This window comes from Amblyraja radiata, chromosome 8, assembly GCF_010909765.2.
Source record: "Amblyraja radiata isolate CabotCenter1 chromosome 8, sAmbRad1.1.pri, whole genome shotgun sequence".
Lineage (NCBI taxonomy): Eukaryota > Metazoa > Chordata > Chondrichthyes > Rajiformes > Rajidae > Amblyraja > Amblyraja radiata.
In genome coordinates this window covers 73,301-145,389 of record NC_045963.1, presented here as the reverse complement: position 1 = coordinate 145,389, position 72,089 = coordinate 73,301, and the positions used below count along the sequence as shown (strand labels likewise).

Genomic DNA, 72,089 nt, shown 5'->3' with positions numbered 1-72,089 from the left:
CTTCTGTCCCTTAATTCTCAAATCATGTCCTCTTGTTTGAAACTTCCCTACTCTCAATGGGAAAAGCTTGTCCACGTCAAGTCTGTCTATCCCTCTCATCATTTTAAAGACCTCTATCAAGTCCCCCCTTAACCTTCTGCGCTCCAGAGAATAAAGACCTAACTTATTCAACCTTTCTCTGTAACTTAGTTGCTGAAACCCAGGCAACATTCTAGTAAATCTCCTCTGTACTCTCTCTATTTTGTTGACATCCTTCCTATAATTGGGCGACCGAAATTGTACACCATACTCCAGAATTGGTCTCACCAATGCCTTGTACAATTTTAACATTACATCCCAACTTCTATACTCAATGCTCTGATTTATAAAGGCTAGCATACCAAAAGCTTTCTTTACCACCCTATCTACATGAGATTCCACCTTCAGGGAACTATGCACAGTTATTCCTAGATCCCTCTGTTCAACTGCATTCCTCAATTCGCTACCATTTACCATGTAGGTCCTATTTTGATTTGTCCTGCCAAGATGTAGCACCTCACACTTATCAGCATTAAACTCCATCTGCCATCTTTCAGCCCATTCTTCCAAATGGCCTAAATCTCTCTGTAGACTTTGGAAATCTACTTCATTATCCACAACACCACCTATCTTAGTATCATCTGCATACTTACTAATCCAATTTACCACACCTTCATCCAGATCAATGATGTACATGACAAACAACAGTGGACCCAACACAGATCCCTGAGGCACCCCACTAGTCACCTGCCTCCAACCTGACAAACAGCCATCCACCATTATTCTCTGGCATCTCCCATTCAGCCACTGTTGAATCCATCTTGCTACTCCTCTCTCTCTTTTTCAGAACCAAGTGTCCAATTTCCCTTGAAAACCATGGCTCTTTCCAATTTTTACTATTTCCTTTCAACCGAACAGGGACATAAAGATTCTTTTTTTTTTTTATTTTTTTTATTTTTATTAGAAGTACGGTAAATTACAATAACACACAACACATATATCTTAATACATTTTTTGTACCGCTTCATTTTTTTTTTTTTTTTAAAGCTTTAAGAAAAAGATAGAAGTAAGGAAAGTAAAGAAGGTGCGCAAGAGTTGTGAAGTGCAGAAGAGTGTTGGGAAAAGAAAGCCCCTTAGAAAAGAAGTTAGAGAAGGAAGTAAAGTAAGAAAGTAGACCCTAGAAAAGAAAGAAAAAGAAAGTAAGGACAATCGCTCTATTATAACATTAAACTCCGCAGAAAGACTACCAACCAAGTCTGTTTTTGTTGTTTTATCTCCCAATGCCAGGTCCTGATACCATTTATTTATTTATTTATTTTTAAAAATTACTATTGCACCTCATGCTTGTAATAGGTCCATAAACGTAGACCACGTCTTTTGGAATTGGTTTGCTTTATCTGCTAAGAGGAATCTCATCTCTTCCAGATGTAATGTTTCAAACATATTTGATATCCACATTTTTATTGTTGGTGTGGGCGCAATTTTCCAGAATTTAAGTATGAGCTTTTTTCCCATTATTAGCCCGTAATTGAGTAAATTCTTCTGATACACGTTTAATTCAGGGATACCTTCCGATATCCCAAAAATGATCCATTCTGGTTTTGGTACCAGTTTTATTTTAATTAATTTTGAAAAAATATCAAATATTCCATGCCAGAATTTTTGGATTTTTGTACAAAAAACAAAAGAATGCGCTATGGTAGCTTCTTGACACAGACATTTATCACAGATTGGTGAAACATTGGGAAAGATTTTATTTAATTTAGTTTTTGAATAGTATAGTCTATGTAATGTTTTGAATTGGATAAGCGTATGTCGTACATTGATCGAGCATTTATGCACCTGTAGTAAATGTTTATCCCAGCTCTCTTTTGAAATTTTTATAGCTAATTCTTGTTCCCAGTCTCTTCTAATTCCATCTGTTGTGGGTATTTCTATGTTTAAAATGATATTATATAAGTACGATATTAAGTTAGCTGATTCCGCCTTTGTCTTCATTGCTTCATCCAGTAAGTCGGAAGGCATATTATGATAGTCTTTTGTGTATTTTTTCAAATAATCACAAATTTGAAGATATTTAAAATATTGGTTATTTTTCAAATTATATTTCAGTTGTAGTTGTTGAAATGATAGTAATTTTCCCACTTCATACAGATCTTCGAGCGTTTTGATTCCCATTCTTTCCCAATGTATAAATGATTTGTCTATGATTGATGGTTTAAACGATGGGTTATTGGCTATTGGTATTGAGAGAGATAGGTTTCTTAATTTTAGATTCTGTTTTATTTGTTTCCATGTTCTAATTGTGCTATGTATAATTGGGTTTTTATTATAATTTTTATTATTCAGATTTATTGGTGAGAGGATAATCGCTCCTATATTACTCGGGGAGCAATCCCCTTTTTCCATTACAATCCAGTCCGCCTGCTGGGCAGAATTGTCCAGCAGGTGAATCATATTTTTAATATTTACTGCCCAATTATAATACATAAAGTTAGGGAGCGCTAGACCCCCCCACTCTTTTCGTTTATTAAGGTGTGTTCTTTGTATTCTATGGGGTTTATAATCCCATATGAAATTTGTAATGTCTGAGTCCAATTTTTTGAAAAACTTTTTTGGGAGATATATAGGTATTGATTGAAATAGGTATAGAATTTGTGGTAAGAAAATCATTTTTATAGCGTTTATTCTGCCTATTAAGGACATCGGAAGTGTTTTCCAGAATTTAATCAAATTATTTAATTTCTTAAGTAGGGGATTATAATTGGCTTTAAACATATCCTGGTAATTTCTAGTAATTTCAATTCCCAAATATTTGAATTTTTCTGTAGCTATTTTAAAGGGGAATTTCCTGAGATGTGTTGAGTCTTTTGGTTTTATCGACATAATTTCACTTTTGTTCCAATTTATTCTATATCCTGAAAAGGATCCAAAGTCCTCAATTAAATTTAATATATTCGGTATACTAATTTGTGGTTTTGTGATGTACAGTAGTACATCATCGGCATATAGGGATATTTTGTTATTTGAATATTTTGTATTATAACCGTAAATATCCAGGTGTGTTCTTATTTTTTCAGCAAGGGGTTCAATTACCAAAGCAAATAACAGCGGAGATAATGAACAACCTTGTCTATTGCCCCTTGATAGTTCAAATTTCGAGGATAATATATTATTAGTTAGTATTCTAGCCGTAGGTTTGTTATATAATAGTTTTATCCATGCAATGAAGTTCTCTCCCAATTGGAATTTTTGCAATACTTTAATCATATAATCCCATTCTACTTGATCAAACGCTTTTTCTGCATCCAGTGAGATGATAGCTAACTCTTGGTCGTGAGATTTATGTGAGTGCATTATGTTAAGCAAACGTCTCAAGTTATTGAATGAATGTCTCTTAGGTATAAATCCTGTTTGATCCTCATTTATTAATCTACTAACATACCTGCTTAGTCTACTGGCTAGTGTTTTCGCTATTATTTTTTGATCCGTATTTAACAAAGCAATAGCTCTATATGAACCTGGTTCTTCTATATTTTTATCTTTTTTAAGTATTAATATGATCGTTGATTCTGCTAGTGTTTCAGGTAAGCTTTGCTCCTCAAAAGCATATGTATACATTTTCTGTAATCGTGGAGTAACTATGTCATAAAAAGATTTATAAAATTCATTACTGAATCCATCTGGTCCTGGTGTTTTTCCATTCTTTAGTGTTTTTATTGTGTCTTCTATCTCCTTAGAAGTAATTTGTGCTCCCAGTTCCTCTTGTTCCCTCAGTTCTAATTGTGGTAGGTTACAGTTATCTAGAAATTCTGAAATTTTATTATTGTCTATTAACGTTTTAGATGTGTATAGATTCTGGTAAAATTGAGCAAATCTTTTATTGATATCCTTGGGTAATGTTAATAATTCCCCTCTATCTGATTTAATCTTTAATATTGCATTCTCTTTTTCCCGTTTTTTCAGTTGGCGTGCTAAAAGTTTGTGGGGTTTATCCCCGAATTCGAAGTGTTCTTGTTTTGTGATTTGAAATAATGTTATAACTTTCTCTGACAGTAATTTATTTAGCTTGAATTTCAATAATAGGATTTTATTATGTTTATCCATAGTTGGATCTTTAGCATTATCTGTATCTAATTGTTTTATTTGTTCTTCTAAATGTCTTTGTTCATTCTTATTCTTTTTATTTTGATAAGCTTGAAATGAAATAATGACTCCTCTAATAAATGCTTTGAAGGATTCCCATAATAGCGTGGGGGATATATCTGGTGTATCATTTATCTCAAAAAATAGGTCCATCTGTTTTTTTAGATATATACTCCCTTGTGGGTCTTTTAAAATTTGCGAGTTAAACCTCCAGAACGATTTATTCATAGACATTCCTTCTAGTTTTAAAACAAAAGTTAACGGGGAGTGGTCTGAGATCGCATTAGTGTGGTATTTAGGGTTCATAGTGTGCGGAATTAATTTTGTATCCACAAGAAAATAGTCTATCCGTGAGTATGTTTTATGCACCGTTGAATAAAACGAATAATCCCTTCCCGTCGGGTTTGCAATCCTCCACACATCTACTATATTTGTGTTTTCCATATATGTATGTTCACTGGTTTTAGATTTCCTATTACCTTTTTGTTTTTGCATCGATTTATCTAGATAAGGGTCTAAAACACAGTTAAAGTCTCCTCCAATTATGACATTTTGATAATTACATTCTGCAATTATATTCAGAATTTTATTAAAAAATTGAGGATTATCAAAATTGGGCGCATATATGTTTACCAACGTAATTGGCGTATTATTGATCTCTCCTGCTACTATAAGGTATCTCCCTTCCTTATCTGAAATAATATTCTTTGATTTAAATGGAATTCCTTTACGAATAATGATAGCGGTACCTCTAGATTTGGAAGTAAATGAAGAGTGAAATGTTTGGCCTATCCAGTTCGCCCTCAGTCTCGTCTGATCTTGATGTTTAAGATGCGTTTCCTGTAGAAACGAAATATCCGTGTTGTATGATTTCAACTGAGCTAGTATCTTGCCCCTTTTAATAGGTTCATTAATACCCCTTATATTCCAACTGCATAGTGTGATTCCTCCCATTTTCTTTTGATTGTCGTCATACATTTCTACCTATTTTGATGACCTTATTTATTATGGTGCATTCATACCTCAGGACTCTGGTTATTTTGGGAGCATTTATAATATAGACTTCCTTGGTAGTTCCCCTCTGCGATTGTCCTTGAAAAGAAAACACATAGATGTGACATATTGTGATAATAAAAAAAAAAGTATATCAAATAAATTTACGGTGTCTGAGTTTCGGACACCGTAGTGAGTGACCCACTCGTCTGTGGGGTACGACATCTATATCGCTTCCGGCGTAGATGTTAAAAAGTTAGCCCCGCTGCCTTTATTACCCAAACCCTAGGGGGTCGGTACCGTTTCCAAATAAGTTCTATTTCACCCAGTTGCAGTATATATATATATGTTTCATTCCAACTTATCAAATCTAATCATGTATTAAGTTACATATATTCCTCACTCTTTATCTCTTAACTATTTGTAAATGGTTTTAGTATTGTTAAAAGTGAGTTGTTCGCTGAAAGGGTTAACCGAAGTCAGGCTCCTGGAACTGTGCCAGGTGCCCGAGTCTCCTCCCCTCCCCACTCGAGCTGCGGAACATATGTGATTACGGCTGTCTGCGTTATAAAGCAGGCAACACATTTTTATCAGTTTCAGTTGCTATTTCTATATTAGTATTGTTAGTTATTAATTATTATTAATTCTCAATATTTTGTAAAACTATATAAGCCGTGTGATGTTTTTCGCTCTCAGCTCAGCAGATTCACTCCCATGTTATCAGTCTTTCCTCGTTTGAGCACAGAATGTCCTTGAGTTAGATTCCGCAATGTTCAAGGCGAGATAATAATGTCTAGACACGTCTCTTGGAAAATCTGTTGCGTGTAGTAATTTTTAAAGATTGGTGTTGTTCGCTTATTTCACTTTTCTTGTGATATTCTTGTTGGGGGGATAAGCAAATTAATTTGTTCATGACGTCTTGGTGATCAATCTTCAGTTGTTGCTGCCTTGGCCACGATTTCTTGAGCGTATTTAAGAGATTCCACCGAGTTAATAAATGTTTTTGAGATTCCCCTGAAAGTAATACGCATTCTGGCCGGATAATACACTCCACATCTGACACACTTGACCTCGTAAAGAGCTTCTCTGGTCTGTGAGAACTTTCTTCTCTTCAGAACAATCTCGTGAGGGTAGTCCCGTAGGAGTTTAATAGAATCATTTCTGTACATCATGTTCTCTCCGTATTTGATCTTTTTCATCAGCGCTTCCATTGTTGGGATATCCCGAAGTTTGATTATGATCTGTCTTGGGTAGGCATGTTCTCCTTGAGATCTTGGTTTAACTCTGGGTAGTCGATGTGCTTCTTCAATTACAGGTGCCTCAGATAGATTGAGCACGTGTTTAATTAGGTTGGCAGTGTACCCACGAGCATTGTCCCCTTCAGCTCCCTCTTTTACTCCACGTATTCGTATATTTTGACGTCTTGAGCGAGCTTCTAGGTCAACATATTTATCAGAAACCTTTGTAAGTTGGCTCTTGAGGCTGTCTATTTCTGACTTCATCGTCTGCATCTCTCCAGCCATCTCTTCCACAACAGCTTTTATATCTTTCACTGCAGTTACATTTGCAGAAACAGTTTCATGCACAGCCTCAAACATCTTTGTGGACTCTTCTGCCACCTTATTAATTTTCTCCGTTAATTCTTCTTGCACATCATCAACTTTTTTTTGCAGAGCCCCAATGCACTCAAGTATTTTTTCATTACCGGCATTAATAAATGCATGCATGTTTTCCATCAAATTTAAGTTTCCAGCTTTCAACTCATTTTTCAAATCTCTTACCGAGTTCTTTAACTCCTCCATTTCGGTTTTCTCTTTTGTGGTCATCTCAGTCTTAGATCGTGTAGCCATTCCAGAGTCCACTCCAGAGGTCAGTTTTGCAGTTTCTTGGTGTTCCTGAGTCTTCAGCAGGTGTTTTGTAGCTTTCCTCTGTGGGCTCTGACCTGGAGACGTTTTTTTCATTTAAAATGCCTTTCCCTCCGTTAAATTCACGGCGCTTACTGATGACGTCATCAGCACCGCGACATGAGACTCCGGTAAGTTTTTAAAAACGGTCCCGACCTCCTGACCCGATTTTAACGCGAAAAATCGCGATTTTTTCAGCGGAGCTAGAAAGTTTGCGACTGCTAACAAAGCATGTCGCCACCGGAAGACATAAAGATTCTGTACTCTTAAAATTTCCCCTTTAAATGCCCTCCATTTTTCTTCTACATCCTTCCCATAAAACAAAATGTCCCAATTCACTCCTTTTAAATCCTTTCGCGTCTCATCAAAGTTAGCCTTTCTCCAATCAAAAATCTCAACCCTAGGTCCAGTTCTGACCCTCTCCATAATTATATTGAAACTAATGGTATTGTGATCACTGGACCCGAACTGTTCCCCAACGCATACCTCCGCCACCTGACCTGTCTCATTTCCTAACAGGAGGTCCAGCGTTAATGTGTTGGGGTCGCTCGTCGGTGCGGACTCGATGGGCCGAAGGGCCTGTTTCCATGTTGTATCTCTAAACTGAACCCTGTCCGGCTAGCAGGGCTGTGTAGGGCCGAGTGCCGGGACATGGTGACATCTGGCTCTGATCTCCACAAAGCCAATCACGTAGAGAGCAGCAATATTACAACATTTTGAGATTTTAAAAATCAAATCTGCAATTTATCCCATCAGATAAAGCATAAAATGAAGTTTAATTTGACACCTAATTCAATTTCATATCTTCAGTATTAAAAAGGTTATGGCCATTTTCATACTCGGAAATTAGCATCTTGTTCCCTATTGCTTTTCCATTGACTTAACACAAAGCTGTGATCGAGGACAGTCAAAAGCCCATAACTTTCATAAAAATCTAGAGTACTGAATGGAATTTTTAGTTATTATAGATTGAAGCATTCTGAAACAAATATAAAACATCTTTTTATATCACAGATGGAAGGAATTTAATGTTTAATTCCCATAAATGAATCTAGAAACAGCCACTCAATATAATTACAATTATTATTTCTTCGCACAATACATGGGACTAAAACTAATATTTAGTCTAAAAATATTGACTATGGGTAGACAATAACACAAAATATAGATGATTTAGATGCTCTTATGACATGATTGTCCAGAAGAAAAGCATTAAAATCATCTTGCGAGTGGGTTTTTCTGTAACGCGATCGATTGTAATGTTGCATTTGCGGTGAATTTGAGCCCCATATCTGCAGGAAAAACACTGCCAGTCCGTATGGGGTAAAAACTCACATTTTTGCAAATGAAAATCAGATTAAAACCATCCCGAGAAACAAGTTTATATGTAAAACTAGACCAAGTGCACACCCGTTGGGTCTGTTCCCCCAACGTGCGGTTGTGGGGGGGGGGGAGGCGGCATGCAGCGTCACACACACTAACTATCCCCCCCCCCCCCCGCACTCACGCTAATAACTTGATATTATATTAATATTATTAATTTGCTCCTTTTACCCCATAAACACCCTATCTACTGATGCATAGCCCCCAACTTGCAGTCACACCTAGAGAGGGCGAGGGCAGAGAGAGAAGGGGAAGAGACAGAGAGAGAGAGACAGAGACGCGGAGAGAGGGGCAAGAGGGAGAGGGGAGTGGAGAGGAGGAGAAGAGGGAGGGTGGGTGAGGGGAGAAAGGTGAGGGAGGAGGGGAGGAGAGAGAGGGTGAGAGTGAGGGAGAGAGAGAGGGGGTGCTGAGAGGGGGGTGAGGGGAAGGGGTGGGGAGCAGGGAGGGGGAGGTAGTGGGGAGGGTGGAGGGAAGTGGGTAGGTTGTGTGGAGGGGAGGGGGTTTAGGGGAGGGAGGGAGGGTGGGGGAGGGGATGGAGGGGAGGAGGGGAGAGAGAGAGAGGGGGGAGAGGGCGGAGGAGAGAGGGGGGGAGGGGGAGGAGAGAGGGGGAGGGGAGGGGGAGGAGAGAGGGGGAGGAGAGCGGGGTAGGAGAGGAGGGAGAGAGGGGCGAGAGAGGGGAAAATGGGGGGGAAAGAGGAAAGAGGGGGAGAGAGAGGGTGTGCTGAGAGGGGAGGGGGAGTGGTGGGGAGCAGGGAGGGGGAGGGAGGGTGGAAGGAAGGGTGTAGGGGTGTGTGGAGGGGAGGGGGGTTCAGGGGAGGAATGGTGGGGGAGAAAAAGAGAGGAGAGAGAGGGGGAGAGGGGGGGGAGGAGAGGGGGGAGTGGAGAGGGGGGGAGGAAAGAGGGGAGGAGAGGAAAGGGGGGAGGAGAGGGGGGGAGAGAAGAGGGCGGGGAGAGGAGGGGGGAGAGAAGAGGGGGGAGGAGAGGAGGGAGAGGAGAGGAGAGGCGGGAGGGGAGGGGTGAGGTGGGGAGAGGAGAGGAGAGGAGGGGAGAGGGGGGAGAGGGGGGAGAGGAGAGGGGGGAGAGTGAGGAGAAGTGAGGGGGAGGTAGGGGGGAGGGAAGAGGGTAGGCAGTGCGGAGGGGAGGGGGTTTAGGGGAGGGAGGGAGGGTGGGGGAGGGGATGGAGGGGAGGAGGGGAGAGAGAGAGGGGGGAGGGGGAGGAGAGAGGGGGAGGGGGAGGGAAAGGAGAGAGGGGGAGGAGGGGGGAGGGGGAGAGAGGGAGAGGGGAAAGAGGGAGAGAGAGAGGGTGTGCTGAGAGGGGAGGGGGAGAGGTGGGAAGCAGGGTGGGGGAGGGAGGGTGGAGGGAAGGGGGTAGGGGTGTGTGGAGGGGAGGGGGATTTAGGGGAGGAATGGTGGGGGAGGGGAGGGGGGGAGAAAAAGAGGGGAGAGAGAAAGGGGGAGAGGGGGGAGGTGAGGAAGGGGAGAGGGGGGAGAGGGGGGAGGAGAGGGGGGAGGAGAGGGGGGAGAGGAGAGGGTGGAGAGGAGAGGGGGGGAGAGGAGAGGGGGGAGAGGAGAGGGGGGAGAGGAGAGGGGGGAGAGGAGAGGGGGGGAGGAGAGGGAGGGGGGAGGAGAGGGGGGAGAGGAGAGGGGGGGAGAGGAGAGGGGGAGAGGAGAGGGGGGAGAACCTCAAAAACATTTTAGAACCAAAAAAGACACATCTGCAAGCATTGTAGAACCAAAAGGCGCCAAAGTCGAGAACACGACCAGTGGCAGAACTGCAGCGCCGCTGAAGGTAAGTTTTGTAACATACGTATATAGAGCAGCACCGCAGATCAATGGGTCTCTGGTGCTTGGAGTCGGTCCACAGACACAGAGGAGATTGGATGTTACTCCGGCTTTTTGCGTCCCTATCAGTGACTTGAAGAGTGGGCTGGACAACGAGTGATTCAGCTGGTCACGGCTCCCCTGATCTACGTTATTCCCATGCACTTATGGGCCTGTCCCATTGAGGCGACTCTTTAGGCGACTGTCAGTTTTATTAGCATTCACCTACAACACCTCGCGACAACCTACGACAACATCCAACAGCAAAAATTGTTGCCCCTGTCTCTTGTAGTCGCCCAAAAGGTCACCTAAGTGGGACAGGCCCTTCAGGCTGTGGCTTGGTGCATCCCTTGGGCTTAGTCCCTCGCAATTTGTCACTCCCAACTCTCACCCAATTTTGGCAGCCCTGTACTTTTAAGGCAGAGATAGACAAATTCTTGATTACAACGGGTGTCAAGGGTTATTTTGGGAACAGGGATGGGTTGTTGGGTGGAGGTTGCTATGGAAGGAATCTGCAGTCTCTATCCCTCTATGATTTCTGCCAATTTACCTCAACCCTGCACAATGAGAAATCGCACTACAATTTTCCAGCAGAGCCCATTGCTGCTTTTGGTTCATGATGTGACAATTATTAAGTTAATGCAGAGAACAAGAGTTACTGAGACATTTTTAACACCTTGTTCCCAAGACAGATACTCTCACACCATTTATAAAGTATCAGGACAAATACCTGAATCAGCAGGACCTCCGTCTCAGACAGTGTGATCAAATGCAACCCGAAATATGCTTTCTCCGATTTCCTCTAAAACTTTCTTTGCTTAAAAACCTATACCCTCTGGATTTAGGCACCTCTGTAGCTACAGGCAAAAGCTGGCAAATGGGATTAGTTGTACGGGTACTTGGCTGACGTGGACGTGTTGGGCCCAAAGGGCCTGTTTCTCTGCTATATGACTCCATAAGTAGATTTTTAAAATCTAAACTCAATTGAAGATTTGACAAACACACTGACAATCAACATTCAGGTGAGAGGAATGGGGAGCATAAAGCATTGTAGTTTGGTTAAAGCAGATGGAAGGAGCCCACTTTTCCTTCAGGAAGGATATTTTTGCTATGGAGGGATCACATCAAAAGTGCAGCAGATTAACTGTAGGGATGGCAGGGCTGACGTCTGAAGAGCAATCTGGTCAATATTCACTGGGGTTTGGAAGGAATGATAATTTTAGAGAAACCTACACAATTTAGAAGTTCTAAATGCAGGAAGATTGTTCCCGATGTTGGGGAAGTCCAGGACAAGGGGTCACAGCTTAAGGATAAGGGGGAAATCCTTTAAAATCGAGATGAGAAAAACCTTTTTCACACAGAGAGTGGTGAATCTCTGGAACTCTCTGCCACAGAGGGTAGTTGAGGCCAGTTCATTGGCTATATTTAAGAGGGAGTTAGATGTGGCCCTTGTGGCTAAGGGGATCAGAGGGTATGGAGAGAAGGCAGGTACGGGATACTGAGTTGGATGATCAGCCATGATCATATTGAATGGCGGTGCAGGCTCGAAGGGTCGAATGGCCTACTCCTGCACCTAATTTCTATGTTTCTATGTTTCTAACAGGACTGGGAAGATTAGAGGTAAGATGTTCCTGATTCTGGGGAGATTCAGGACCAGTTTCACAGTGCAAGGATAAGGCGAGGTCATGTAGAACTCAGAGGGGGAGAAATCTCTTCATCCAGAGTAGTGATCTACCACCTCCAGTTTAAATTCCATTTGGAATATTTTGGAGGACCAAGAAACCAAGAACCAAGAATTCTCTATCATGGAATGCAATTGAAATCAGATCGTTGAATATACTCATGTGTTAAATATTGTTTTTGTAGCTAGAGGGACCAAGAGGTATGGGGAGAAAGATATGGGAAGTCCACCAACTGGGGATCAATTTGTATGATCAACCATGATCACACTGAGGGGTTGAGTGGGGTTGAAGGGCCACATTGCTTACACCTGTTCAAAATTTCCATGTTTCTATTCCATATCCCAGAACTGTGGTACTGAACAAGCACGCATGATGGGCCAATACATGACTTTTTTTGACATATATATCAATACCTTGCATTCTTCTGACTGGGAAGAACTGTTACGCAGACATAGTATGTTTCACATAAACCTGGGGAAAGCAGAAGACACACACTAGTTGTGGTGCCCCCAACAGCAAATCTTGAAGTTGTGGACATATGGCGTCCCTGTACCTTTCTGCCTCTAGGAGAGGATTCGAAGGTCACTGCTTTCAAGACAGTAGGGAGCAGCAGTACAAGGATTATATACCTGAATGACAGCTCTGGGTGAGTGAGATTGGTACCACAGTGGAATGACAAACAGACTATGAATAGTCTTGGTCTCTAACGTCTCTGTGCAGCGTGTGTGGATCACACTGCCACCTAACAAGATAAAAAATAATTATAATCATATCACTGAATGGACAAAGCTAATCATGAATCCTTCAAGAAATATGCAGGTTTGCAGTGAACTGGTTCTGGACTCGTCCAACATTGGGAACATTTTTCCTGCTTCTAGCTTCTCCAGTCCTTTTAAAATTTTATATGTTTGCATTAGATCTCCCCTCATCCTTCTCAACTCCAGTGAATACAAGCCAAGTCTTTTCAATCTTTCCTGATATGACAGTCCCGCCATCCCAGGGAATAATCTCGTGAACCTACGCTGCACTGCCTCAATCACAAGGATGTCCTTCCTCAAATTAGGAGACCAAAACTGTACACAATACTCCAGATGTGGTCCCACCAGAGCCCTATACAACTGCAGAAGGGCCTCTTTACTCCTATTCTGAAATCCTCTTGTTATAAAGGCCAACATTCCATTAGCTTTCTTCACTGATGTACCTGTAAGCCAACTTTCAGTGACTGGTGCACTAGGACGTCCAGGTCTCGCTGCACCTCCTCCTTACCTAACATAACCCCATTGAGATAATATTCTTCCCCCTTGTTTTTGCCGCCAAAGAGGATAACATCACATTTATCCATATTATACTGCATCTGCAATGCATCTGCCCACACACTCAACCTGTCCAGATCAACCTGCAACCTCCTAACATCCTCTTCACAGTTCACACTGACACCCAGCTTTGGGTCATCTGCAAACTTGCTAGTGTTGCTCCTAATTCCCTCTTCCAAATCATTAATATATATGGTAAACAGTTGCAGCCACAACACCGAGCTTTGCGGCACTCCACTCGCCACTGACTGCCATTCTGAAAAGGACCCATTCACTCCTATTGTTTGCTTCCTGTCTGCCAACCAATGTTCTATCCATGTTAAAATCTTACCCCAATACCATGTGCTCTAATTTTAGTCACCACTCCCGTGCGGGACCTTATCAAAGGTTTTGATCACCAATACTATTTCTAGAGCCACCTCCCTAAGGATCCAGGGATGCAGACCATCAGGCCCAGGGGATTTATCATCCTTCAGTCCCATTAGCCTACCCAATACTATTTCTCGCCTAATGAAAACTTTGTTCAGTTCCTCTACCCCCTTAGATCCTCTGTCCTCCAGTACATCTGGGAGATTGTTTGTGTCTTCCTTTGTGAAGACAGATCCGAAGTACCTGTTCAACTCTTCTGCCATTTCCTTGTTACCCACACCAGGGCATCGGAGGTGTCCTCATTCTTCAGGGAACGGGGGTTCCCATCTTCTACCATAGATGAGGTTCTCACCAGGAATTCTTCCATACCCCGTCACATTTACTCTCTCTCCCCATCCCCCACTCATAACAAGGGCAGTCCCCCTGGTCCTCACCTTCCACCCTATCAGCCATCATGTACAACAAATAATCCTTCCTTCATAGATGCTGCCGCACCCGCTGAGTTTCTCCAGCATTTTTGTCTACCTTTGTTTTCCAGCATCTGCAGTTCCTTCTTAAACATAAAAAATAATTTCTCCTGTGTCTGCCTTCAAGGGACCCACATTTGACTTTGCTACTCTTTTTCCCTTAATGTATCTAAAGAAGCATTTACTGTCCTTCTTTATATTCCTGGCCAGCCTCCCCTCGTACTTGATCTTTTCAGCCCGTATTGCCCGTTTTGTTTCCTTCTGTTCTATGAAAGTTTCCCAATCCTGTGGCTTCCGGCTACTCTTTGCTGTGTTATACATCTTTTCTTTTAGTTTTATTCTGTCCTTAACTTCTCTTGTCAGCCACGGTTACCTCCTACTCCCTTTAGAATCTTTCTTCCTATTTGGAATGAAATGATCCTGCGTTTTCCAGATTATGCCCAGAAATTCCTGCCATTGCTGTTCCACCGTCATTCCTGCTAGGATCCCTTTCCAGTCTACCTTGGCCAGCTCCTCTCTCATGCCTTCATAGTCCCCTTTGTTCAACTGCATCACTGGCAGTTCCGATTTAACCTTCTCCTTCTCAAATTGCAGATTAAAACAAATCATATTATGATCACTACCTCCAAGCGGTTCCTTTACCTCAAGTTCTCTTATCAAATCTGGTTCATTGGACAACACTAAATCCAGAATTGCCTTTTCTCTGGTCGGCTCCATTACAAGCTGCTCTTAGAATCCATCTCGGAGGCATTCTACAAACTCTCTTTCTTGGGGTCCTGAACCAACCTGATTTTCCCAGTCTACCTGCATATTGAAATCCCCCATCACCACAATGGCATTCCCTTTGTTACATGGCAGTTTTAACTCCTGCTGCAACAGTCACCCTACATCCGGGCTACTATTTGGGGTCTGTAGATAACACCAATTAGTGTCTTCTTGCCTTTACAGTTCCTCAACCAAATCCACAGTGACTCTAGCTCATCAGTCCCTATGTCTTCCCTCGCAAGGGAATGAATTCCATCCCTCACCAGCAGAGCTACCCCCCCACCTCTGCCCACCTACATGTCCTTTCTATAGGATGTATAACCCTGAATATTAAGTTCCCGGCCCGATCCTCCTGCAGCCACCTCAGTAATCCCCACAATGTCATATCTACCAACCTTTAACTGAGCCTCAAGCTCATCTACTTTACTTCTTAAGGTACACAAAATTGCTGGAGGAACTCAGCGGGTGCAGCAGCATCTATGGAGCGAAGGAAATAGGCGACGTTTCGGGCCGAAACCCTTCTTCAGACTGAAGAAGGGTTTCGGCCCGAAACGTCGCCTATTTCCTTCGCTCCATAGATGCTGCTGCACCCGCTGAGTTCCTCCAGCAATTTTGTGTACCTTCGATATTCCAGCATCTGCAGTTCCCTTTTGAATACTTTACTTCTTATACTTGGCCATACTCTCCTATCCCTTTGTGAGCTTTCTTTCCCATTAATGCTGTACCCCAGCATCCAACTATCCCTTTACACTCTTTCCCTTTAAATCCGTCCGTGACTATCCCATTTTACACCCCCCCCCCCTTATTCAGTTTAAAACCACCCGTGTAGCAGTGGCAAACCTGCCTGCCAGAATGCTGGTCCCCCACCTGTTAAGAAGAACTTTCCAATGTGTCCAAGAACTCAACACATCCAGCACAACTGCAGAAATTAAAAAAAAAAAAATTTTGAAAATATTTTTTTATTGGAGATAGGTACATAAACTATTTACATCATTACAGTCTTACATTTTTAAATTGATAATATTGTCAATTATTATTACATTGTCTCCAATACCTTTTGCCTTTTTTTTTTAAACTAGATAGAACTAAAGAGATAGATGAAGTAAAGAAAGAAAAGAAAGAGAAGAAAAACAAAAACAAAAACAAACAAAACAAAAAAAAAAAAAAGAAGAAGAAAAAAAAGGGGAAAAAGATAGTTAAAGAAGAATGGAAAAATTTATTAAAATAAAAAAAACTTCATTCGAGATATATTCGTACATTTCAGAGTATAGCATTTCATCCATTCTTTAGCCCGAGTGCTAGTCAGGTTCCTGTGCTGAACTATTCTGACCCTTTAAGTAATCAATAAAAGGAGACCATGTTCCAACGAATAATTCCTGTTTGTCCAACAGGGAAAATCTGATTCTTTCCACGTTTAAGGTCTCCGTCATTTCTATAATCCACATTTTGATTGTGGGGGCCGTAGGGCCTTTCCAAAATTTTAGAATTAATTTTTTTCCTGTTATTAAACTATAATCAATAAAGTTTCTTTGTGTTGTTCTAAATGTTTGATTTAATTCTAATATTCCGAGTATTATTAATTTTGGATCTGGGTCCAATTGTGTGCCGGTTACTTTAGATATTATACTGAAAATATTTACCCAGAATTTTTTAATTTTTATACAGTTTGCAAACATATGAGATAATGTAGCTTCTAAATGTTGACATTTATCACATATAGGTGAGATATGTTGAAAAATTTTATGTGGTTTTGTTTTTGAATAATGTAACCTATGTATTACTTTAAATTGTATTAGAGAATGTCTGGCGTTTAGTGAACACTGATGTATGTGTTGCAAACTTTCTTCCCAAGTATCTTTCGTTATTACTTGATTTAATTCTTTTTCCCATGTTTGTCTGTGTAAGTCCGTCGAAGGAATGTCACTGTCTAATAAGATATTATATATATAAGATATTAATTTTTCTGTATTAGGATGTTTGTTCCAACATTCATCAAGAATTTCTGAATTTCTAATTCGAAAATTTTGGGAGTTCGATTTTACATAATCTCTAAATTGAAGATACATGAAATAATCATTTCCTCGAAGTCCATAAGTCTGTTGCAACTCCTGAAATGTCAGAAAAGTGCCTTCCTTGTAAAGTTGTCCCATATTTTTAATTCCATAATTCTTCCATTGTGTAAAACCCCCGTCCAACCATGAAGGCTTAAACAAAGGATTATTCACAATTGGAAGAAAAAGTGATAAATTATCTAATTTTAATGTCTTTTTTAATTGTTTCCAAATTCGTATAGCACTAAATATTATAGGGTTTTCCCTATAAATTATTTTGTTTAATTTAGACGTAGCAAATAATATCGAACCGATATCAAAAGGTAAACAATCTTCCTTTTCCATTTTTAACCAGTCTGGTTGATGATCTATTTCTTCCAACCAGAAATTCATATTTTTAATATTAACTGCCCAGAAATAAAACAAAAAATTGGGTAAAACCAAGCCTCCATTTATTTTTGATTTACACAAGTGTCTTTTGTTTATCCTATGATTCTTATAATCCCAGATAAAATCATTAACAATAGAGTCCAATTTTTTAAAAAAGTTTTTTGCCAGATATATCGGAATTGTCTGAAAAAGGTATAATATTTGCGGTAAAAAAAATCATTTTTATGGCATTAATTTTGCCAACCATTGAGATAGGAAGTGTTTTCCAGTATTGAATATTCTTATGTAGTTTGTTCAGTAATGGGGGAAAATTTGCTTTAAATAATGATGTATATATCTTAGTTACATAAATACCTAGATATTTAAATTTTTCATTTACTATTTTAAATGGAAATTGTTGTATTATCTGTTTGTTATGTTCCCTTATTGGCATAATTTCACTTTTATTCCAATTTATTCTGTATCCTGAAAGTGAACCAAATTGGGTTATTAGTTTTAATAAGTTTGGAATACTAATTTCTGGTTTTGTAATGTAAATTAATACATCATCTGCGTATAGAGAAATTTTATTCACTGTGTCCTTTGTGTTATACCCATGTATTTCCGGATGCCCCCAAACTCTTTCTGCCAGTGGCTCAATAGCAAGCGCAAATAATAATGGAGATAACGGGCATCCTTGCCTACAACCTCTAGATAGGCTAAATTTGGTTTGTAAATATTCTAGCCGTGGGATTTGTATATAACAGTTTTATCCATGTACAGAATTTCTCCCCTAGCTGCATATTTTCCATCACCGAAAATAAATAAGACCATTCGACCTGATCAAATGCTTTTTCAGCGTCAAGTGAGATTATTGCTAGATCTTCATTAATAATTCTCTTGGAATATATAATATTAAATAATCTTCTTAGATTATAATATGAGTACCGTTTCTGAATAAAGCCTGTTTGGTCAGGGTGTATTAATTTATTCATCACTGTACTTAATCTATGCGCTAGTATTTTAGTTAAAATTTTCTGATCTGTATTTAAAAGTGCAATTGCTCTGTATGATCCCGGGTCTCCCGGTTCTTTATCAGCTTTAGGAATAAGTGTTATTATAGATTCATTTAAAGTGTCTGGAAGTTTCTGTTGAGTATATATATACTCATACAGTCTTTGTAAACGTGGGCTAAGCAAATCATAAAATTTTTTATAAAATTCGGAGCCTAAACCATCTGGTCCTACTGCTTTACCATTTTTTAAAGAGCCAATAGACTCCTCAATATCCTTTATCGTAATCTCCCTTTCTAATAATTCTCTATCGTTTGAATCTAAACCTTTTAAATTACATTTTATTAAAAAATCTGCTATTCCTTCTGATTGTGCTACGGTTTTAGTTGAATAAAGGTTATGATAGTATTGGAGAAATCTATCATTTATGTCCTTGAGCATTTTTAATAATTCTCCTGTCTCTGTTCTAATTTTATGAATTATTTTTTCCCCTTCCATTTTTCGTAACTGACGTGCTAATAATTTTTGTGGTTTGTCTCCAAATTCAAAATGTAATTGTTTGGTTTTTTGATAAAGTTTTATTACTTGTTCTGAATACATTTTATTTAATTTATATTTCAATACAGCAATTTTATTATGTTTTAAAGTAGATGGCATTCTCGCATTTTCTATATCTAGTTGCTTGATTTCACTTTCCAATGTTTGTTGCTTAATCCTGTTCTCTTTATTATAAAATGCTTGAGCAGAAATTAATGTACCTCGAACATACGCTTTAAACGTTTCCCACATAAGAGAAGTAGGTGTGTCAGGGTTGTCATTTACCTCAAAAAATATTTGAATCTGTTTAATAATATATTCCAGGCATGATCTTTCGTTCAAAATTTGTGGGTTAAATCTCCAATATGCTTGTTTCTCGGACATTCCATTTAATTTAATCATGAATGTTACAGGTGCGTGACCTGAGATTATATGGTCTATGGTCATGTTACCGACTTCTTTGGCATATTCCAGTGCTTTTTCGTGGTCTGTAAAAAAGTGCTCATTGGACTTGTAGAAGACTCTTAGTCTTGCGGGATAAAACAAGCTGTATCTCAAATCAGGTACATTCTTCAGTATTCTCTTTGTCTCAGTGAACAGCGCTCTTTTCTTGAAGACTTCTGCCGGATAATCTCGGTAAATACTGAATCTCACACCTTCAAAAAGGAGCTGTCCGCCTCGAACAATTTTCTTCATTATATCGTCAAATTCATGATCCAATTGCACCTTTACGATAATTTGTCTTGGATGGGCATCATCTTGTGTACGACGTCGCTGCGCTCTATGAGCTCGACCGAGTGAAGGTTTGTGATCCAATTTTAAGGCTTTTTGTAATAGGTCTGCCACAAAATCCCGAGTGCCCATTTCCCTCTCACTTCCTTCTTTCACCCCTACAATTCTTAGATTCTTACGTCTTTGACGCCCCTCCAAATCGGTACATTTATCACTTAATTTGATCACCATATCGGAGAGGCGTTGGTTTTCAGTAAGGAGTCGACTTACAGTTTCCGCACTTGTCGTCGCCCATTTCTCAAGTTCGGTTATCGCTGTTCTATGTTGATCAAGTTCGTGATGAATGGGGTCCACCTCCGTTTTAACCTTCGTTTCCACCGAAACGAGCCTGGTTTCCAGCACTTCCATCTGATCCTTGATCTCTTCCTCCCTCGTCCTCTTCCAGATTTCCAGCATTTGTTGAACGGTAGAAAGCATTTCTGCTTTAAAATCTACCTTAAAAGAGTCAAGTTCCTCTTTAAACTTCTCTCCAAAGGTTTTCATTTCGGCAGCGAGAAAGGTTTTAAGATCCTCCATTTCAGACTTTTTCTGTTTCATTTTCTTCGGAGGGTCTTCCTGGGCCGTCGTTGTAACTGAGGCCGAGGCCTCTGTAGGGCCTTCCTCTTCCATCTGCGGTTTCCCTTTAACGGTTTTTTTTTGTGTCCCACGGGGGGGGGGGGGGTACGTTGTAACGACATACCGTAAAGTAGCGCGCCTGATGTCGTCACGCAGGCAACCGTTCAGATCGCGATCGCTGCAGGTAAGACCCGATTTTCTCCCGTTTTTGGTTTCTTCGGCACGGAGCTAGTTGGCGCTGGACTCAAGCCTCCATAGCGCCACCGGAAATAATTTAATGTTACAATCGCAATTGTTTAATTAAACCTGAAAGCTAATTTTCATACAATGTCCAACAGGTTGCACAGAATCCAGCTGAAACTTTAAATGTACAGCTGAATGGCCACCAGGTGGCAGTAGTTGGATAAGTACCCTCCCAAATCTTAACCATTTACTTGCCCTCATAATTTTTTTCATTCAATACAACTATAATAAACAAGGAGCTACTTTTGCAAAAAATTAAGTACAATGAGAAAGATTTCTATAACATAAAATGGAAGCAATACTTCCACCAGCTGACCAAGGTATAAAAATATTGTTACTTGTGGGCAGTTAGCTGGGAACATGTGCAACAAATGACTGCTGGCTGCATAGGTTATTTTCTCAATTATATAATGCTATATAGCATTACATCTGACCTAGTTTAGAGACTGACCAGAAAAGACAATTTATATTGTAGAACATATATTTTTTATATATTGTAGAACATATATTTACATCGCAGGAACAGGCCCTTTTGGCCCACTGTGTCTGCACCGACCATGATGTCAGCCTAACGCATCCCATCTGGCATGGTCTGCATCCTTCTACTCCCTGTCTGTACATGTATCTGTCCAAATGCCTTTTAAAGATTACTATTGTATCTGCTTCCACCACCTCCCCTGACAGCACACCTTCAGCTGTGCAAGAAAAACTTGCCTCACACATCTCCTTTAAACATCTGCCCCTCTCACCTTAACTCGATGCCCTCGCGTATTTGACATTTCCACCATGGGGAAAAGACTGCCGACTCCATCTATATATCTCTCATAATTTTATATACTTCTAACAGGTCTCGTCTCAGCCTTTGACGCTCCAGCAAAAACATTCCGTTTGTCCAACCTCCCCTTATAACTAACATTCTATTCTAGCATTCTGTCTAATCCAGGCAGTATCCTGGTCATTCTGCAGATGGCTGAAACCTAAAGTAGATCTTCAGCTTTCTACACAATTCCAATTAAATCCAATGTTAGCTTGAGAAGACCCAAGCTTCTAGCCACATTTCAAACCATGAGCTTGTCTTCTTTTCTTGCACTTCTACAGGTGTTTAAGATTTCATTCGTCTGCCACTAGTTGCATCTCCACCGATCCAGCTGGTATCGACGTTCATCTCAAATGTCTCCTGGTCTCCAGCCTATCTATTTTGTTCTCACTTTCTCTGCAACTTAAATTTTGCTTCAAGGAATAAAACTGGCTAACCAGCAGAAGAGCACAGCACAGGGAAGCACAGTGACGGATCGGTAGATCTCCTGCCTGACAACACCACAGATTTGGGTTTGATCCTGACTACGGGTGCTGCCTGTACGGAGTTTGTACATTCTCGCTGTGACCGCATGGGTTTTCTCCCATTTCCTTCCACACTCCAAAGATGTACAGGTTTGTAGGTTAATTGTAAGTTGTAAAATTGGCCAGAGGGCAGAATAAGATGCACCTTTTCTTCATGCGCATTTAAATTACTTTGAGTTCCAGATTTGCAGATAATACTGCGAGTTGGGGATATTAATGGAATTCGAGGCAAATACAGACTAGGGTTTGAACAGGCTGGTTACAGCTCTAATTCAAATTTGAAATATTTCATTTTGGGAGGAGGAATAAGGCAATGTAAACTAGAGGGCACAATTCTAAAAGGAGTGAAGAAACAACAGTGTCTCAGGAATGGGTGACGTTTCGGGTTGAGACGCTTCATCAGACCATCATATCTTCTTACACACGTGGGTGATATATGTGCCTAGTTTACTGAAAGAAGGAAGTTTAGGATGTTGTTTAAAAACTCCTGTACTTTGTAAATAACGGCTCAGGGTACAAGAGCAAAGAAGTGATGGGGGAACTTTGTAAAACACAGGCTTGGCTACAGCTGGAGTAGTGCATCCAGTCCTGGCCACAGCTGGAGTAGTGCATCCAGTCCTGGCTGCCTTGCCCTCAGAAAGGCATGAAGCTTTGGAAAGAGTGCACAAGAGATTAACCAATGTGTTTGCAGGGATGGTGGAGCAGTAGACAGAATGAAGATGGCCGATGGTGCCCCAGGGCAATGCCATCCAACCGATGGCTCAGCCTTTAAATAGTAAGATTAAACGAGAACTTACCAGTTTGAAGTTTGATCTGTATTTTATGAGGAGTTACGATGAGGGATTACGTGAAGAAACCCGCCAGGACGCATGCGTGTCATTCTTCAAAGCAGTGGTGTGAAATCACAGATAACTGTAATGACTAAACATAGTAAGATTAGAGAAGAGATACCAGTTAAGTATATGATCAAGGGTGGGAGCGGAGGGCACGTAATCCCTCATCGTAACTCCTCATAAAATACAGATCAAACTTCAAACTGGTAAGTTCTCGTTTAATCTTACTATTTTACTTCGGAGTCACTACGTGAAGATTTTAAAGCTCTGTGATTTCATGCCGTGGAAACGAGTCCATGCATCACGTCTGCCTTGATGACTGTAGGAGGAATTGTGTTAACATAATTTGGACATGAATTCGACATTGAAATCATAAAATTTATTAACACAAATTTATAACCCCTTTTTATGGGTTTAAATTAATTTACAGAACTTAAATTTGTTTCTGCAAACGTTCCAGGTTTCATTACTGGTTTATTGTAAAATAATTGGAATGTTTTTTCCCCCCAGACCATCCTGCTGCCTTGAGGATTTGGTCCATTGGTACATCCAACTGTATCGCTGCCGATGTAGCTGCAGCCCTGGTGGAATGAGATTTAAATATTAGTATCCACCCCAGCCTGTGTTAGCACCTGTTTCAGCCATCTTGAGATGGTCTGGACCGTCACTCTTTTGTGTGGTTGCTTGTGGCTGACCAAAAAGTGCCTTCTCATTGCTTCTTAGGATTTTCGTTTTCTCCATGTATAACGACAGATGTCTTATTATACACAGATGGTCATCTGTTTGGGTATGACCTAAATTGTATATTGAGGCCTGCTGATCCCTGTCTGTTCTGCTTACTAACTCATAGATATGAAACGTAATATTTTCTGTTGAGGAAGTCATGGTGTCCAGTCTTAGTTTATGCAGTGACTGTACCCTCTGTGCCGTGACCAATGCCATTAGCATGACTGTTTTTAATGTCAGTCTGTGTAGGGACAGAGCTGTTGCTGGAGACCAATTCCTGAGCATCTTCAGGACAATACTTACATCCCATATTTGGGAGTACCTGGTTCTTGGGGGATTAGTATTAAAAATTCCCCTCATAATTTTTGTTACCAGTGGGTGAGTCCCAACAGAGTAACGCTCTGTCCCCTGCCATAGGTAAGTCGATAGGGCACTTCTGGCGCAGTTGATGGCACTGTAACTGAGCCCCTCATCATAGTGGAGGCCTGCCAGATATTCCAGAACAGACGGGATGTTCATGTCTCTGTAGGTGATGTTGTTTTAATGGCAGTGCATCGACCACTTCCTGATATAGACCAGATACTGTTTTTTGGTTGACTGTCTTTGGGCCGCCGAGATCATGTTCACTGTTCGGTCCGTCAGTCCCAGTTGTAGTAGAGGTGTTTTTAAAACTCTACAAATTAATAAGTTCAAATGTTTATGGCATGGGTGGCTATCCCTTGTTACGGGATGTAGCAATAAATCTGGTCTATGTGGGATGGTGATACATGGTTCTAATACCATGATTAATACCACTGGGAACCATGGTTGAGTAGGCCAATCGGGTACTACCAATACCAGACGCAGAGTCTTGTTGTATTTTCCTTAATACCCGACTGATGAGGCAGGAAGGAGGGAATGCGTAATAAACAATTTCCCCCCCAATGCAGCGAAAATGCATCTGTCGCCGCTGCCCCAGGGTCTGGTTCCCATGAAACATAATTTGATAACTGGTGGTTAAGTCTGGATGCGAATAGATTGATATCTGGTGTTCCATATTTTGCTGTAATATCAGCAAATACGTTTTTATTCAACATCCATTCGGTGTTTTCATTAAATTTGCGTGACCTGGTGTCTGCCACTAAATTTAGTCTTCCTGGTAGGTAAGTGGCTGATATCCAAATATCACTCTGGATACACCATTGCCAAATTGTATTAGCCAGATTGTCACATGATGTCGATTTGTTTCCACCCATGTGGTTAATTTATGCTACCACGGTGGTATTGTCTATCTGTAGTCTAACATGCTGGTGATATGATCCAGTACTGGTGCGCCAATAACAACTTGGCACTAAACACCTCCAAGACCAAGGAGCTGATTATTGACTTCAGGAGGTCCCATTCTGGAGAATACGCCCCAACTTACGGGGAAAGTGTGGAGAGAGTGTCCAGCTTTAAGTTTCTGGGCACTCACATTTCAGAAGACCTCACATGGTCCACAAACACCGTCGCGCTGGTCAAGAAGGCACAGCAACGACTGTTCTTCCTGAGGACATTAAAAAAGACTGGTCTGCCCCAACAGCTGCTGACAACATTCTACCGCTGCACCACAGAGAGCATACTAACGTATGGCATCTCTGTGTGGTATCTCAGCTGCACGGAGGCGGAGAGGAGAGCTCTTCAGCGCGTCGTCAACAGAGCGCAGCGGATCATCGGGACAGAGCTACCAGCCTTGGAGGGCATCTACCACACGCGGTGCCTCAGGAAGGCCCTCAGCATCCATAAGGACTCATCACACCCCTGCCACGGTCTGTTTCAACTACTTCCCTCCGGCAGACGTTACAAGGCCTTCTACGCCCGAACCTCTAGACTCAGGAACAGTTTTATCCCAAGAGCTATAGCGGCTCTGAACCGGCCCTAATGAGTGCCCCCCCACCCACCCCCTTTGGACAGTCTCCCTCAGATGGTCACGTCAATCAATTCAGCTTGTTTATTTATGTATTGTATTTATTTACCTTTCTTGTACATCAGTGGAGCTGCATACTAAATCTCGTTGCACTGACGTGCAATGACAATAAAAGATATATTATATTATTACAATATGACTTTAGGCCATGGAATGCACCCAACATTTCCAGGTAGTTTATGCCCAGTGTGAGTATTAATGATGCCTCCTGAGCAGTCCATCTACCTCCACAGCTGGTGATGGTATTGGTGGCTCCCCACCCAAGTGCACTATCATCAGTTTGAAGTACCATGGAAAGGTTACTGACAATGATTGGATTGGAACAAAGCCAGATGTTATCTATCCACCATTTTATTCCATTTTAGCTTGATTGGTAGTTTCATAGGTCTGTCAAAGTGACCTGCATTAATTTAGAGTGCTTGTATTTTTGCTCTCTGTAAGTTTTGGTAATGTAGAGGTCTAAATTGTGTGTACACAAACTTGCTGGAGGAACTCAGCGGGTGCAGCAGCATCTATGGAGCGAAGGAAATAGGCGACGTTTCGGGCCGAAACCCTAAATTGTGTGGCTGGAAAGGCAGCCACCATTTGCCAATTACTTTTGCTACCAATCTGATGGATGGTTTGCTGATGTCAATGAGGTTATGCAAGCCTCTATTAAATCTCTAGCCTTTCCCTTAGGCAGAGTCACCGACATGTGAACTGAGTCAATGGTGAAACCCCCAAATAGTCCATAGTAGTGGAAGGCGTCAGTTTAGATTTAACTGGATGGATAATAAATCCCAGTTTTTCAAATAACTGTTTTGTGGCTGTTACGGTTTGTTTGACCAATTCCAAAGTTTTGAACACAATGAGTATGTCATCTAAATATGCCATGACCATGCGTTTACGTTTCCGTAGAAACGCTAGAGCTGGTTTCAAAATTTTTGTGAACAGCCTGGGGCTGATGACCCATTTGGCAGTGCTTTATACTGCCAGAGTTGCCCATCCAGTTGAATTTTAAGTAACATCTGTGGTCACCTCGTTTAGGCACTGAATAGTAAGCATCTTTTAAATCGATGCTGGCCATGAAGTAACCTTTGGAAATTAATTGTTTAGCAGTAACAAAGGTATCCATTTTGTCAGATCTATGGTGATGCGACAACCACCATCTTTTTTGTTTTTGATAAATATATTGGACACAAATTCTAATGGTTCGTGTTGTGTTTTCTCAATTACACCTTTTATGTAAAGCCGCTCCAGTTCAGCTTGCGCTTTTGATTTTTCTTTATCAGAAGGCACGAACATTCGGTTCGGTATATGTTGAACTAGAGGGCTGTACTAGTGTATAAACTCTATTGTATATCCCTGGATACTACTTAAGATGTAAGTATCGGTTGTTAACATGCTCAATGCATTCAGAAAAGAGTGTAGTCTCCCCCCAACCTCCATGCTCCCTGTATTTTGTAGGGAACCAGACCCACCTACCTCCATAGTTACCAGTGGCAGGTTTACTTCTTTTTGTAGGTTCTTCGCTGCTGTTGTTGCGCTGGTGTCTGGATTTTCGGTTTGGTTGGCGTTGGAGGTCCCCGCATCTTCCAAGAAGGCCAGCCTGGGCCATGGCCTAAAAAGACTCATGTTTTGAATACCGGGCCTTCGAGCTTTCACCAGTTCTGTTGGTGGGTGCGTAGGGGTGCTGTCTTTGGCTGTAGTGTTTGTTGGAGTCCATTTTATTAGTCCAGTAGGTTCTCTTGTTCCTGCACCCCTTGCACACTTGTCTTTCCTTCTGCGGACCCCTCTTCCAGGTCAGCCCAGAACTGACCCGCAGTGCTCCTCTCTGATGAGGTAGAAGCACTGTGCAGCCCTTCAAGAGGTACTGCTGTGGGTTTATCATAGGGCCCACAGTGACCCGATTCCATCTCCCGGAGTCTGTCACATTGGAGCAAATGCTCCACACACCACTCCATCCGGCTCCAGCGCTCTCGGTCGCTGGCCGCCCGCGGTTGTTCAAAGTCGGACTCCTCCGAGTCCACGACCTTGTTTGTTTTTATGTCTAGCCTTTCCGCCCGGCTGCGTGGATATGGCCGGTGCGGAGGCGACATCGGGCACAGCTGATCCCACTATCGGTGATCCGAGTGCCGCTGGCTGCTGCTGGCTGCCCGCTGCTCCGCGGTCCTCCCTCACCAGCTTTGTCCTTACTGCTGTGGAGTGGACCTGGCCGGTGCGGAGGCGACATCAGGCACAGCTGATCCCATCTAGCCCACCAGCTTTGTCGCAGCCCGTTGGTTTCTCCACCTGTAATTAGCATGGTAAAAACACAAAAAGACCGCAGCTCTTACCTGCAGGTCCAAGTTAAAATTGTCGCTACGGGGGAACGTCGTTCCACCCCGTCTCCTGCCGTTTTCGACTTGTCCAAAAAGTCGACGGCCCCATTTGAATAGTCTCCCGCCCGGCCGTGGTGTTCTGGCCGGCGTGGGACCAAAAGTCGGCACAGCTGATCCCTTACGGGGCTTGTGCCTTCAGCTGCTGCTGGCTCCCGCAACTTCGCGGTCCTCCCCAGCCAGCTTTACTCGCAGCACTTGTGGACGCTATTTTGTCCAGCTTCCCCCCTGTGTAAAAACAGCGCGGGGACAAAAACTACCGCAGAGTAAATCACTTACCTGCAGGTCGCGGTTTCAAACTTACCGCTGCGGGGGACACTCCACCCCGCCTGTCGTTTCGCAAGCGTGAAGCGATATGGCACGCATGCGTCATGGCGGGGTTCTTCACGTAGTCACTCACGTGACTCTGAAGTAAAATGAGTTGTGGCTGGCGCAACATCAAGCAGTTAAATTAACATTCAACAGTGTGAGCCTCAGCAGCTCTGGGGAAACGTGTACTGTGAACATAGATTTGTACTTGCCTATTCGGGACATATCGCCTAGTGTGAAAGAGCACCCCATTCCTTGGGTGTAAGTCAGACATGACTAAAGTGCCAGCCCACACAACACGCTTTCAGTCTGTTACATTCACAGTTTTACTTGGCCCGTGCTTTTATCTGATACTTACCAGCAGATTCCAGTGCATAATCCACCAATCCAACCCTGTCAGCGCTGTACAGTTTCAGGGCTTGCTCCACAATGCTTTCCACTTCCTACCAAAGGAAAAAATAACAATAATCTGGGATAAGAAGTGGGCAGTACAGTGCAGTAGAGTGCAGAGCCCACACACATGCAGAAACCAGACGTGCAATGCTCCCTTCAACAGTTCCCACAAAATGTTCACTCTTGTCCATTCCCATAATCTGGAATTAGCAAGGTGTAATAAAAGTGAGAAATGGAGAGCCCAAATATACTGCATAGAAGGCGGCAGGATTATGTTATTAGGTCAATATTTTTTAAAGTACATTGTCATAGATAGGACAGCTTTGGAGGGATATGGGTCAAACGCAGGCAGGTGGGACTAGTGTAGCTGTTGGCCGATGTAGACTTATACAATGTTCCATTCAGTTTGACATTGCCTTACTAGGTAGTCCTTCACAGAAAGGTTCCTGAAGAAAACTACCTTTGACCACAAGTGAGCATAGTAGAACAAGCTACAGGCACTGTGGGAGAAGGACTCGATGGATCCCATCAGATGGTTCCCCAAGCAGACAGAGGAACTCACCAACAGTAATGTGAGGAGCCTTCCCAGTCAGACCCTGCCTGCTCGGTCAGAAAAGCACCCCACTGCACGCTGCCATTGAGATGGTTGTGGTGTGGACAATATTCACCTCATGCACTGGGTGTTTGACAGGAAGGTCAGAAGAAGAATGCAAGGGCTCTTGTCATGGTTCATCCTGAGCAGTTGTGCATCAGTGATCTCGGATTCACAACAAGATAAATATCAACTGCTGCTGGAAGATCATTATCTCAGCGGAAGACTCACTTTGGTGTGCCCAAAAATTGATCTTCCTGCATAAGATGTCGGTAAATGAATTGCTGCCGACTGGCACATTCCAGGGTGCGAGAGTATGTGGTGTGTGGGACACACTGAAACTCAGTGCAGTCACCGCAGATGCTGTGGGGGAGTGGCCTTGGTCTAAGGTCCAGCCATCACTAGACACTGAGGGACTCTCAGACACTTAATGGGAGCACTGTTTAAGGATGTGGTGTTCATTGACACATTGCAAGCGAAAGTGCTGAATTGATGAAACGTAGAGCAAGACATGCCCCAATTTCATTAACTGTATATATTATGAATAAATTACTTTTCTGAAATACAATAGTCTGTTGCAGAGTAAGAGCCACTGGCTGCTTGCATGCTTGTACCTTAATAATCCCTGCTCTGACAGTTGCCGAGTGTGCCTCCATTGCCAGACTAGGATATAGTGAAGCATCTGAGCGGATCTTCTTCTCCAAGCCAGCGAGGAGGGCCTCAAGTTCCTGTTGATGCAACAGCTGTGCTGTCAGAGGTTCCCCTGTGCTGTCTTGTGAGGAACCAAACAGCAGCTTGTTGACAAGTGTGAGCAACGCCGTCTCCTTCTAAACACACAAGAGCAGGATAGTCAGTGTTCCTCCTTGTAACATTGAAATCAATGCACAGCAGTATCTTTGTCATCGTAAAAAAACATGATTTTACAGTTGTTGATCCTTTGGTGAGGGAGACAAGGCAAGGGAATACATTATAGCTGAAAGGATATTGAACCGTGGTGGGGAACAGAAATATCTTGGAGAGAATGTTGTGTAGGAAGGAAATGCAGATGCTGGTTTACACTGAAGATAGACACAAAATGCTGGAGTTACTCAGCGGACCAGGCAGCATCTAATGCTCCAGAGATGCTTCTCGTCCCACTGAGTTACTCCAGCATTTTGTGTCTATCTTTGTCTATCTTTGGAGAGCTTGTTCATGGGTCTTTGAAAGTAGTGGAACAGTCATCTTGGAACTGTGGAAATTGTTAGCTCAGTACCAGTAACATTGTGTGTATTCTGGTTGCCTCTATACAGGATTGATGGGAGTGCACTAGAGAGGCACAAGAAAGGTTTACGACATTGGCAGGACTGGAGAAGAAAGGTTGCAAGGAGAGAGTCGCCAGGAACTGCAGCAGGTAGAAAGTTTGAGTGGTTATAATATTATAGAAAAAGAGACAAAATGCTGGAGTAACTCAGCAGGCAGGCAGCATCTCTGGAGAGAAGGAATGGATCATGTTTCAGATTGAGATCCTTCTTTAGACGTCTCATCCCGAAATGTCATCCATTCCTCCCCCCTAGAGATGTTGCCTGTCTCGCTGATGTCTATCTGTGGTGTAAACCAGCATCTGCAGTTCCTTCCTACACATAATATTATGATATTCTGACTGGTCCATTCAGAGTAAACAAGGTAACCATCTTTCCTACACAAAATTGGAAATGTAATTCATTTGGCACAAAGGTTTGATGCAATTAGTACATTGGGCCAAGGGTTCACTGCCTGAATGGTTGTTGGAAGCAGAACTCACATTTACTGGGCACCTGGACCAGCAGTAGAAGAGGCTGTGAGTGAGATTCACCTGGCCTCCCAGCACGTAAAACAGAAGCTGGGAACTATAGGTCAATTAACAGGTACATGGATAGGACAGGTTTGGAGGTATATATGGACCAAACGCAGGCAGTGGGACTAGTGCAGCTGGGACATGTTGGCGGGTGTGGGCGAGTTGGGCCGAAGGGTCTGTTTCCACACTGTATCACTCTATGATTCTAATTCATCCAGCACTCATAGTTCGCAAGAGGAAATAACTAATCATTTGGTCAGCTGAATCTAATCAAATGCAGCCAACATGGTTTAATGAAAATCATGTGTGACAAAACTTGACAGGATGTGATAGGGAGTTGATAAGGGAAACCTGTAAATGTAGTAGGATGGAACTGTAAATGCTGGTTTAAACCAAAGATAGATACAATACACTGGAGTAACCTAGCGGCTCAGATAGCATCTCTGGAGAAAAGGAATTTTCTATTTGTTTTCTCCAGCGATGCTGTCTGACCCGCTGAGTTACTCCAGCGTTTAGTGTCTATCTCCTGTAAATGTAGTGTGTATTTTGATCTCCAAAAGACATTTACCACATATGAGGCTGCTGCAAAAAAATTAAGAGCCCAAGATATTGGAGGAAGTGTGCTAACATGGACTGAAAGGTAGCAGTCATATAGAAAAAAAATTAGAATAAATGCATGATAACTGTTGATGGAATATATCTGATAAACAAAATGCTGGGAGCACTCGGGTCAGGCTGCATCTGTAGCCAGAGAAACAGAAATCATGTTTCAAGTCAAAGACCCTTCGTCAGAACTGCGGAGGCGACAAAATAAACCTGTAAAGCTGCACAGGTGGGTGGATGGCTCTGATAGTGTAAAACCAGGTGACCATGGCGATAAGCTGCAAGCAAAGATATCTGGTCAAGGATTGAATAAGAGCGGTTGGGTAAGAAGAAAAATAGACAAAATATCGTAGCAGTTGCAAAATACAGAGCAAGAAGACATGTCTAGGAAGGAACGGCAGAAGCTGGATTAAACCCGAAGATAGACAACGGGACAGGCTGCATCTCTGGAGAGAAGGAATGGGTGATGTTTCAGGTGGAGACGCTTTTCAGACAAGACATGTCTGGCAGATCAGCATGCACATGCCCTCCACTATTGGATATTTAATAAAACGAGCCAACCCTATTATCACAAATGGACAACTGATACTAACAGAGGAATCAAGTCACCCAAGATTATCGAATTTAGTTCAAGCCCAGAGGACTACCATGAGCCCAAATGGAAGATGAGATGCCATTCCTCAAGATTACTTGAGCCTCATTGCAACAGCTCAGGAAGTCACAGAATGAGATACCAAGAAGCTCAGGAGTGCCCCATGGATCGAACACAGGTGCTCTGCAAAAGTAGAAACCCAATGCCTGTTTGGTTTCTCCAATGTAGAGGAGTCCATGTCGTGAGCACAGGGAAAGCAGAGGTGGAAAAGGAGAGATAGTGAGAGAAAGGGAAGAAGGCAGTAGAGAGGGAGGGAGAGAGTGAGAGTTGTGTGTTAGAGAAGGGGAGGGAAGAGGGGAAGTTACTTTCCATTTCACCTCAATCTCTTTGATCATCTCCAAGGCAGGAGAAGTGCTAAGTATTGGCCTTTTACAGTTAAATACAAACTATTTAACTATGCTGGAGTCCATGTCCTTGTTTGCCGCACGTGCAGCCTGCAGCTCCAGCCGTGTCTGGCTGAGCTGCTCCTCCAGCAGTGCCAGTGCAGTCAGTAGCTGCTTCTGTTCATCTGTTAACCTATAATAATAATAATAAATATAATTTTATTCGCCAAGTACATACAAGGAACCTGCCTTGGTGCTTTGCTTGCAAGGATAAAAATATGATATACAGTAGACAATTAAAAAGAACATAATTTAAACACGTGGAAATAAAGTACCAGAGTAAAAAGAGCCTGCAGACTTTTGGCTGTTGAGTAGAGCTACTGCTCATGGCAAAATACTGTTTTTATGTCTGGCTGTGGCCCAGACAAAACTTGTCTTATACAGGACAAAGCAAGCCATCAGAGTGCAGGAGCAGACGCGGCACGGTGGTGCAGCAGTAGAGCTACGGCCTTACAGCGCGAGAGACTTGGGTTCAATACTGACTGCCGGTGTAAGGGTGATCATTGGTCTGCACGGACTCGGTGGGCCGAAGGGCTTGTTTCCACACTGTACCTCTAAACTAAAAACGACGTTGACCTGTTTCACGCAGCAACCGACGAAGCCCTCCCCCCCCCCCCCGCAAGGGTCTTCTGCTGTTTCACTCCAGGCTGGAAACACTCTGTACCTTTCCACAGCAGATTCCATTTCCTTCACCTTCTGCAACAACATCTAAGAATAAAATTATAAAAAAGTTTATTTTCAAGTTCGGAGGCTTTTTAATTCTACTCGCAGCGACTTTTTTTCACAACATAAGGCAAATTTACAAATATGTAAAGCAGAAGTCACTTTTCCATACTTCATATTTCCTAATGACATAGGCAATTTCAGCCCATCAAATCAATGCCAGCTCTCAGAGAATCCCAGTCCTTCACGAATTTTCCTTGAAACTAGTTCCTCACAAACTCCCATCAATTGCCCGCAGAATCCACCATTCAATATAAAGCAAACTTCACTCAACTGTAGCAGCTTAACACCCAGAGGATGGGAAATGCAGGGAATTCTCTGCCCAAGTGGTTACGGAGACCAGTCCTCACAGCACCAGAGGCCCAGGTTCGATTCCGACTATGGGTACTGTCTGTACAGAGTTTGTACGTTCTCCCCTTGACCTGCATGGATTTTCTCCAGGTGCTCCAGCTTCCACCCACACTCCAAAGACGTACAGGTTTGTAGGCTAAATAGCTTAGTAAAATTGTAAATTGTCCCTAATATGTGCACGATGGTGGTAGTGTGTGTGGATCGCTAGTCGGCGCAGACTTTCCATGCTGTATCGCTAAAACAAAATTTAAAAAAGACTAAAAGCGGCCATTTCAGGCAGAATGTGAAGGAAAGCTTGCCATGCTAGGACCAGAGGCCTTAACCTCAGAATAAAAGTACGTTCCTTTAGGAAGGAGATGAGGAGGAATTCCTTTAATCAGAATGTGGTGAATCTGTGGAATTCGCTGCCACAATAGGCTGTGGATCTTTTTAAGGAAAAGGTAGATAGATTATTGGTTAGTATGGGTGTCAGAGGTTATGGAGAGAAGGCAGAGGAATGGGGTTAAGAGGGTGAGATAGATCAGCCATGATTGAATGGCGGAGTAGACTTGATGAGCCGAAAGGCCTAATTCAGCTCCTATCACTTATGAACCATGACTCCCTGTGCCCTCTCTACCCCTTCTCCCACACCAGCACCAGCTCTCTCTCCCCGCACCCACCTTGGTATTGCAACCAACTGCCCGCAGCGCCGGCTCCGTCCGCTCCTCATGCATCTGCTGGATGGCGGCGATGTCAGCCTGGAAGCAAACACACGCAGCGTTACAGTCTCATCAGGGGCACGCACCCACCCCACCTCTGTCCAACACAGAGTGAGAGCCTTTGTAGAGAGAGAAAACCAAATGTGTGCAGATTCGTAGGTTAATTGGCCATTATAAATTGCCTCTTCCATGTCGGCACGTGGAGAATCTGGGGGCGAGGGGATTGAAGACAATATGGAAAGAATAAAGTTCAGTTCAGTTTAGTTTATTGTCACATGTACAGTGAAAATCTTTTGTGGCATGCTATCCAGTCAGCAGAAAGGCAATACATGATTACATGCCATCTCACTCAATGACAACCAGGCAGGTTAAGCAACAGGTTAACTAACAGCTGGATTTCCTTCTGTGTCAATCAAGGCTCTGCTCACCCCGCTACGTACAGACTCTACACATCACGGCCAGGCAGGGGTGGAGGAAGAGGCCAAGCTGCCAGCATCTGACACTCACCTGCACCCTCTCCAGCGACTCGAAGGGCAGCATGTTCCGAAGCTCATCCAGTCTCTGAAGGGTTACCTTGCCCAGCAGCTTGATGATGTGGGCTGGTGTCAGTGGGGGAGGGAGGCGTATGGTTTCAGACGGTCCACCGCCCCAGTCCAGCCAAGCCCGGAAGTCAGCGGTCAGCAGCTCCAGCTCCTTCTCCATTCTCTGCACACGCACCTGCAGGCCATCCTAGGAACAGAGCAAGACAGTCAGCTTGGGCAGTATGGTGGCGCAGTGGTAGCAGGGTGGAAATGTCAAAGACCAGAGGCATAGCTTTACGATGAGAGGGATAAAGTATAAAAGTGATTGATTTTTTATACCAGGTGGATGCCTGGAACAGGCTCTGCCAGGATAGGCGGTGGAGGCAGATACGATAGAGGCATTTTGATAGTCGTATGGACATGCACGGAATGGCGGGATATGGATTGTATGCAGGTAAGCAAGATTAGTCATCTTGGCATCATGTTCCACATTGACATTGGAGGCTGAAAGGCTATTCCCCTGCTGCTCCTTCCTCTCACCCACATTTCCAGCACTCCTCTGCCTTTCATGTCTGCTCACCCATTCCCCCACTGGCCATGGGAAAGCTTTGATCAACATTTCTCCAGTGACCGCCTGAGTCAGATTCAAGTCGTCCCAGCAACAACACTTACGGGCGGCAGGAAGGTCAAATCTCACCTTGGGCGTGAGTGTGTGTGTGTGTGTGTGTGTGTGCGCGACACCTCTCAGATGTGAAACTAAACGCTGCCTTGTCCCTGGGTGGCAGCTCTGGCCAACATCTCCCAACCACAGCCACAAAGCTGCAAGTTTCACTGCTCTTTCTGCCTGGGGATTTTGTGCAGTTTAGTTTAGTTTAGAGATACAGCAAGGAAACAGGCCCTTTAGCCCACCGGGTCCACACCGACCAGCGATCCCCATGCACTAACTGTCCCAGACACGCTAGGGACAATTTTACCAAGCCAATTAACCAACAAAGCTGTATGTCTTTGGAATGTGGGAGGAAACCGAAGATCTCGGAGAAATCCCATGTGGTCTTGAAGAGAATGTACAAACTTCGTACAGTCAGCACCCGTAATCAGCATTGAACCCGGGTCTCTGGTGCTGCAAGCGCTGTAAGGCAGTAGCTCTACCACTATGCCACTGTGCCGTCCTTGATTCCACATTTACTGACCGGAGCAGACATCTATACCATGTGCGGTAACCGTCAAATGACAAAGATTACCCCGAGAATGCTTTAGATCTAAATAAGTATGTTGGCCCATGGATTTTTCTCACGAGGGAGGTGAGCTGGCCACACAGAAGCGGGCAGCTAACGAATGGTGTGCAAACCACACACACGGGCGTGGAGCTCAAAGCTGCACAGCACGGCTAGTGTGGAGAAACCAGCTAGCAAGCTGTCAGAATGCATAGGAGGGAACTACAGATGCTGGTTTAAACCGAAGATAGACACAAAAACTGGAGTAACTCAGCAGGTCAAGTAGCATCTCCGGAGGGAAAGAATAGGTGATGTTTCGGGACGAGATCTTCCAGAAATGTCACCTATTCCTTTTCTCCAGTGAATCAGCCTGACCTGCTGAGTTACTCCAGCATTTAATGTGTAGCAAGTCTGTGCAGTTGTGCACAGTGGTCGGTTCAGTGGTGTTGGGAACCTGGACGACTGCAGTATGGGTCCTTGCTGCTGATCTGGAAGCACAGGGCTCAGGTCTGCAGAATCATACAACACGGAGACAGGCCCTTCCGCCCAACATCGAAGCCGACCAAGTTACCTCACAGTGCCAGAGATTTGGGTTTGACCCAGACCTTGGGTGCTCTCTTGTGTATATTCTCCCTATGACCGTGGGAGTTTCCTCTGGTTGCTCCGGTTTCCTCCCACATCTGAGGGGCGCCAGAGACCTGGGTTCGATCCTGACTGCGGGTGCTGTCTGTACAGAGTTTGTACCTTCTCCCCGTGATCTGCATGGGTTTACTCCAAGATCTTTGGTTTCCTGCCACACTCCAAAGACGTACAGGTTTGTTGGTTAATTGGCTTGGTATAAATGTAACATTGTCCCTGGTGTGTGTCGAGTAGTGTTAATGTACGAGCATCGCTGGTCAGTGCGGACTCGGTGGGCCAAAGGGCCGGCTTCCATGCTCTATCTCTAAACTAAACTGAACCGGCAGCTTTGTACTTCATTCAGAAATCAGTTAGGGCAGGCTGGAGTGGGATTCAGAGGGTAAATTCAAGGAGGTGCACTGCCCCTGCTGTCATTCTTGGGTACTCTCTCTCTCTCTCTCCCAGGGGCGGAAATCGCGATCAAAACAAGGGGGGGCGGGTCACAATTCCTTGGTAGCCACGTGCATGCACGCACACACACACACATGCAAGGCTTCGGCCGTGGGCCATGTGGACGGTAACATTGGGAGCTGACCTGGTTGGTGACCGACTCCGAAGTCCAGCAACAGCAGCTTCATCCACCCCGAATCGTGGGGCTTGAATTGACCCGTTTGCAGGGCCTTTCATTGCCCGGCATGGTTTAAAATCGGCCTGTGGGGGCTTCAACATCGGGAGCCTCAATCGCCTTGATGCAGCAGATTGATTTTAAGCCGAGCCGGGCGATGAAAGGCCCAACGAATCGGCCAATTCAGCCCTGAGAAAACGTCTGATACCCGCTTGAATCTTTCAAAAGCTACAATGTGATAAATAACACTTAAACAAATAAAACTGAAGCAAATAAAGGCAAACAGAACCGACCTTGGAGGGGGAAAGAGAGATAGATATGGGAAAAAAATACTAAATAACGTGTTACCTGAATGAAGGACCTACTTGCAAGCGAGCCAGGAAACCCGTTTGAACCGTTTAAATCTTTCCCATCCACCAATACATCCAATTAGTTCAAATGGTAACTGTACCCGCATCAGACAGCTTTAAGAAATTCCCCGTGAATACCTTCAGTAATACTTGAAGGTCAAAACACAATTGGTAACACATCGTGTTAATACGATGTTATTAGAGACAATTAACAATCGCTTAACAATGACATCCCCACTGTCTCGTGGAAAGCAGAGATTTTATTAGATTTTTTTAAACCGAATTTCAAAATCCAAATTACAAAACATGGGGGTGGGTGATTGCCCCCCACCTCTCAAAACATGGGGGCTGTGCCCCCCACCCCCACGGGATTTCCTCCCATGCTTTCTCCCACCCTTCCCTTTCAGATCTGCGAAGCACGTGCCACTAGCTGCACTAGTGCTGCAGCCAATTCACATGCCATTCCCACTGCAAGCATCAGCTGCATCAGGAGGACAGGCTTGCAGTGTAAGTGAACGTGCAACTAGACAAAAGCACAGTGAGAAGCCGGGAGGGATGGCTGATTGAAGCCCATGCACAACAAGGAGGGAGGGTCAGCCAAATGTATTTGGTTTTGTGATTGGCAAGAGGGATGGTCTATTTTACTTCGGAGTCACGTGAGTGATTCCGTGAAGAACCCGCTCAGCACGCATGCGCGACATTACGCCAGCAGTGCAACACGCAGCTACAGCAGGAGTCAGGCGCTCCCGCTGCAATTTAAAAAACGGACCGTCAGGTAAGTGAACTGTGGTCGGCTTTACTTACCAAAGAAGAGCCGTCTGATTTCTCTTTCAGAAATGAGTACACCAAAGACAAGACTCTCAAAGAAATCTGTCCCCCGTTCGACTCCACCAGAGGAGCGCTCCATCAGGGGGGGCAGCAACAGGCGGTAGGAGCGCTAACCGAGCGCTCCGTTATCCCCGACACCGTGCCGAGCCCAGCTCCGCTAGCGCCTGAGCAGCGGGCTGGAGGGAAAGCTAGCAGAAAGAGCGTCCGGCCGGTGGCCGACACGTCGGACGGGGACGTCTCTCCACCCAGGCGCGGGAGAGACAGCCGCCTGAGCCGCTTGGAGCGGCTCTTGGAGCAGGTGCTCCAGCGAGGTGCGACCCAGGAGGGGCGCTCTCGCAGAGGGAGGTCAGGCACTCCCTCCACAGTGCCTTGTGCACTGTCCATTGCTTCCTCCTTTCCAGAGGATAGCTTTGGTGACCAGGACTGGGCTGGCTGAAGATCTTGGGAGTATGCAAGGGGTGCAGGAACAGGAAGAGCTGCTTGGTGTAGTGGCAACCCCACGTGCAGGAAGACCGTTAGAAGCCAAACTAGCGGCCAGCATCAACCACCTCTCCAACAGGGCTCTACAGGAGCAGGTGGTCAATGATGCTTTGGAAACTTATACAGCGCCGGAGAACTGTGAGTCCCTCAAAGTGCCGGCTGTAAACAGCCAAATCTGGGGGCACGTTGGGCCAAACATCCGACACCACGAGCTAAAACTGCAGCGGATCCTCAGGCTCCTGACGTCGGCCATCACTTAGTTTGCTCGTTCCGTGGACAACACCGAGATGACCACCACTCAACAGGATACTCTCGCGCTGTTGTGTAATACGCAATTTGAGATCAACAACCTGCGTAAAGAAATCATAAAACCTGCCATCAATCCTAAATTTGCGGGGTTGTGCAAAACCCCAGCCTCTGAGCTAGACATACTGCTCTTTGGTAATGACCTACCTAAGCGAATGAAGGATATGGCCGAGGCCTCAAAAACTCACGATCTCATGAAGGCAGGGCACGGGACGAGCAAACCTAGAGCACTAAACACCAAGTGGCAGCACCCCGTCGCGTCCACCAGTCGACGTCCACCATATAGGACTGGTGAAAGCTCGGGGTCCGCATTTTATCACCGTAAGTCTTTTTTAGACCAGGGCCCAGAGCGGACCCCATGGAAAATGCGCCACCCCCCAACATCAACGCCACATCAGACAACACGCAAGCCTCGTGGGACCGGCGGGAACCAGAGGAAATACCCATAACCATGGAGGTAGGTGGGTCTGGTTCCTACCAGCATATAGAAAGAAGGGGCTTAATACTAACAGGAGGGAGATTACACCAGTTTAAAGCAGCATGGGAGTCTATCACGAGTGATCAGTATATACTCAATGGCATTAGTGGATACAAAATACAATTCATAACAGGTAAATTGCCACCAGTTCAACATTTACCCCAAAGGGTATTTTCCCTCAGTGAGAGAAAAACGAGAGGGACAAGTTGAACTGATGAGACTAATTACAAAGGGTATCATTGAAAACACAAAACATGAACCCTTGGAATTTGTATCAAATATATTCACTAAAACCAAAAATGATGGTGGATGTCATATCATCATTGACTTAACATCACTAAATATGTTTGTTAAGTATATACATTTCAAATTGGAAATGTTTGTTACTGCCAAACAATTAATTTCCAAAGGATACTACATGGCAAGCATTGATCTTAAAGATGCTTACTATTCAGTACCTATTCACAAGGATCATCGCAGATACCTGAAGTTTACCTGGATGGGGCAATTATGGTAGTTTACAGCGTTACCCATGGTTTAACATCAGCCCCAAGATTATTCACCAAGATACTAAAACCAGCCTTGGCAATATTAAGATGACAAAAACATATTGTCATGGCATATCTTGATGATATCTTAATAGTAGGCAAAATCATGGAATTGACTATGTCAGCTGTATCAGCTACCAAACAGTTGTTCGAAACCTTGGGATTTGTCTTACATCCAGATAAATCTAAGTTGAAGCCATCCACAACTATGGACTACTTTATGTATCTTTATGTTCCTGTTCGGTTGAAAGGAAACAGTAAAAATTGGAAAGAGCCCTGGTTTTCAAGGGAAATTGGACATCTTGTTCGGAAAAAGAGGCAGATCTACAATAATTATACGCAGCATGAAGTAAATGAGGTGCTTGTGGAGTATAAGGAATGTAAAAAGAATCTTAAGAGATAAATTAGAAAAGCTAAAAGAAGATATGAGGTTGCTTTGGCAAGTAAGGTGAAAGTAAATCCAAAGGGTTTCTACAGCTATATTAATAGCAAAAGGATAACGAGGGATAAAATTGGTCCATTGGAGAAACAGAGTGGGCAGCTATCTGCAGAGCCAAAAGAGATGGGGGAGATATTGAACAATTTATTTTCTTCGGTATTCACCAAGGAGAAGGATATTGAATTATGTGAGGTAAGGGAAACGAGTAGAGTAGTTATGGATACTATGAGTTTCAAAGTAAAAGAAGTACTGACACTTTTGAAAAATATAAAAGTGGATAAGTCTCCAGGTCCTGACAGGATATTCCCTCGGACATTGAGGGAAGTTAGTGTAGAAATAGGCGGGGCTATGACAGAAATATTTCAAATGTCATTAGAAACGGGAATAGTCCCCGAGGATTGGCGTACTGCGCATGTTGTTCCATTGTTTAAAAAGGGTTCTAAGAGTAAACCTAGCAATTATAGACCTGTTAGTTTGACTTCAGTGGTGGGCAAATTAATGGAAAAGATACTTAGAGATAATGTATATAAGCATCTGGATAAACAGGGTCTGATTAGGAACAGTCAACATGGATTTGTGCCTGGAAGGTCATGTTTGACTAATCTTCTTGAATTTTTTGAAGAGGTTACTAGGGAAATTGACGAGGGTAAAGCAGTGGATGTTGTCTATATGGACTTTAGTAAGGCCTTTGACAAGGTTCCTCATGGAAGGTTGGTTAAGAAGGTTAAACTGTTGGGTATAAATGCAGGAATAGCAAGATGGATTCAGCAGTGGCTGAATGGGAGAAGCCAGAGGGTAATGGTGGATGGCTGTTTGTCGGGTTGGAGGCAGGTGACTAGTGGGGTGCCTCAGGGATCTGTGTTGGGTCCTTTGTTGTTTGTCATGTACATCAATGATCTGGATGAAGGGGTGGTAAATTGGATTAGTAAGTATGCAGATGATACCAAGATAGGGGGTGTTGTGGATAATGAAGAGGATTTCCAAAGTCTACAGAGTGATTTAGGCCATTTGGAAAAATGGGCTGAAAGATGGCAGATGGAGTTTAATGCTGATAAATGTGAGGTGTTACACCTTGGCAGGACAAATCAAAATAGGACGTACATGATAAATGGTAGGGAATTGAATAATACAGTTGAACAGAGGGATCTGGGAATAACCGTGCATAGTTCCTTGAAGGTGGAATCTCATATAGATAGGGTGGTAAAGAAAGCTTTTGGTATGCTAGCCTTTATAAATCAGAGCATTGAGTATAGAAGCTGGGATGTAATGTTAAAATTGTACAAGGCATTGGTGTGACCAAATCTGGAGTATGGTGTACAATTTTGGTCGCCCAATTATAGGAAGGATGTCAACAAAATAGAGAGAGTACAGAGGAGATTTACTAGAATGTTGCCTGGGTTTCAACAACTAAGTTACAGAGATAGGTTGAATAAGTTAGGTCTTTATTCTCTGGAGCGCAGAAGGTTAAGGGGGGACTTGATAGAGGTCTTTAAAATGATGAGAGGGATAGACAGAGTTGATGTGATCAAGCTTTTCCCTTTGAGAATAGGGAAGATTCAAACAAGAGGACATGGCTTCAGAATTAAGGGACAGAAGTTTAGGGGTAACATGAGGGGGAACTTCTTTACTCAGAGAGTGGTAGCGGTGTGGAATGAGCTTCCAGTGGAAGTGGTGGCGGCAGGTTCGTTGGTATCATTTAAGAATAAATTGGATAGGCATATGGATGAGAAGGGAATGGAGGGTTATGGTATGAGTGCAGGCAGGTGGGACTAAGGGAAAAAATTGTTCGGCGCGGACTTGTAGGGCCGAGATGGCCTGTTTCCGTGCTGTAATTGTTATATAACCATATAACCATATATAACCATATAACAATTACAGCACGGAAACAGGCCATCTCGACCCTTCTAGTCCGTGCCGAACACATAATCTCCCCTAGTCCCATATACCTGCGCTCAGACCATAACCCTCCATTCCTTTCCCATCCATATAACTATCCAGTTATATATGGTTATATGGTTACTTGGGCTTCACAATTAATTCAGTCCATATGACTGTAACTTTGCCAAGAGACAAAACAGTTGCATTGGCACAATCATGCAACAATCTAATGGTCAACAAACGACTAACTATTCGACAAGTAGCAAGAGTAATTGGGAAAATGGTAGCAGCATTTCCGGCTACGCAATTCGGACCTTTGCACTACCAAAACTTACAAAGAGCAAAGGTACAGGCACTAAAACGACATGCAGGTCATTATGATCGTGTCATGAAGTTACCCACTGAAGCAATATCAGAACTACAGTGGTGGGCAGAAAACGTTTAGCATAGTTACAGCCCTATTATCATCACTAACTGTACGCTAGTTATCCAAACAGATGCCAGTGCTCAAGGCTGGGGAGCAACTAAAGCCATATCCAGCACAGGTGGTAGATGGACTAACCCTGACTCGTCATTACTACTTACACTGGGCATAAATTATCTAGAGATGTTGGTTGCCTTCTATGGTTTAAAAGCATATGCATCAAATATGCATCATTTGCATGTTCGGTTACAAATAGATAATACTACGGTGGTGGCCTACATTAACCATATGGGCGGCATAAAATCGTTATCATGCAACAAGTTGGTTAACACAATTTGGCAATGGTGTGTCGAAAGACATATTTGGCTATCAGCAACTTACCTACCAGGTAAGCTAAATACAGTGGCAGACACCAGGTCACGTAAATTTAATGACAACATCGAATGGATGTTAAACCCCAAAATATTTGCAAAAATTGTCAAGCAATATGGCACGCCAGATATCGATTTATTTGCATCAAGGCTAAATCAGCAGGTACCTATGTATGTCGTCTGGGAACCAGACCCTGAGGCAGCAGCGGTAGATGCGTTCGCGCTGGATTGGGGACATTTCTTCCTCTATGCATTTCCTCCCTTCTGCCTCATTAGTCGGGTACTATGCAAAATACAAATGGACTCTGCTTCAGGTATTTTGATAAGTACCCGACTGTCCTACATGGTTCCCAATGCTCCATGACATGGTTGTTGGAACTCCGATGACATTTCCCAGTGACCCAGAATTATTACAACACCCAGTGTCTGGCATAAGCCACCCATGCCATGAAAAAATCTAACTCCTGGGTTGCAGATTCTGGACAGACCATTGCTGGGACTGGGATTATCAGAACAAACTGTCAACACCATGTCAGCATCCCTCCGAACATCCACTAAAAAACAGTACTTGACCAATATCAGAAAATGGGAAAAGTACTGCCTGGATACAGGGACCACCTACACAACTGCATCAGTCACCAACGTACTGGAATTCCTGGCCAAACTTCACTACGAAGAAGGACTCAGCTACAGTGCCATCAACACAGCGAGAAGTGCCCTGTCTGCTTACTTAACACTAGCACCAGGACAACAGGCCTTGGGATCTCACCCGCTGGTGGTAAAATTAATGAAAGGCATTTACAATACCAATCCCCCTAAACCAAGGTACACCCATATATGGGATGTCAGTGAGGTCCTGACTTACCTCAGGGGATGGCCACCAGCCAGATCCCTCAGCCTGGAACAATTGACACTCAAAACGCTCATGTTAATGCCACTTGTATCCGCACAGTAGGTCCAGTGTCTACATCGGTTATGACTGGACCACATGATTACAGCTCCAGACCAGATCTCGTTTATGATCCAGGGATTGATCAAACAGAGCAGGCCAGGAACGCCTAGTCCAGACGTGATATTCCGGGCTTACCCACCAGAACCACGGTTATGTGTCATGACCCACCTACTATCTTATATAGACACAACTAACAATATTCGAGGGAGTGAAAACGCCTTGTGGGTCAGTCATAAAAAACCTCATGGTCGGGTGACGAGCCAAACCATTTTGAGATGGCTCAAGCAGGTGCTAAAAGCTGCCGGGATTGACACTAACTTGTATAAATCTCACTCCACCAGGGCAGCATCCACATCAACGGCGGAAATAATGGACCACATCCTGGCTACAGCAGGATGGGCAAGGGGAACCACGTTCAGGACTTTTTATCACAAGCCGTTGGCAAAACCTGTGTTATATGCAGAAACAATTTTACAGTCTGCAAATATTTAATTTAAGCCCGGGGGAGCAATTTTCTTTTTGTTGTTATTGTTAATAAATACCGTTTTTGTTTTTCATAAAACAGATTCATTGGTTGATTACGATAACACACTTCCTCCCTCAAAGACTTCCGCAGTGATGTAGTAATAACTGTTACACAGTTTGAAATCACAGAGCTTTGAAATCTTCACGGAATCACTCACGTGACTCCGAAGTAAAATAGTAAGATTAAACGAGAACTTACCAGTTTGAAGTTTGATCTGTATTTTATGAGGAGTTACGATGAGGGATTACGTGCCCTCCGCTCCCACCCTCAATAATATGGGTCAAATTCACAAACTGATGTCTCCTTGTCTTTACTATGTTTACTTCAATAACTGTATCTGTGATTCCACACCGCTGCTTTGAAGTATGGCGCGCATGCGTGCTGAGTGGGTTTTTCACGTAATCCCTCATCGTAACTCCTCATAAAATACAGATCAAACTTCAAACAGGTAAGTTCTCGTTTTATCTTACTATTATAGTGTATTGGCAGGGAGGACAGCCAATTCTGATAGGATGGCCGATTAAGTCAGACTTGGCCACGGAAGGACGATGAACAACTTCTAATCAACTAAAACCCACACATGGAATTTTAAATATGCATTAGAAGCTCCTACTACTGTGGAAGAGTTTCAGTGAATGCCAAAATCCACCAGGTAGTCACTGGTTTCTGACACTGAAAAGACAATTGGTCAGAAATATTGACCAAGGGTTTAGAGGACTGTGGGCCACATGAGCCCAGTTTGCCAACTTGCTTGGCAAGGCCATAAGTGATAGGAGCAGAATTAAGCCATTCGGCCCATCTACTCCGCCATTCAATCATGGCTGATCTATCTCTCCCTCCTAACCCCATTCTCCTGCCTTCTCCCCATAACCCCAGACACCCGGACTGCTCACGGGCAGCCATGACCTGCGGAGGCGGAAGGCTCCAGGAGGAAGAGCGAGAGTGCACGAGGATGGGACGGTCAGGGGCTCACCTGAGTGCTTTCCAGCGCGCCCAGCTTCTCAGGACGAGACCAGATACCTCTGGATGACATCAAGAGGCCAACACACCTGCAGAGGCAGAAAGGTTGCACTGAAGCAAGTAACATTCAAGGTTTGCAGTCGCCTCAGTCCGTTCACTGCGCTCAGTCTGCCTGGACCTACCTGATCTCCCGGTTGACAAACACTTTAATTCCCTTTCCCATTCCCACACTTAACCTTTATGTCCTCAGAGTGAGGCCAAACACAAATTGGAGGAACATCTCATATGTTGCTTGGGCAACCAAAATCCCAATGGTATGAATATTAATTTCTATAAGTTGATGTAAACCTTGCATTCCCTCTCTCTCCATCCCTCCCCCACCCAAGTTATACCAGCTTCAAAGTCAACTTGATGAGTCATTGTCTGTAGTCTTTCTCACCCAACAAACAGCTAACTTTCTTTTATCATTGTTACTTTTTTGCATATCTTTCTTTCATTTGTTCTACATCTCTCTCCATCACTGCCTCTATCTCTCATTTCCCTTTCCCCTGACTCTCAGTCTGAAGAAGAGTCTCGACCCAAAACGTCATCTATTTCTTTTCTCCAGAGTTGCTGTCTGACCCGCTGAGTTACTCCAGCATTTTGTGTCTATCTACAGTGTAAACCAGCATCTGCAGTTCCTTCCCACACATTAACCTTTGCTTTTTACCACAAATCAAATTTTGGTTCCAATGGACCACTCACTTTTTAACCAACCTGCCAAATGGGGCCTTACCAAAAACCTCACTGAAACCCATAGTCTCCATGAAACATGCTGGCCTTATCAATTCTTTGTCACCAACTCAAACAATGTAACCATCAGTCAGACAGAGCCTTCCTGCAAGAACTCCATCCTGACGACCTCTCCTTAACTCAACTTTTAGACAATAGACAATAGGTGCAGGAGTAGCCCATTCGAGCCAGCACCGCCATTCAATATGATTATGGCTGAACATCCACAATTAGTACCCTATTCCTGCCTTCTCACCATATCCACTGACTCCGCTGCTCTATCTAACTCTCTTGAAAGCATCCAGATAATTGGCATCCACTAGCAAGAATGTCCTTCCTCAAATTTGGAGACCAAAACTGCACACAATACTCCAGGTGTGGTCTAACTAGGGCCCCATGCAGAAGGAACTCTTTGCTCCTATACCCAACTCCTCTTGTTATGAAGGCCAACATGCCATTAGCTTTCTTCACTGCCTGCCGTACCTGCATGCTTACTCTCAGTTCTAAAAAACATTCACCTCTAAATGAATTTTATACCATTTAGAATCTATTCCAATAATTTGTCCTCCACAGGTTAAGCAAACTGGCCTGTAATTATTTGGGCTCTCCCATGCTCCCTTTTTAAACAACCGTATGTTAGTAATCTAATCCTCCTGTATTACTCCTGCAGTGAGGAAGATTCAAAATATCACGGTCAGAGCATCTATAATTTCTTCCCTGGCTCCCTTCAACATCCTGGGATACATTTCATCCGAGCCTGGTGAGTTACCCATTGACTAAAATGACCGACCCTTGATGCCTCCCCTTATTCTCTGCACATCCCACACAATATTTCACATTTGTTTACTGTAACAATATTATCCCCCTCGTATGAATAGCTACAACTAATCACGATTCACCTCCGGGGAATTAAAATCCAATAACATTGTCCTTGCACATTTACACTTGCTGGAACTTTGCTTATGAACTTGTTCTCTCTCACACCCTATTTGGGGTCAACAGTGCACTCACAAGTCAGCAATTGCCCATTTTCATCTTACATTTGACATTGACGACTTTCTAACATATCATCCTGTCTGAAGATAGTCGCAAATGCTGAAATAAGCTCAGCGGGACAGGCAGCATCTCTAGAGAGAAGGAATGGGTGACGTTTCAGGTCAAGACCCTTCTTCGATTTAAACCAGCAGCTGCAGTTCCTTCCTACACATATCATCGCTTTCACAGTTTACAGCATTTCATTAACTAGTAATGTCATCCCTCAGTCTCCCTTCTCCATAATGAGCAGCTCAGAACAAAATCAGAGTGAAAGCAAATCATTCTCCAACATAGAACAGCACAGGAACAGGACCTTCGGCCCAATGTCTGTGTCGAACATGATGCCAAGTTAAACTACTCTCCACCTGCATATGATCCATTTCCCACCATTCCCTGCATATCCATGTGCCTATCTAAAATCTAAAACATTCTTAAACATCAACTATCGTATCTGCTTCCACCATTACCCCGGGAAGCACGTTCCAGACACCCATCACTCTTAAAAACCAACTTTGGGGCCATATCTATCTATCTATCTATTACTATATAAAACTCTCGCCCCATCCGTCCGACATCCGTCCGGCTGCCTTTCTGCCTTTCGATTCGTTCCCGCCGTGCGATGTCACAATGCCCGATGCTCGCAGACGTCCAATCGCGATGCCCGACGCTCGCAGACGTCCAATCAGAATGGATCCATTTACATGTACGGCTTCCGACCGCATTTCTTCCATTGATTCCCTGCAACTCCGAAACCGGACGCAGAATCGCCGACATCTTTTCCATTTCGGTAGAGATTTCACTTTTCTTTCTAAGTATCCGCTCCTCATTACATTTCGTCGTGTTAAAGTACACGTTTTTAATCAAATCCTTCCCCCCCCCCCCCCAATATTTCAAAAATAAACTGGCTTCTCACCCACAGAAGCTGCACCAGCCCCAGCCCCTGCTGAACGTTCCATCGTGTGATGTCACAATGCCCGATGTTCACATATGTCCAATCGGAATGGATTCATTTACATATGCCTATGCAGGAGCCCCAGCCAATGGTGAACGTTCCATCGTGTGATGTCACAATGCCCAATGTTCAAATACATTGTTGCCATAGAGGGAGTACAGAGAAGATTCACCAGACTGATTCTTGGGATGTCAGGACTTTCATATGAACAAATACTGGATAGACTCGGCTTGTACATGCTAGAATTTAGAAGATTGAGGGGGTATCTTATAGAAACGTACACAATTCTTAAGGGGTTGGACAGGCTAGATGCAGGAAGATTGTTCCAGATGTTGGGGAAGTCCAGAACAAGGGGTCACAGTTTAAGGATAAGGGGTAAATCTTTTAGGACCGAGATGAGAAAAACATTTTTCACACAGAGAGTGGTGAATCTCTGGAATTCACTGGCACAGAAGGTAGTTGATGCCTGTTCATTGGCTGTATTTAAGAGGGAGTTAGATGTGACCCTTGTGGCTAAAGGGATCAGGGGGTATGGAGAGAAGGCAGGTACAGGTTACTGAGTTGGATGATCAGCCACGATCATATTGAATGGTGGTGCAGGCTCGAAGGGCCGAATGGCCTACTCCTGCAATTAATTTCAATGGTTCTATGTTTCCCTCTCCTCACCCCTCTCCCCCACCCCCTTCCCTCTCTACCACCACCCCCTTACCCCTACCCCTCTGTCCCTCTTTCACCACTCCCCCTACCCCTCCCTTCCCACTCATCCATTTCAATCCCCTTACCCCACGCCTCTCCCACCCCCACCCCTCTCTCTTCCGCTCCCTTCCCCTCTCTCCCCACCCCTTCCCCTACCCCTCTGTCCCTCTTCCACCACTCCCCCGTCTCTCTTCCACCACTCCCGCAACCCCGTTACCCCTCCCTCCCTCACCACTCTACCACTTCTCTCCCCCTTCTCTCCTCCCCCTCTCCCTCTCCTCACCCTTCTCCCTCCCCACTCTCCCCCACCCCCTTCCCTCTCTATCCCACCCCCTTCCCTCTCCCCCCCACCCCTTCCCCCTATCCCTCTGTCCCTCTTCCATCATTCCCCCTACTCCTCTCCTCCTCCCTCCCCACTCTTCCACTTCTCTCCCCCTTCTCCTCCACTCTCCTTCCCCACTCTTTCCCCTCTCTCCCCCAGCCCTCACCCCCTCCCTCCCTCCTCCCCTACCTCCCCTTCCTCCCCCTCCCCCACATCTCTCTCCCCATCCCCCTCTCTCACCCCCTACCCCGCTCTCCTTTCCCTCCCAAATCTGTCCCGTTTCCTCCACCTCCTCTCCCCTCCCTCCCCTCCCTCCCCTCCCTCCCCTCTTCACATCCCCCCTCCCCCCACCTGTGTGTTTGGGGGTTGGTTAATGTGAGTTTGATGCCGCAGCCCCCCCTCCCCCCCCCCGCAAAACGCCGTTGGGGAAACAGACCCAACAGGTCTGCACTTGGTCTAGTCTCCTTTAAACGTCGCCACTCTCACCTGAAAGTTATGCCCTCTAGCCTTTGACATTTCCCCTCGATGGAATCCTTGCTTCAAGTGGAGCCACACTCCTCCATTGGATTTTCCAGCCTTTCTTTCCTCTTCCTCCCAAACATTCACTAACTTCAAGCCCTCGTTCCCTGTTCTGCCCATCTTCCCCCCAAATCTTGGCTCAAATTTCCTTCCATACCAAACCATATCAACCCGTCCAAACGTCATTAACAAACCCATCGAGGAGATTGATCCCAGCCTCGAGGTGTCACCTGCCCTCAGAACCAGTGCCAATGCCCGAGGAATATACAGCCCTGCCTCCTACACCATCACTCCCCTACTCATCACCCACACTCCCTTCCCACATCTCCACTCACTGTACCAGCTACTGGGAGCAATCTGGAGATTAGCATCTTTGCATGCGGTAGAACAGCGAGATTATCAAATACAAGCACCCTGATAATAGAATGGAAAGACAGAGATGTAACGCTGAGGCTTTATAAGACCACATTTGAAGTATTGTGAGCGGTTTTGGGCTCCACATCTGAAGAAGGATATGCTGGTGTTGGAGAGAGTCCAGAGGAGGTTTACGAGAATGATCCCAGGAATGAGTGGGTTGACGTGTGATGAGCATTTGTAGGCACTGGGCCTGTACAATATAACACAACCTCAATTCAGCTGCTTGGACCTCACTCTCTAATTCCAATAAGAACCTAGGGCTCGCAGTTTACACTATAAACTGGCCAGCGTTGTTCTGTCAAATACAGCCCAGGGCACACCTCAATCCTTCCCTCCACCTTTAATCCTTTACTCTCAACTTGACTGTTTCTCCTCATGCTTTGCCTCAACTGCTCGAACCCTCTGTGCAGATTTTGTCTTCATATTGTCCTGCAGACATCAATGATCGATGAAGAAATGGAGCAGGTCCTTACCCATAATGCCAGCAACACCAGCAGCATCGACTTCTTCACGTGAGGGACACAGCTGGAGGGGAAACACACACACGTCAGCCGGCTATTGAACCCAACCCCGTCTCAAGCAAGATGGACACAAAAAGCTGCCGTAACTCAGTGGGTCGGGCAGCATCTCTGGAGTCTGATGATGTCACCCATTCCTTCTCTCCAGAGATGCCGCCCGAACCGCTGAGTTTCTCTAGCTTCTTGTGTCTATCTTCAGTTTAAAACAGCATCTCCAGTTCCTTCCCACACACACGTTACAAGCAAATTGAATGCTCCCATCAAACAGACAGAATCAGGTCAATGATTATGGTCAAGAGATGGACAGACCCCTCCATGGACCCACGTTGCTGACAGACCTTCACTCCACACACCCAAAGCTCAGAGCCATGGTGACACTGATGCAAAGATTAGTCAACCTAGGGTACAGGATCAGAGGGTGTATCTGGGGTAGAGTGTGGGCAAGCTATCTTGTAGTCCAAGGCTCAGAGAGTCGAATGGCCTCCTTCTGCACATATTTTTCTATGTTTATTTCTGTTTCTAGTGGGTTTATCTGGGGTAGTACAAGTAGGTTGGCCTGTGGTGCGTTTACCTGGGGTACAATAAATGGGTTATCATTTTTTAAGTTTAGTTTAAAAGCACAGCACAGAAACAAGCCCTTCGGCCCACTGAATCCGCACTGACCAACTATTCCTGCCCACTGACACTACCTTATACAGACTAGAGTCATAGAGTGATACAGTTTGGAAACAGGCCCTTCGGCCCAACTTGCCCACACCGACCAACAATGTCCCAGCTACACTAGTCCCACTTGCCTGCGCTTAGTCCATATTCCTCCAAACCTGTCGTATTTATGTACCTATCTAACTGTTTGTTAAAATGATGGGGTAGTCTCAACCTTAACTACCTCCTCTGGCAACTTGTTGCATACACCCAACACCTTTTGTGTGAAAACGTTACCTTTCGGATTCCTATTAAATCTTTTCCCTTTCACCTTGAACATATGTCCTCTGGTCCTCGATTCCCCTACTCTGGGCAAGAAACTGTGCGTCTACCCGATCTATTCCTCTCATGATTTTGTATACCTTTGTGAGACACGACCTCCCACGCTCAAAACCATGCTGACTATCCCAAATCAACCCTTGCCCATTCAAATGTCTGTATAACCTATCCCTCAGAATACTCTCTAGTAACTTTCCAGCTACAGATGTTATGCACACCGGCCAAGAGTTACCAGCATTTTTCCTGCAGCCCTTCTTGAAAAGAGGCACAATATTTGCCACTCTCCAGTCTTCCAGTACCCCTCCAGTATTTAAGGACGACTCGTCAATTTCAACCAGGGTTCCCGCAATATATCTGATCAGGTCCCGGTGATTTGTCTACCTTCAAACACGACAGTACCTTCAGTACTTCCTCGACGGTAACACTGACTGCCCGCAAGACACTTCCATTGACGGCTCCAAGTTCCTCTGTCCTACAGTCCTAGTGGAGCTGGTCCTTACCATCAACAACTTTTCCTTTGACTCCTCCCATTTCTTCCAAATCCAAGGCGTAGTTATGGGCACGCGCATGGGCCCCAGATATGCCTGCCTCTTTGTAGGGTGCGTCAAACATTTCTTGTTCAAGGCGTACCGTGGTCCCATCCCCAAACTCTACCTCCGCTACATTGACGAGTGCATTGGTGCTACCTCCTTCACCCATACAGAACTTACTGACTTCATCGATTTCACCACTAACTTCCATCCGGCACTCAATTTCACCTGGACCATTTCCGACATCTCCCTACCGATTCTAGACCTCACTATCTCCATCGCAGGTAACAGACTACTGACCAACATCTACTACAAACCCACTGACTTCCATGGCTATCTGGACTACACTTCTTCCCACCCTGCTTCCTGTAAGGACTCTATCCCCTACTCACAATTCCTCTGATTACGCCGCATCTGCACCCGGGATGAGGTGTTCCAAACAAAGGCATCTGAGATGTTCTCATTCTTTAGGGAATGGCGGTTCCCCTCTTTGACTGTAGATGAGGCTCTCACCAGTGTCTCCTCTATATCCCGTAGCTCCGCTCTCAATCCCCATCCCCCCTCTTGTAACAAGGGCAGAGTCCCTTCCACACTACCAGCCGTCACATACAACAGATAATCCTTCGACATTTTCGCCACCTCCAACGGGATCCCACAACTGGCCACATCTTCTCATCTCCTCCCCTTTCTTTTTTTGAAAATATTTTTTATTGGAGATAGGTACATAACCAAATTACATCATTACAGTCTTACATTTTTAAATTGATAATATTGTCAATTATTATTACATTGTCTCCAATACTTTTTGCCTTTTTTTTTTATTTTTTAAACTAGATAGAACTAAAGAGATAGATGAAGTAAAGAAAGAAAAGAAAGAGAAGAAAAACAAAAAAAAAAAAACAAAAAGAAAAAAGGTAGTTAAAGAAGAATGGAAAAATTTATTAAAATAAAAAAGACTTCATTCGAGATATATTCGTACATTTCAGAGTATAATATTTCATCCATTCTTTAGCCCGCGTGCTAGTCAGGTTCCTGTGCTGAACCATTCTGACCCTTTAAGTAATCAATAAAAGGAGACCATGTTCCAACGAATAATTCCTGTTTGTCCAACAGGGAAAATCTGATTCTTTCCACGTTTAAGGTCTCCGTCATTTCTATAATCCACATTTTGATTGTGGGGGCCGTAGGTCCTTTCCAAAATTTTAGAATTAATTTTTTTCCTGTTATTAAACTATAATCAATAAAGTTTCTTTGTGTTGTTCTAAGTGTTTGATTTAATTCTAATATTCCGAGTATTATTAATTTTGGATCTGGGTCCAATTGTGTGCTGGTTACTTTAGATATTATACTAAAAATATTTACCCAGAATTTTTTAATTTTTATACAGTTTGCAAACATATGAGATAATGTAGCTTCTAAATGTTGACATTTATCACATATAGGTGAGATATGTTGAAAAATTTTATGTAGTTTTGTTTTTGAATAATGTAACCTATGTATTACTTTAAATTGTATTAGAGAATGTCTGGCGTTTAGTGAACACTGATGTATGTGTTGCAAACTTTCTTCCCAAGTATCTTTCGTTATTACTTGATTTAATTCTTTTTCCCATGTTTGTCTGTGTAAGTCCGTCGAGGGAATGTCACTGTCTAATAAGATATTGTATATATAAGATATTAATTTTTCTGTATTAGGATGTTTGTTCCAACATTCATCAAGAATTTCTGAATTTCTAATTCGAAAATTTTGGGAGTTCGATTTTACATAATCTCTAAGTTGAAGATATCTGAAATAATCATTTCCTCGAAGTCCATAAGTCTGTTGCAATTCCTGAAATGTCAGAAAAGTGCCTTCCTTGTAAAGTTGTCCCATATTTTTAATTCCATAATTCTTCCATTGTGTAAAACCCCCGTCCAACCATGAAGGCTTAAACAAAGGATTATTCACAATTGGAAGAAAAAGTGATAAATTATCTAATTTTAATGTCTTTTTTAATTGTTTCCAGATTCGTATAGCACTAAATATTATAGGGTTTTCCCTATAAATTTTTTTGTTTAATTTAGACGTAGCAAATAATATCGAACCGATATCAAAAGGTAAACAATCTTCCTTTTCCATTTTTAACCAATCTGGTTGATGATCTATTTCTTCCAACCAGAAATTCATATTTTTAATGTTAACTGCCCAAAAATAAAACAAAAAATTGGGTAAAACCAAGCCTCCATTTATTTTTGATTTACACAAGTGTCTTTTGTTTATCCTATGATTCTTATAATCCCAGATAAAATCATTAACAATAGAGTCCAATTTTTTTTTAAAGTTTTTTGCCAGATATATCGGAATTGTCTGAAAAAGATATAATATTTGCGGTAAAAAAATCATTTTTATGGCATTGATTTTGCCTACCATTGAGATAGGAAGTGTTTTCCAGTATTGAATATTCTTATGTAGTTTGTTCAGTAATGGGGGGAAATTTGCTTTAAATAATGATGTATATATCTTAGTTACATAAATACCTAGATATTTAAATTTTTCATTTACTATTTTAAATGGAAATTGTTGTATTGTCTGTTTGTTATGTTCCCTTATTGGCATAATTTCACTTTTATTCCAATTTATTCTGTATCCTGAAAGTGAACCAAATTGGGTTATTAGCTTTAATAAGTTTGGAATACTAATTTCTGGTTTTGTAATGTAAATTAATACATCATCTGCGTATAGAGAAATTTTATTCACTGTGTCCTTTGTGTTATACCCATGTATTTCCGGATGCCCCCTAACGCTTTCTGCCAGTGGCTCAATAGCAAGCGCAAATAATAATGGAGATAATGGGCATCCTTGTCTACAACCTCTAGATAGGCTAAATTTAGGTGACAACCTTTGGTTTGTAAATATTCTAGCCGTGGGATTTGTATATAACAGTTTTATCCATGTACAGAATTTCTCCCCTAGCTGCATATTTTCCATCACCGAAAATAAATAAGGCCATTCGACCTGATCAAATGCTTTTTCAGCGTCAAGTGAAATTATTGCTAGATCTTCATTAATAATTCTCTTAGAATATATAATATTAAATAATCTTCTTAGATTATAATATGAGTACCGTTTCTGAATAAAGCCTGTTTGGTCAGGGTGTATTAATTTATTCATCACTGTACTTAATCTATGCGCTAGTATTTTAGTTAAAATTTTCTGATCTGTATTTAAAAGTGCAATTGCTCTGTATGATCCCGGGTCTTCCAGATCTTTATCAGCTTTAGGAATAAGTGTTATTATTGATTCATTTAAAGTGTCTGGAAGTTTCTGTTGAGTATATATATACTCATACAGTCTTTGTAAACGTGGGCTAAGCAAATCATAATTTTTTTAATAAAATTCGGAACCTAAACCATCTGGTCCTACTGCTTTACCATTTTTTAAAGAGCCAATAGACTCCTCAATATCCTTTATCGTAATCTCCCTTTCTAATAATTCTCTATCGTTTGAATCTAACCCTTTTAAATTACATTTTATTAAAAAATCTGCTATTCCTTCTGATTGTGCTACGGTTTTAGTTGAATAAAGGTTATGATAATATTGGAGAAATCTATCATTTATATCCTTGGGCATTTTTAATAATTCTCCTGTCTCTGTTCTAATTTTATGAATTGTTTTTTCCCCTTCCATTTTTCGCAATTGACGTGCTAATAATTTTTGTGGTTTGTCTCCAAATTCAAAATGTAGTTGTTTGGTTTTTTGATAAAGTTTTATTACTGGTTCTGAATACATTTTATTTAATTTATATTTCAATACCGCAATTTTATTATGTTTTAAAGTAGATGGCATTCTCGCATTTTCTATATCTAGTTGCTTGATTTCAATTTCCAATGTTTGTTGCTTAATCCTGTTCTCTTTATTATAAAATGCTTGAGCAGAAATTAATGTACCTCGAACATACGCTTTAAACGTTTCCCACATAAGAGAAATAGGTGTGTCAGGGTTGTCATTTACCTCAAAAAATATTTGAATCTGTTTAATAATATATTCCTGGCATGATCTTTCGTTCAAAATTTGTGGGTTAAATCTCCAATATGCTTGTTTCTCGGACATTCCATTTAATTTAATCATGAATGTTACAGGTGCGTGATCTGAGATTATAATGTTATGGTATTTTGAATTATAAATAAATGGGATAAACGTAGAGTCAACTAAAAAATAATCTATTCTTGAGTATGTTTTGTGTACTGGTGAGTAAAATGAATATTCCCGTCCAGTTGGGTTTTCTATTCTCCAGACATCCTTAATATTAGTGGTATTAATAAATGAATTTAGAAATACACTTGATTGAGATTTTACTTTTTTTTGCCTTGATGATCTATCTAAGTATGAATCTAATGTACAATTGAAGTCTCCTCCAATTATTAATTTATATTGTGTAAATTCAGGAATTTTATTAAATGTTTTATTTATCTACCCGATCTATTCCTCTCATGATTTTGTATACCTTTGTGAGACACGACCTCCCACGCTCAAAACCATGCTGACTATCCCAAATCAACCCTTGCCCATTCAAATGTCTGTATAACCTATCCCTCAGAATACTCTCTAGTAACTTTCCAGCTACAGATGTTATGCACACCGGCCAAGAGTTACCAGCATTTTTCCTGCAGCCCTTCTTGAAAAGAGGCACAATATTTGCCACTCTCCAGTCTTCCAGTACCCCTCCAGTATTTAAGGACGACTCGTCAATTTCAACCAGGGTTCCCGCAATATATCTGATCAGGTCCCGGTGATTTGTCTACCTTCAAACACGACAGTACCTTCAGTACTTCCTCGACGGTAACACTGACTGCCCGCAAGACACTTCCATTGACGGCTCCAAGTTCCTCTGTCCTACAGTCCTAGTGGAGCTGGTCCTTACCATCAACAACTTTTCCTTTGACTCCTCCCATTTCTTCCAAATCCAAGGCGTAGTTATGGGCACGCGCATGGGCCCCAGATATGCCTGCCTCTTTGTAGGGTGCGTCAAACATTTCTTGTTCAAGGCGTACCGTGGTCCCATCCCCAAACTCTACCTCCGCTACATTGACGAGTGCATTGGTGCTACCTCCTTCACCCATACAGAACTTACTGACTTCATCGATTTCACCACTAACTTCCATCCGGCACTCAATTTCACCTGGACCATTTCCGACATCTCCCTACCGATTCTAGACCTCACTATCTCCATCGCAGGTAACAGACTACTGACCAACATCTACTACAAACCCACTGACTTCCATGGCTATCTGGACTACACTTCTTCCCACCCTGCTTCCTGTAAGGACTCTATCCCCTACTCACAATTCCTCTGACTACGCCGCATCTGCACCCGGGATGAGGTGTTCCAAACAAAGGCATCTGAGATGTTCTCATTCTTTAGGGAATGGCGGTTCCCCTCTTTGACTGTAGATGAGGCTCTCACCAGGGTCTCCTCTATATCCCGTAGCTCCGCTCTCAATCCCCATCCCCCCTCTTGTAACAAGGGCAGAGTCCCTTCCACACTACCAGCCGTCACATACAACAGATAATCCTTCGACATTTTCGCCACCTCCAACGGGATCCCACAACTGGCCACATCTTCTCATCTCCTCCCCTTTCTGCTTGCTGCAGAGACCGCTCCCTCCATAACTCCCTGGTCAATTTGTCCCTTCCCACCCAAACAACCCCGTCTCCTGGTACTTTCCCTTGAAACCGCAGGAAATGCTACACTGGTTGCTTTACCTCTGCCTTGACTCCATCCAAGGACCTAAGCAGTCTTTCCAGGTGAGGCAGAGGTTCACCTGCACCTCCCTCCAACCTCATCTATTGCATCCACTGCTCAAGGTGTCACCTTCTCTACATCGGTGAGACCAAGCTCAGGCTTAGCGATCGCTTCGCCCAACACCTCCGCACAGTTCGCATTAACAAATCTGATCTCCCGGTGGCTCAGCACTTCTACTTCCCCTCCCATTCCAAATGCGACCTTTCTGTCCTGGGCCTCCTCCATGGTCAGAGTGAGTCCCATAGCAAATTGGAGGAGTAGCACTTCATATTTCATTTCGGTAGTTTCCACCCCAGCGTGGAAAACTCCCAATTGTGGGCACCCCACATTGACTTCTCCAATTTCAGGTAGTCCTAGCTTTCTCTCTCCTTCCCCTCCCCTTTCCAGCTCTCCCACAGCCCACTGTCTCCGCCTCTTCCTTTCTTCTTCCCACCCCCCCCCCCCCACCACATCAGTCTGAAGAAGGGTTTCGACCCGATAGGTCACCTGTTCCTTCGCTGCATAGATGCTGCCTCACCCGCTGAGTTTCTCCAGCAATTTTGTCTACCTTCCGTCCTACCGTCTTTCTCCTCGGTAAATACAGAGGAGAAATATTCATTGAGGACCTCCTGTAGTTCCACACAGATGTGACTGCTTTGATTCCTGAGAGGCCCCACTCTCTCTCTCTGGTTACTCTTTTCCCCCTTACGGATTTATAAATTCTTTTGGGATTGTTGCTACCCACCACAGCTATTTCCTGGCCCCTTTTTGCCCTTCTGATCACCTTTTTCAGTTTACTCCTTAGTTCCTCAAACTCCTCCAGGGATACACTTGATCCCACCAGCTGCCTATACCTGTCCTATGCATCCTTCTTGTTTTTGACCAACGCTTCAATTTCCCTCGTCAGCCAAGCTTCCTTACGTTTGCTTGCTTTGCCCTTCACTCTATACGGGGGCATACATATCCTGAGCTTTCGTCAGCACACTTAAAACATTCCACTTTTCCCCTCAAATAACATGCTCCAGTCAACTTGAGCAAGATTTTCTCTCATGCCCTCAAAGTTGGCCTTAACCCAGTTGTTCATTTTAACACGTGGACCCTCTCCGTCCCCATACATAACTATCTTAAACCTAATCGAACTGTAGTCACTGGACCCAAAAGGCTCCTCCACACACACTACATTAACTTGCCTTTCCCAATTTCCTAATGCTAGATCCAGTGTTGCTCTCTCACGTGTGGGGGCCTCCACATACTGCTTAAGAAAACTCTCCTGAACACTTTCGAGGAATTGCATCCCATTTAAATCCTTCACGCTATGATTTTTCCAGTCTATATTGGGAAAGTTAAAATGCACTTCTACAACAACCTATTTGACCTGCAGCTGTCTGCAATCTCCCGGTACATTTGTTCTTTTCTCATTCCCGTTGATTATTTGGGGGTCTGTAGTACCCCCCCAACAAGGTGATCATCCCTTTCTTGTTCCTCAATTCCACCCATATAGCCTCACTAGACGATCCGTCTGTAATGTCACCTCTGAACAGTGCCGTGACATCCTCATCAACCAACAATGCAGCCCCCTCCTCCCCCCTCCTCTTTTTCCCTCACCCCTGTCTTTCCTGAAGCTCCCGTAGCTCAAAACATTGAGCTGCCAGTCCTGCCCCTCCCTTAACCAGGTTTCATTCATGGCTACAACGTCCCAGTCGCTCGTATCTATCCATGCCCAAAGCTCATCTGCCTTACCCGTCAGGCCCCTTTATGTGCAGTTTAAACTTACCCTCCTTCCTCGTTCTCTGCCTTGCATCTGCCTATTCTGTCCACTAATCTTCCCCACACCACCCGTAGTCAGGATGGAATCTGGGTCTCTGCCGCTGTAAGCGTTGTAAGGCATTGTCGGGTACAGTGAGAATGGGCTATTCTACGGCGAGTTTACCTGTAGCACTGAGAGTGGACTGTTCTGTGGTGAGTTTATCAGGGGTTCAGTGTGACTGGGTGTCCTGTGGGAGGGTGTGTTCAGTACAGAGGTGGGGAGGAGATGGAGGAGGCAGCAGGGATGGGTGACTCTGCTTCAGTTGACCAGGTGGAGGAAGGGAGTCTGTGGATCCCCTGATCACATACCTGAAAGTAGTAAAGACATCGATCAAGGAGATAGCCGTTGTTAACTGGTACAAGGCTGTGCCCAACCACCAGTACACCAGGGACAAAGCTTTTTCTGAAAGAGACAGCAACACAACATTAGACAACGTTGGTCCCCGATGCTTCCCATCAGTGGAAATGGAGAGAGCTCAGACTCTCCCACACGGAACCCACTGATACTGTGAAACCACGTAAGGCTGAGAGACCTTCTCCCCTGCAGGGACCGCCACAGAAAGTCCACCGTAGGTGGCAGGAGAACCCAGGGGACCTATAGGGCACCCAAGAAAAAATAGGTCGCAGGGATATCAAGGGGACAACAGCACTGATGGGGGTACTCCAGAGGCCACGACGGGACGAATGGCCTCCTTAAGTGTCCAGACTAAATAAACAGAGAGAAGTGTCCAGACTAAATAAACAGAGAGGGTTGTGAATGGACAGCAGCCCCCCCCTGTCCCAGTCAATCTTATCCTTTATAACAAGAGGAATCAAATTAGGAGAAAAGAGGTCCTTCTGCAGGTACACAAAATTGCTGGAGGAACTCAGCGGGTGCAGCAGCATCTATGGAGCGAAGGAAATAGGCGACGTTTCGGGCCGAAACCCTTCTTCAGACTGATAGGGGGTGGGGAAAGAAAGAAGGACAAAGGGAGGAGGAGGAGGAGCCCGAGGGCGGGCGGATGGGAGGAGACAGCTCGAGGGTGAAGGAAGGGGAGGGGGGGAGAGGGGACAGCACGGGCTAGCCAAATTGGGAGAATTCAATGTTGATGCCAAGGGGACGCAAGGACCCCAGACGGAATATGAGGTGCTGTTCCTCCAATTTCCGCTGTTGCTCACTCTGGCAATGGAGGAGACCCAGGACAGAGAGGTCGGATTGGGAATGGGAGGGGGAGTTGAAGTGCTGAGCCACCGGGAGGTCAGGTAGGTTATTGCGGACTGAGCGGAGGTGTTCGGCGAAACGGTCGCCCAACCTACGCTTGGTCTCACCGATGTAAATCAGCTGACATCTAGAGCAGCGGATGCAGTAGATGAGGTTGGAGGAGCTACAGGTGAACCTTTGTCGCACCTGGAACGACTGCTTGGGACTTTGAATGGAGTCGAGGGGGGAGGTGAAGGGACAGGTGTTGCATTTCTTGCGGTTGCAACGGAAAGTGCCCGGGGAGGGGGTGGTGCGGGAGGGAAGTGAAGAATTGACGAGGGAGTTGCGGAGGGAGCGGTCTTTGCGGAAGGCAGACATGGGGGGAGATGGGAAGATGTGGCGAGTGGTGGGGTCACGTTGGAGGTGGCGGAAATGGCGGAGGATTATGTGTTGTATTTGCCGGCTGGTGGGGTGAAAGGTGAGGACCAGAGGGACTCTGCCCTTGTTGCGTGTGCGGGGATGGGGAGAGAGAGCAGTGTTACGGGGTATGGATGAGACCCTGGTGTGAGCCTCATCTATGGTGGCGGAGGGGAATCCCCGTTCCCTGAAGAACGAGGACATTTCCGATGCCCTAGTATGAAATGTCTCATCCTGGGAACAGATGCGGCGTAGGCGGAGGAATTGGGAGTAGGGGATGGAGTCTTTACAGGGGGCAGGGTGGGAAGACGTGTAGTCCAGATAGCCATGTGAGTCAGTGGGTTTATAATGTATGTCGGTCAGGAGTCTGTCCCCTGCGATGGAGATGGTGAGGTCAAGGAATGGTAGGGAAGTGTCTGAAATCGTCCAGGTGTATTGGAGTGCCGGATGGAAGTTGGTGGTGAAGTGGATGAAGTCAGTCAGTTGGTCCTTCTGCAGTTGGACAGAGCCCTAGTGAGACCACACCTGGAGTATTGTGTGCAGTTTTGGTCTCCTAATTTGAGGAAGGACATTCTTGCTATTGAGGGAGTGCAGCGTAGGTTTACAAGGTTAATTCCTGGGATGGTGGGACTGTCATATGCTGAGAGAATGGAGCAGCTGGGCTTGTACACTCTGGAGTTGAGAAGGATGAGAGGGTATCTCATTGAAACATATAAGATTGTTAAGGGCTTAGACACGCTAGAGGCAGGAAACATGTTCCCGATGTTGGGGGAGTCCAGAACCAGGGGCCAAAGCTCAAGAATAAGGAGTAAGCCATTTAGAACAGAGACGAGGAAACACGTTTTCTCACAGAGTGTGGTGAGTCTGTGGAATTCTCTGCCTCAGAGGGCGGTGGAGGCAGGTTCTCTGGATGCTTTCAAGAGAGAGCAACTGCCGGTGGCTGCTATGAAGCAGTGAAGGCAGCTGCACTGAGCTCTCCTCCAGACAAATCGTGTTTAAAGTCAACTCCCATGCCAGGATCGGGTTAAAAAATCTTATCATGTTTGCTGAACGTCGAGGGTACTGACTCCATCAAACGGTACCAGTGGATTTGGGATTTAAAACGATCTTATCGTAAAAACTAGATGAGAAAGAGAAGAGGTCAGAGAGGACCCAAGAAGACTACAATCAGTTTCCAGCTCCAAAGAGCTAATATTCTTAAAGACATTACTAAAGATCTTCAGAAGCAATTTGCCAAAATGAATTCTACAATTTAGAACAACTTCTCCACTATGGAGGGCAATCTTTCTAAGAAAATTGATTATAGCTGCGGCGAAGTAAAAGAGCTTTATGTAGCCCTGAACCAGCAGTTTAAAGATTTGGAGTCCAGGACTGCGAAAGAATTGGAAAATATGCAGAGAGAATATAACAATAAACATGACACCCTGCTGAAGCAATTAACAGACTCGGAAAAATTGATGGAAGAGATGGATGGTGAAATGGAACAGATGAGCCAAGAAATACAAGGGCTGAAAAAACAACACGATACGAATTGGGAGCTTACGAATAAACTGAATGAGAAATGTCAAGATTTAGAGGCCAGGTCAAGGAGGCAAAATTTGAGAATAGTAGGAGTTAAAGAGGGTGCTGAACACGGCCTTCAAATGCGTGATTTTATTACTAATCTACTTAAAGATGTTTTCAAACTTCCAGAAAAACCAAAGATAGATCTGGCTCATCGAGTGGGTCGCTTCCAAAAACATGATAATGCTAAACCAAGGCAAATTATTGTAAAGTTCCTGGATATTTCAACTTTGGAAACTATTAAAGAAGATAACCTATGGAGAAAATCTTACATTTGCTGATAATATCGTAAGATTCTACAGGGATTACCCTCGGGAAATTTTGGCAAAAAGACGTAAGTTTAAAAGGGCAAGCAGTATTTTATATGGACATTCTGAAGTTCGTTATGGCGTGATCTATCCAGCGAAAATGCTAATTACGTTTAATGCCAAGCAACGCTCATTCACGGACCCGGACTCTGCTTGCAAATACGCCCAGGAGATTTTAAACAAAATTCAAGGAGGAACATAGACATTTTATCTGTGAAAGTTTGTTTTTTCTGTTTCAATTAAGACACTAGAACTAGACACTAGACATTCAGACGGTTACCAGACAGGTTTATCTGGCAAGAATGTGTTGTTCAATAACAGAGGCCGAATCCTGCTCTCACCGATAAAATTGAATAGTATAATATATAAGAAGAACCCAATTATTCACAATATAATAAGAATTTGGAAACAAATAAAAGTATCCTTGAAATTAAATAATTTATCAGTACTAACCCCGCATTCAACAACCCCGCATTCAAACCTTCTCTCATCGACAACACATATCAACAATGGGATAGACTGGGGATTAGGAAAGTAGGGGATATGTATGAATTGAGTAAACTGGGTTATCATTTCAACAATTAAAATTAAAATTTAAATTGAAGGATAATCAATATTTTAAATATATACAGGTATGTGACTTTATGAAGAAATATACACATAGATTTAAAACTATAATTTTAGACCCTTTAGAAGAAGCAATGAATATTAAGGCTGATTCACAAAAATTAATATCATACTTTTATAATAATATATTATATAGAGAATCACCCTCAACAGAAGCACTAAGGGAAGATTGGGAACATGAGCTAATGATAAAGATCTCGAAGGATAGATGGGAAAAGTATTTGATGAATACACATAACTGTTCTATTAATACAAGACATAATTTAATTCAATTCAAATTATTACATAGACTATATTATTCAAAAACGAGGTTGAATAAATTTTATCCAAACGTCTCTCCCAGATGCGATAAATGTTTGTTTCAAAACGCTAATATAACACATTCATTTGTAGGATGTACAAAGTAGAATAAATTTTGGAGCGATATATTTGATATATTTACAAAGCTCTTCAAGTCAAGAATAGAACCCAACATGGAATGGATTATATTTGGAATAACAGGAGAAGATACCAATTTAAATAAAGACCAAAATGTTTTTTTTAATTATGGGTTAATAATTGGAAAGAAATTGATACTTAAATTTTGGGAAAATACAACCATACCAACTGTTAAAATGTGGATTAGGAATATGATGGACATAGCATGCCTTGAAGAAATGAGACTCCGACTAATAGATAAATATGACCAATTCTTAAGGAGTTGGTCTCCTTTCATCGACTTTTTGGAATCATGTGATGCAGCGGTACCATAAGGATTCAAGAAGGAACTGCAGATGCTGGAATATCGAAGGTACACAAAATTGCTGGGGAAACTCAGCGGGTGCAGCAGCATCTATGGAGCAAAGGAAATAGGCGACGTTTCGGGCCGAAACCCTTCTTCAGAGGAGGTTGTGAAACTGTCTCCGGAGAGAGGAGGAGAACTTCTTCAAAGTAGGCATACCTTGAGGAGATATCGCAGTGGAGTAGACAAAGTGTTCAAAAAGGAACTGCAGATGCTGGAATATCGAAGGCACACGGTACCATAAGGATTGCTGATTTCAGTTCATGACGTGGATAGATTTACATCTCCGAATATAGATTTGAAAAATTCTCTTTTAAGGGGCCTTCTCTTCTATTTCTACTTTCCACTTTCTCTTTTTTATTTTATTTTTTTTATTTTTTATATACACACTTCACGTTTTTCTATCCTCTACCATCTATTTTTCCACTCTTTCCCCTTTCTATTGTTTTCTTTTTCTTGTCTTGCTTACTTCCTTCTCATAACATAAAACTAGAGGTTGTACATAGAATGGATTACGGTATGACATAGTTGGCACCTAAAATTAGGTGCCACTGTATTGTTTTGTACTGTATTAACTTCTAATAAAATAAACAAAAACAAAAAAATTTACCCACAAAAGAGAGCAAGATAGGGCTCTTAAAAATAGCAGTCAGGGAATATGGGGATAAGGCAGGAATGGGGTACTTTGGGGATGATCAGCCATGATCACATTGAATGGCGGTGCTGGTTCAAAGGGCCAAATGGCCTACTCCTGCACTTATTGTCTGTTATCCCACAACCAACATTGGCAAAGATAGACACAAAAAGCTGGAGTAACTCAGCGAGACAGACAGCATCTCTGGAGAAAAGGAATAGGTGACGTTTCGGGTCGAGACCCTTCTTCAGACTGATGTCAGGTAAAAGGGAACCAAGTGATATAGACTGTGATGTAGAGAGATATGGAACAAATGAATGAACAATATGCAAAAAAGTAACGATGATGAAGGAAACAGTCCATTGTTAGTTGTCTGTGGGCTTGGTGTTAACGAATTATACAGACAATGACACCAGGACGACAGTGAAACTAGTACAATGACTAAGGAGGGGGAGTGACAGTATAGTGAAAGTTAGAGAAATGTATATTTATTGAGCAATGGCGTCTGCTCTTCACCACAATGCTATGTGCGAGCTTGGCCGCAGTCCTCCATGTTAAACTACATTTCAAAAGCATCCTCGGTGCCACACAGCTGGGGAAATCTAAAGGAGATCCTATTCTTCCATCGCCCCAGTGACCCTGGAGCACAAACCAGGCCTCCCTCAGGTGTTACAACATGACTTCAGTCGGGGTCGAATAACCGAGCATTGACAGTCAGTCGTCCCTTGACTCTATGGACCTCTCGGCAAATCACCACTCATCTCAGTGAGTGACCCAGTCAGGCCGAGGGAACACACTGGAGTACCAAGCTGAAAGGCAGCTTCCTCCCGCACTGACTGTGGTCCTAGGCTGCACGAACAACAGAGCTCTGGGGACCAGGCCTTGTGCAAACCCTGGGAGTTTAAGGAAGGAGCAGCGGGCTCTACCTCACCACTAGGTCCAGTATCAGCAGGGCACTGGTTGACTGGAGCAGAGTTTTGGGGCCATGGAGCACAGAAGAGGGAAGATTAGTAATGCAGGTCCCTGGAGACAGCAGCGAGATCCAGCCCCACAGCTTGGCAAGGGAAGAGAATGATTCAGAGTAGGCCAAACCTGGGGGGTGGAAAAGAGCAAGATGTCAACAAAGCAAACTTCTCTCTCAAGGTTTACAATGTTCATAGGGCCACGTGGCCCAATGTTTCAGATTCAAATTCAAAGATACAAAAACTTTATTGTCATTGTGCAGTGTACAAGTACAGAGACAACGAAATGCTTCATGCCTCACCCCATTCCCCGTAACAGCATACAATATGTACCCACCCCATGTCCCGACACCCGTGCCTTGTTATAGCCCACTCAACCTCACCCTTCCCCAGCAATGGGATGTTCACCCCCATCCCGAACATCCTCCACTCCCCCACAAACCCCCCCCCACACCCCCCCCTCCACTCACCCATACCCCCAACATCCTCCACTCACCCACAAACCCCCCCCCCACACCCCCCCCCCCTCCACTCACCCATACCCCCAACATCCTCCACTCACCCACAAACCCCCCCACACCACCAACATCCTCCACTCACCCACACCCCCAACATCCTCCACTCTCCCACTAACTCCCCCCCACACCCCCCCCTCCACTCACCCACACCCCCAACACCCTCCACTCACCCACAAACCCCCCCCCACACCCCCCCCCCTCCACTCACCCACACCCCCAACACCCTCCACTCACCCACAAACCCCCCCCACACCCCCCCCCTCCACTCACCCACACCCCCAACACCCTCCACTCACCCACAACTGAAGCCGCAGTCTGCAGAGCTCCAGCTGGCACGGCGCCTACAGCTCGGGATCTCACGTTGGGGACCCGGGGGGAAAAAGAAGCTCTATCGGCCGGCCCGAAGACAACTTCTACCGTGGGCGCGGCATGGACTTACCATCACCCCTGGAGGGGAGCTTCGACCGCCAGCCCTGCAGTCTGCGGTGCTTCTGGCTGCGGCGCGGCGGGAACTTTAAATCTTTGACCGCCGGCCTGCGGCCTACACCATCCTGAAGCCGCGGTCTCCGGTGGGGAAGAGCCGATCCTGGACTTACCTTGACTTTACTTTGTTCTTTACCATCTGGACGCCTGCAGCAACGGCTGCGGAGGTGGAGGTCCCGACCACGGGGGAAAATGGAGGAGGACTGGCCAATTTCTGTCCCTTCCACCACAGTGATGAATGCTGTGGTGGATGTTTGTGTAACATTTTTATTGTGGTTGTGTGTTCTTTATTATTGTACCGCTGCTGACAAATTCATTTCACTTGCACTTTATGTGTGCAATGTGACGAATAAAACTGATTGATTGATTGATTGATTGATTGGGTCGACTGGACTTGTATTCACTGGTATATAGAAGAATGAGAGGGTATATATTGAAACATACATTTTTTAAAGGACAGTTACAAAGAAAAACTCCTGCACCGATTTTCTATGTTTCAGACTGAGATTCGGAAGAAAGGTCTCACCCTGAAATGTCACCCATTGCTTCTATCAGAGATGTTGCCTGTCCCGCTGAGTTCCTCCAGCATTTTGTGTCCACCTGCGGTGTAAACCAGCATCGCAGTTACTCCCTACACTTTAAATCAGACTAGCTGGGTCAGGGTAGAGGTTACCGGCACTGTGGTTGAGCAGTGCTCAGGTTTCCAGATGCCAGGGTGTAAGAAGATTTTAAACATCGATGACACAGGAGGCCATTCAGCCCATCTGTGCCAGTCAGGCTAAAACACCCCTGTCCGACCGCCTGCCAACCTGCAGGTCACGCACCGCAATACACGGCCAAGCGTGTTGAAGTTTCACAGCAGCATCCCCTCTGTCCATTGTGACCACATCACTAAATATTCATTCATCGTACACATAGCCACTCACAGACAACCTTTTGGGTCGGCACTGTGGCGCAGTGGTAGAGTTGCTGCCTCACAGCACCAGAGACCTGGGTTCAATCCTGACTACAGGTGCTGTCTCCCTGTTCCTCACACACTCCAAAGATGTACAGGTTTGTGGGATAATTGGCTACTGATAATTATAAATTGTCCCTAGTGTGTGTAGGATAATGCTAGCTTGTATGTAGATGACCTCCTTCGACTATGTTGAAGACTAGCTACGACTAACTTCTGGAAAATTGGACACCAAATAGTGGAGCGTGAAGACGATCTCCTTCAATTTCCTTCAACCTCCCTTCGACTATAATGAAGACTATCTACAACGTTCGACAATCCTCGATTATCTATGACCAGCATGCCGACCTACTATGATCTACTACTAAACCTACGAGTAAAAATAGTATCAATTCTTTCCATGGCAATCTTTTTTTACTCACAGGCATTTTTTAATATATTGAAAAAATCGCCACGACCAAGCTGAGGCATCGAGTACGTGGAGACCACTTTCGAACATGAAGGAGAGTTACGAAGACCTCCTATGACCTTGTGATGACCATGCTGCGAGTATGAGTCGAGGGCAAACTCGCCAGAACTCACAAATTAGGTCGCCCCAGTGGGACAGGCCCTTTAAGGGTTTGTCCCATTTTTGCGATATTTTTGGCGACTGCCGGCACCCGTCGCAGTCACAGCAAGTCGTTGAAAATGTTGAAATCCCAGCGGCGACCAGAAAAAGGTATGACTCTTCGGGCGAGTACTCACGACCATAACGACATGTCCCCTTCCCATTCTCCCCTTCCCATTCCCACATTGACCTTTCTGGCCTCGGCCTCCTCCACTGTCAGAGTGAGGCCACACACATATTGGATGAAGAGCACCTCACATTTCACTTGGGCAGCTTACAGCTTGGGCTGGTATGAACATTGATTTCTCCAATTTCAAGTAACTCCTGCATTCACTCTCTCCCCCACACTGGGCATCCTACTAGTTCCACTGTTCGCATCCTTGTATCCCTGTCGTTATCAGCTCTTCCCCAGCCAACAACGGGCCATTGTGGGCTCCACGCTTCCTTGGTCATCTGTTGCCGCCTCAGTTTGTTCTGGTATTTTCCTACCTCTCATTCCGTCCCCCCTACTTTCAATCTGAAGGCAGGTTCCATCCTAATTCCCCAGAGATGCTGCCAGACCCGCTGAGTTACTCCAGCACTTTGTATCTCAGTATCGACCAGCATCTGCAGTTTCTTTCTACCCAATCAGGGTCTCACTCTGTCTGACAGTTATTAGGGAGTTAGCATTCGCTTCCAGTTGATCTTTGTCCTTTTATATCGCTAAGCTGAACAAAATGTTGACACCACCACTGAACACCTTCCCCTGCTGACTATCCTGCTACCTTCCTAAATCCATTCCCCAAACTAAAATCAAAAATGTTCTGCTTAAGACTTATTCCAGGGATCAACCTGGGTGATGATCCAGTCTGAGACAACGGTGTCAAGGAGATGGAGAAATATGGAATAGAATAGGAAGATGGAATCAGGGCACAATGCACTTGCCCACCATTAGAATAATGCTGCACCATGAACTGCCAAGAGCAGGCATCTTAAAGCTGACAACAGCTGCCTGGGCCCCAATAACAAACAGAAGTTGCGATTCGTCCTTCATTACGGTGGTGGCCTTGCCGAGACAACGCTACACCCCACGCTGCCTTGGCAAGGCCACCAGCACTTCAAGCACCTGTCACACCATGGCCACTCCGCCTTTTCCCCTTACCCATTGGGAAAAAGGTGTAGAAGTGTGGAAACGCACACCTCCAGATTCAGGGACAGTTTCTTCCCAGCTGTCAACAGGCGACTGAACCATCCTACTAATATCTAAAGAGCAGTCCTGAACTACTATCCACCTCATTGGAGACCATCGGACTATTTTTGATCGGACTTTACAGGCTTTATCTGGCAGTAAACGCTATTTACCTTATCATGTACACTGTGAATGGCTCTATAGTATTCACATATAGTCTTTCCACAGACTGGTTAGCACGCAACAAAAGTTTTTTACTGTTCCTCAGTACATGTGACCAACAAACTAAATTAAAAGATGGCAGCAGAAATCTCACAGGTAGGTGTATGAAGGAACTGCAGATACAGGTTTATACCGGATAAACACAAAAAGCAGCAGTAACTCAGCGGGGCAGGCAGCATCACTGGAGAGAATGAACAGGTGATGTTACGGGTTGAGCCCATACTTCAGACTGAGAGTCAGGGGAAAGAGAAACGAGAGATAGAGACGGTGATGTAGTGAAATATGGAACAAATGAATGAAAGCTATGCAAAAAAAGTAACCATGATAAAGGAAACAGGCCATTGCTAGCCGTTTGCTAAGTGAGAATGAAAAGCTGGTGCGGCTTGGGTTGGGGAGGGATGGAGAGTGTCGCTTGTCAGAGCTGGGAAGGGAGGGGGGAAGAAGTTTATTTCACATGGGGAAGGAATATCATGACTCTCTCACTCTCTCCCTCTTTCCCTCCTCAAGGAACTGCAGATGCTGGTTTATAAAAAATGTCACAAATTGCTGGAGTAACTCAGCATGTCAAGCCACTCCCTGGTCACGTTCCCTCCAACATCCCATATGAGCCCATCAACCGAATGGCTTAATCAACAACCTATTGGCACGGCAACCCTGTCCTTGGCCTATGGAAGATATACACATTCTATCATCCTCCACCAGTTTCTATCCAGAACTTTTTCCTGTTGGGAAATGTTCAGTTGGGGTGGGGGGAGGGGGGAATGCGGGGGGGGGGGGATTGGGAGTTGGGCGGCAGTGCTGGGGGAGGAGAGTGAAGTGGGGGGGGGGGGGTTGTGGGGTTTGGAGTTTTAATACACTGCTCTCCGAGTGAGGTACTAGGTTGGAACCTGCATCTTTACTGTTAGAAAGGAGCATAGCTTAGAGAAGAAAGAACGAGAGGGAGGGGGGCGGGTGGGGGGGGGGGGGACGAGACAAGAGAGAGTTAGAGAGATGTACCTGACGGGAGTCTCCTTGTAAGAGGGAGCACCGGATTTGGCGGAGCCACTGCTGCTGCTGGAGGTGTCGTCGTTGTGCTGGTAATAGCCGTTGGTGGCCAGACGGGGACTGCGGCGGGACATCCTCATCGTAGCACCACCACCCCGAGCCTCAGCCCGAGCACAGCACAGTGAGTCTTCCGCACTAACTGTGAGCAAAGAGAAAGACAGTGTGAGGGGCAACCCTGCATTGGGCACTGGCATCCTGCCCGCTGGCCCAGAGAGGGAAGGGGACACATTGCTGTCATCCTACACACCCTCCCTGCACATGGCAGGGCACATGGTATTGGGGGTAGAGTGCTGACATGGATAGAAAATTGGTTGGCAGATAGAAAACAAAGAGTAGGGAATAACGGGTCCCTTTCAGAATGGCAGGCAGTGACTAGTGGGATACCGCAAGGCTCGGTGCTGGGACCGCAGCTATTTACAATTGATATCAATGATTTAGATAAAGGGATTACAAGTAACATTAGAAAATTTGCAGATGACACAAAGCAGGGTGGCAGTGTGAACTGTGAGGAGGATGCTATGAGAATGCAGGGCGACTTGGACAGGATGCGTGAGTGGGCAGATGCATGGCAGATACAGTTTAATGTGGATAAATGTGAGGTTATCCACTTTGGTAGCAAAAACAGTAAGGCAGATTATTATCTAATTGGTGTCA

At 44.0% G+C, this 72,089-nt stretch overlaps 1 protein-coding gene and 1 long non-coding RNA gene across 2 annotated transcripts; both read right to left on the bottom strand.

The window, feature by feature from the left end:
- Positions 1-12,639: 12,639 nt before the first annotated feature.
- LOC116975800 lies at positions 12,640-29,633 on the bottom strand. Its single transcript, XR_004412785.1, has 3 exons — positions 29,532-29,633; positions 28,291-28,375; positions 12,640-12,689 (listed from the first exon to the last, which is right to left on the bottom strand). It is a non-coding gene; the product is annotated as an uncharacterized LOC116975800 (long non-coding RNA).
- Positions 29,634-32,371: 2,738 nt separating this feature from the next.
- Positions 32,372-66,852, bottom strand: LOC116975799. The gene is made up of 7 exons (XM_033025020.1): positions 66,822-66,852; positions 66,403-66,568; positions 60,276-60,369; positions 34,648-34,869; positions 34,102-34,179; positions 33,033-33,076; positions 32,372-32,501 (listed from the first exon to the last, which is right to left on the bottom strand). Exons 1-7 carry the CDS (start codon positions 66,850-66,852, stop codon positions 32,372-32,374), a joined length of 765 nt encoding a protein of 254 aa, XP_032880911.1.
- Positions 66,853-72,089: the final 5,237 nt, after the last annotated feature.

Excerpts from the sequence above, each read along its gene's own strand:
- LOC116975799 (XM_033025020.1), bottom strand. The coding sequence starts at position 66,852 with ATGGGGGTGAACATCCCATTGCTGGGGAAGG. Across the intron at positions 60,370-66,402 it reads ATACTGGACCTAGTGGTGAG|AAAAAGCTTTGTCCCTGGTG; the intron begins GTAGAGCCCGCT and ends TGTCTCTTTCAG. Across the intron at positions 34,180-34,647 it reads AGTCGCTGGAGAGGGTGCAG|GCTGACATCGCCGCCATCCA; the intron begins GTGAGTGTCAGA and ends GTTTGCTTCCAG.